We start from the raw sequence: 59,796 nt of genomic DNA, 5'->3' as shown, positions 1-59,796 counted from the left end.
ACCCTTTCTTCCAGAAAGGTTCTATAGAAGCACCCTTTCTTCGAGAAAGGTTCTATAGAAGCACCCTTTCTTCGAGAAAGGTTCTATAGAAGCACCCTTTCTTCGAGAAAGGTTCTATAGAAGCACCCTTTCTTCCAGAAAGGTTCTATAGAAGCACCCTTTCTTCCAGAAAGGTTCTATAGAAGCATCCTTTCTTCCAGAAATGTTCTATAGAAGCATCCTTTCTTCCAGAAAGGTTCTATAGAAGCACCCTTTCTTCCAGAAAGGTTCTATAGAAGCACCCTTTCTTCCGGAAAGGTTCTATAGAAGCACCCTTTCTTCCGGAAAGGTTCTATAGAAGCACCTTTTCTTCCAGAAAGGTTCTATAGAAGCATCCTTTCTTCCGGAAAGGTTCTATAGAAGCACCCTTTCTTCCGGAAAGATTCTATAGAAGCACCCTTTCTTCCAGAAAGGTTCTATAGAAGCACCCTTTCTTCCAGAAAGGTTCTATAGAAGCACCCTTTCTTCCGGAAAGATTCTATAGAAGCACCCTTTCTTCCAGAAAGGTTCTATAGAAGCACCCTTTCTTCCAGAAAGGTTCTATAGAAGCACCCTTTCTTCCAGAAAGGTTCTATAGAAGCACCCTTTCTTCCGGAAAGGTTCTATAGAAGCACCCTTTCTTCCGGAAAGGTTCTATAGAAGCACCCTTTCTTCCAGAAAGGTTCTATAGAAGCATCCTTTCTTCCGGAAAGGTTCTATAGAAGCACCCTTTCTTCCGGAAAGGTTCTATAGAAGCACCCTTTCTTCCAGAAAGGTTCTATAGAAGCACCCTTTCTTCCAGAAAGGTTCTATAGAAGCATCCTTTCTTCCGGAAAGGTTCTATAGAAGCACCCTTTCTTCCGGAAATGTTCTATAGAAGCACCCTTTCTTCCAGAAAGGTTCTAAATACAATAATCTATTGTTATTTTTTTGTTGTTATTTCAAATAAAACAATAATTATTTTTCAGGCCTGTCACTCAAATGGAATGAATGTCTCTTCGAAATCTCGCGACCAAAAATACAAAGAGGATACAATTATAGAATCAACAAAATTTGGAGAAGTAATGGGAAAAGACAGGAACAAGAAAATTGATACATGTTGACAATAAAAAGTCACCACAATTCAAACTGGCAGAAGGACCTTTCTGGAAGAAAGGGTGCTTCTATAGAACCTTTCTGAAAGAAAGGGTGCGTATATAGAACCTTTCTCGAAGAAAGGGTGCTTCTATAGAACCTTTCTCCAAGAAACGGTGCTTCTATAGAACCTTTCTCCAAGAAACGGTGCTTCTATAGAACCATTCTGGAAGAAAGGGTGCTTCTATAGAACCTTTCTGGAAGAAAGGGTGCTTCTATAGAACCTTTCTGGAAGAAAGAGTGCTTCTATAGAACCTTTCTGGAAGAAAGGGTGCTTCTATAGAACCATTCTGGAGGAAAGGGTGCTTCTATAGAACCTTTCTGGAAGAAAGGGTGCTTCTATAGAACCTTTCTGGAAGAAAGAGTGCTTCTATAGAACCTTTCTGGAAGAAAGAGTGCTTCTATAGTCCCTTTCTAAAAGAAAGGGAGCTTCTATAGTCCATTTCTAAAAGAAAGGGTGCTTTTATAGTCCCTTTCTAAAAGAAAGGGTGCTTCTATAGTCCCTGTCTAAAAGAAAGGGTGCTTCTATAGTCCCTTTCTAAAAGAAAGGGTGCTTCCTTAGTCCCTTTCTAAAAGAAAGGGTGCTTCTATAGTCCCTTTCTAAAAGAAAGGGTGCTTCTATAGTCCCTTTCTAAAAGAAAGGGTGCTTCCTTAGTCCCTTTCTAAAAGAAAGGGTGCTTCTATAGTCCCTTTCTAAAAGAAAGGGTGCTTCTATAGTCCCTTTCTAAAAGAAAGGGTGCTTCTATAGTCCCTTTCTAAAAGAAAGGGTGCTTCTATAGTCCCTTTCTAAAAGAAAGGGTGCTTCCTTAGTCCCTTTCTAAAAGAAAGGGTGCTTCTATAGTCCCTTTCTAAAAGAAAGGGTGCTTCTATAGTCCCTTTCTAAAAGAAAGTGTGCTTCTATAGTCCCTTTCTAAAAGAAAGGGTGCTTCTATAGTCCCTTTCTAAAAGAAAGGTGCTTCTATAGTCCCTTTCTAAAAGAAAGGGTGCTTCTATAGTCCCTTTCTAAAAGAAAGGGTGCTTCCTTAGTCCCTTTCTAAAAGAAAGGGTGCTTCTATAGTCCCTTTCTAAAAGAAAGGGTGCTTCTATAGTCCCTTTCTAAAAGAAAGGGTGCTTCTATAGTCCCTTTCTAAAAGAAAGGGTGCTTCCTTAGTCCCTTTCTAAAAGAAAGGGTGCTTCTATAGTCCCTTTCTAAAAGAAAGGGTGCTTCCTTAGTCCCTTTCTAAAAGAAAGGGTGCTTCTATAGTCCCTTTCTAAAAGAAAGGGTGCTTCTATAGTCCCTTTCTAAAAGAAAGGGTGCTTCTATAGTCCCTTTCTAAAAGAAAGGGTGCTTCCTTAGTCCCTTTCTAAAAGAAAGGGTGCTTCTATAGTCCCTTTCTAAAAGAAAGGGTGCTTCTATAGTCCCTTTCTAAAAGAAAGGGTGCTTCTATAGTCCCTTTCTAAAAGAAAGGGTGCTTCTATAGTCCCTTTCTAAAAGAAAGGGTGCTTCTATAGTCCCTTTCTAAAAGAAAGGGTGCTTCTATAGTCCCTTTCTAAAAGAAAAGGTGCTTCCTTAGTCCCTTTCTAAAAGAAAGGGTGCTTCTATAGTCCCTTTCTAAAAGAAAGGGTGCTTCTATAGTCCCTTTCTAAAAGAAAGGGTGCTTCTATAGTCCCTTTCTAAAAGAAAGGGTGCTTCTATAGTCCCTTTCTAAAAGAAAGGGTGCTTCTATAGTCCCTTTCTAAAAGAAAGGGTGCTTCTATAGTCCCTTTCTAAAAGAAAGGGTGCTTCTATAGTCCCTTTCTAAAAGAAAGGGTGCTTCTATAGTCCCTTTCTAAAAGAAAGGGTGCTTCTATAGTCCCTTTCTAAAAGAAAGGGTGCTTCTATAGTCCCTTTCTAAAAGAAAGGGTGCTTCTATAGTCCCTTTCTAAAAGAAAGGGTGCTTCTATAGTCCCTTTCTAAAAGAAAGGGTGCTTCTATAGTCCCTTTCTAAAAGAAAGGGTGCTTCTATAGTCCCTTTCTAAAAGAAAGGGTGCTTCTATAGTCCTTTCTAAAGAAAGGGTGCTTCTATAGTCCCTTTCTAAAAGAAAGGGTGCTTCTATAGTCCCTTTCTAAAAGAAAGGGTGCTTCTATAGTCCCTTTCTAAAAGAAAGGGTGCTTCTATAGTCCCTTTCTAAAAGAAAGGGTGCTTCTATAGTCCCTTTCTAAAAGAAAGGGTGGCTTCTATAGTCCCTTTCTAAAAGAAAGGGTGCTTCTATAGTCCCTTTCTAAAAGAAAGGGTGCTTCTATAGGTCCCTTTCTAAAAGAAAGGGTGCTTCTATAGTCCCTTTCTAAAAGAAAGGGTGCTTCTATAGTCCCTTTCTAAAAGAAAGGGTGCTTCTATAGTCCCTTTCTAAAAGAAAGGGTGCTTCTATAGTCCCTTTCTAAAAGAAAGGGTGCTTCTATAGTCCCTTTCTAAAAGAAAGGGTGCTTCTATAGTCCCTTTCTAAAAGAAAGGGTGCTTCTATAGTCCCTTTCTAAAAGAAAGGGTGCTTCTATAGTCCCTTTCTAAAAGAAAGGGTGCTTCTATAGTCCCTTTCTAAAAGAAAGGGTGCTTCTATAGTCCCTTTCTAAAAGAAAGGGTGCTTCTATAGTCCCTTTCTAAAAGAAAGGGTGCTTCTATAGTCCCTTTCTAAAAGAAAGGGTGCTTCTATAGTCCCTTTCTAAAAGAAAGGGTGCTTCTATAGTCCCTTTCTAAAAGAAAGGGTGCTTCTATAGTCCCTTTCTAAAAGAAAGGGTGCTTCTATAGTCCCTTTCTAAAAGAAAGGGTGCTTCTATAGTCCCTTTCTAAAAGAAAGGGTGCTTCTATAGTCCCTTTCTAAAAGAAAGGGTGCTTCTATAGTCCCTTTCTAAAAGAAAGGGTGCTTCTATAGTCCCTTTCTAAAAGAAAGGGTGCTTCTATAGTCCCTTTCTAAAAGAAAGGGTGCTTCTATAGTCCCTTTCTAAAAGAAAGGGTGCTTCTATAGTCCCTTTCTAAAAGAAAGGGTGCTTCTATAGTCCCTTTCTAAAAGAAAGGGTGCTTCTATAGTCCCTTTCTAAAAGAAAGGGTGCTTCTATAGTCCCTTTCTAAAAGAAAGGGTGCTTCTATAGTCCCTTTCTAAAAGAAAGGGTGCTTCTATAGTCCCTTTCTAAAAGAAAGGGTGCTTCTATAGTCCCTTTCTAAAAGAAAGGGTGCTTCTATAGTCCCTTTCTAAAAGAAAGGGTGCTTCTATAGTCCCTTTCTAAAAGAAAGGGTGCTTCTATAGTCCCTTTCTAAAAGAAAGGGTGCTTCTATAGTCCCTTTCTAAAAGAAAGGGTGCTTCTATAGTCCCTTTCTAAAAGAAAGGGTGCTTCTATAGTCCCTTTCTAAAAGAAAGGGTGCTTCTATAGTCCCTTTCTAAAAGAAAGGGTGCTTCTATAGTCCCTTTCTAAAAGAAAGGGTGCTTCTATAGTCCCTTTCTAAAAGAAAGGGTGCTTCTATAGTCCCTTTCTAAAAGAAAGGGTGCTTCTATAGTCCCTTTCTAAAAGAAAGGGTGCTTCTATAGTCCCTTTCTAAAAGAAAGGGTGCTTCTATAGTCCCTTTCTAAAAGAAAGGGTGCTTCTATAGTCCCTTTCTAAAAGAAAGGGTGCTTCTGTAGTCCCTTTCTAAAAGAAAGGGTGCTTCTATAGTCCCTTTCTAAAAGAAAGGGTGCTTCTATAGTCCCTTTCTAAAAGAAAGGGTGCTTCTATAGTCCCTTTCTAAAAGAAAGGGTGCTTCTATAGTCCCTTTCTAAAAGAAAGGGATAGTCCCTTTCTAAAAGAAAGGGATAGTCCCTTTCTAAAAGAAAGGGATAGTCCCTTTCTAAAAGAAAGGGATAGTCCCTTTCTAAAAGAAAGGGATAGTCCCTTTCTAAAAGAAAGGGATAGTCCCTTTCTAAAAGAAAGTGTGCTTCTATAGTCCCTTTCTAAAAGAAAGGGTGCTTCTATAGTCCCTTTCTAAAAGAAAGGGTGCTTCTATAGTCCCTTTCTAAAAGAAAGGGTGCTTCTATAGTCCCTTTCTAATAGAAAGGCTGCTTCTATAGTCCCTTTCTAATAGAAAGGGTGCTTCTATAGTCCCTTTCTAAAAGAAAGGGTGCTTCTATAGTCCCTTTTTAAAAGAAAGGGTGCTTCTATAGTCCCTTTCTAAAAGAAAGGGTGCTTCTATAGTCCCTTTCTAAAAGAAAGGGTGCTTCTATAGTCCCTTTCTAAAAGAAAGGGTGCTTCTATAGTCCCTTTCTAAAAGAAAGGGTGCTTCTATAGTCCCTTTCTAAAAGAAAGGGTGCTTCTATAGTCCCTTTCTAAAAGAAAGGGTGCTTCTATAGTCCATGTCTAAAAGAAAGGGTGCTTCTATAGTCCCTTTCTAAAAGAAAGGGTGCTTCTATAGTCCCTGTCTAAAAGAAAGGGTGCTTCTATAGTCCCTGTCTAAAAGAAAGGGTGCTTCTATAGTCCCTTTCTAAAAGAAAGGGTGCTTCTATAGTCCCTTTCTAAAAGAAAGGGTGCTTCTATAGTCCCTTTCTAAAAGAAAGGGTGCTTCTATAGTCCCTTTCTAAAAGAAAGGGTGCTTCTATAGTCCCTTTCTAAAAGAAAGGGTGCTTCTATAGTCCCTTTCTAAAAGAAAGGGTGCTTCTATAGTCCCTTTCTAAAAGAAAGGGTGCTTCTATAGTCCCTTTCTAAAAGAAAGGGTGCTTCTATAGTCCCTTTCTAAAAGAAAGGGTGCTTCTATAGTCCCTTTCTAAAAGAAAGGGTGCTTCTATAGTCCCTTTCTAAAAGAAAGGGTGCTTCTATAATCCCTTTCTAAAAGAAAGGGTGCTTCTATAGTCCCTTTCTAAAAGAAAGGGTGCTTCTATAGTCCCTTTCTAAAAGAAAGGGTGCTTCTATAGTCCCTTTCTAAAAGAAAGGGTGCTTCTATAGTCCCTTTCTAAAAGAAAGGGTGCTTCTATAGTCCCTTTCTAAAAGAAAGGGTGCTTCTATAGTCCCTTTCTAAAAGAAAGGGTGCTTCTATAGTCCCTTTCTAAAAGAAAGGGTGCTTCTATAGTCCCTTTCTAAAAGAAAGGGTGCTTCTATAGTCCCTTTCTAAAAGAAAGGGTGCTTCTATAGTCCCTTTCTAAAAGAAAGGGTGCTTCTATAGTCCCTTTCTAAAAGAAAGGGTGCTTCTATAGTCCCTTTCTAAAAGAAAGGGTGCTTCTATAGTCCCTTTCTAAAAGAAAGGGTGCTTCTATAGTCCCTTTCTAAAAGAAAGGGTGCTTCTATAGTCCCTTTCTAAAAGAAAGGGTGCTTCTATAGTCCCTTTCTAAAAGAAAGGGTGCTTCTATAGTCCCTTTCTAAAAGAAAGGGTGCTTCTATAGTCCCTTTCTAAAAGAAAGGGTGCTTCTATAGTCCCTTTCTAAAAGAAAGGGTGCTTCTATAGTCCCTTTCTAAAAGAAAGGGTGCTTCTATAGTCCCTTTCTAAAAGAAAGGGTGCTTCTATAGTCCCTTTCTAAAAGAAAGGGTGCTTCTATAGTCCCTTTCTAAAAGAAAGGGTGCTTCTATAGTCCCTTTCTAAAAGAAAGGGTGCTTCTATAGTCCCTTTCTAAAAGAAAGGGTGCTTCTATAGTCCCTTTCTAAAAGAAAGGGTGCTTCTATAGTCCCTTTCTAAAAGAAAGGGTGCTTCTATAGTCCCTTTCTAAAAGAAAGGGTGCTTCTATAGTCCCTTTCTAAAAGAAAGGGTGCTTCTATAGTCCCTTTCTAAAAGAAAGGGTGCTTCTATAGTCCCTTTCTAAAAGAAAGGGTGCTTCTATAGTCCCTTTCTAAAAGAAAGGGTGCTTCTATAGTCCCTTTCTAAAAGAAAGGGTGCTTCTATAGTCCCTTTCTAAAAGAAAGGGTGCTTCTATAGTCCCTTTCTAAAAGAAAGGGTGCTTCTATGGTCCCTTTCTAAAAGAAAGGGTGCTTCTATAGTCCCTTTCTATAAGAAAGGGTGCTTCTATAGTCCCTTTCTAAAAGAAAGGGTGCTTCTATAGTCCCTTTCTAAAAGAAAGGGTGCTTCTATAGTCCCTTTCTAAAAGAAAGGGTGCTTCTATAGTCCCTTTCTAAAAGAAAGGGTGCTTCTATAGTCCCTTTCTAAAAGAAAGGGTGCTTCTATAGTCCCTTTCTAAAAGAAAGGGTGCTTCTATAGTCCCTTTCTAAAAGAAAGGGCGCTTCTATAGTCCCTTTCTAAAAGAAAGGGTGCTTTTATAGTCCCTTTCTAAAAGAAAGGGTGCTTCTATAGTCCCTTTCTAAAAGAAAGGGTGCTTCTATAGTCCCTTTCTAAAAGAAAGGGTGCTTCTATAGTCCCTTTCTAAAAGAAAGGGTGCTTCTATAGTCCCTTTCTAAAAGAAAGGGTGCTTCTATAGTCCCTTTCTAAAAGAAAGGGTGCTTCTATAGTCCCTTTCTAAAAGAAAGGGTGCTTCTATAGTCCCTTTCTAAAAGAAAGGGTGCTTCTATAGTCCCTTTCTAAAAGAAAGGGTGCTTCTATAGTCCCTTTCTAAAAGAAAGGGTGCTTCTATAGTCCCTTTCTAAAAGAAAGGGTGCTTCTATAGTCCCTTTCTAAAAGAAAGGGTGCTTCTATAGTCCCTTTCTAAAAGAAAGGGTGCTTCTATAGTCCCTTTCTAAAAGAAAGGGTGCTTCTATAGTCCCTTTCTAAAAGAAAGGGTGCTTCTATAGTCCCTTTCTAAAAGAAAGGGTGCTTCTATAGTCCCTTTCTAAAAGAAAGGGTGCTTCTATAGTCCCTTTCTAAAAGAAAGGGTGCTTCTATAGTCCCTTTCTAAAAGAAAGGGTGCTTCTATAGTCCCTTTCTAAAAGAAAGGGTGCTTCTATAGTCCCTTTCTAAAAGAAAGGGTGCTTCTATAGTCCCTTTCTAAAAGAAAGGGTGCTTCTATAGTCCCTTTCTAAAAGAAAGGGCGCTTCTATAGTCCCTTTCTAAAAGAAAGGGTGCTTTTATAGTCCCTTTCTAAAAGAAAGGGTGCTTCTATAGTCCCTTTCTAAAAGAAAGGGTGCTTCTATAGTCCCTTTCTAAAAGAAAGGGTGCTTCTATAGTCCCTTTCTAAAAGAAAGGGTGCTTCTATAGTCCCTTTCTAAAAGAAAGGGTGCTTCTATAGTCCCTTTCTAAAAGAAAGGGTGCTTCTATAGTCCCTTTCTAAAAGAAAGGGTGCTTCTATAGTCCCTTTCTAAAAGAAAGGGTGCTTCTATAGTCCCTTTCTAAAAGAAAGGGTGCTTCTATAGTCCCTTTCTAAAAGAAAGGGTGCTTCTATAGTCCCTTTCTAAAAGAAAGGGTGCTTCTATAGTCCCTTTCTAAAAGAAAGGGTGCTTCTATAGTCCCTTTCTAAAAGAAAGGGTGCTTCTATAGTCCCTTTCTAAAAGAAAGGGCGCTTCTATAGTCCCTTTCTAAAAGAAAGGGTGCTTCTATAGTCCCTTTCTAAAAGAAAGGGTGCTTCTATAGTCCCTTTCTAAAAGAAAGGGTGCTTCTATAGTCCCTTTCTAAAAGAAAGGGTGCTTCTATAGTCCCTTTCTAAAAGAAAGGGTGCTTCTATAGTCCCTTTCTAAAAGAAAGGGTGCTTCTATAGTCCCTTTCTAAAAGAAAGGGCGCTTCTATAGTCCCTTTCTAAAAGAAAGGGTGCTTTTATAGTCCCTTTCTAAAAGAAAGGGTGCTTCTATAGTCCCTTTCTAAAAGAAAGGGTGCTTCTATAGTCCCTTTCTAAAAGAAAGGGTGCTTCTATAGTCCCTTTCTAAAAGAAAGGGTGCTTCTATAGTCCCTTTCTAAAAGAAAGGGTGCTTCTATAGTCCCTTTCTAAAAGAAAGGGTGCTTCTATAGTCCCTTTCTAAAAGAAAGGGTGCTTCTATAGTCCCTTTCTAAAAGAAAGGGTGCTTCTATAGTCCCTTTCTAAAAGAAAGGGTGCTTCTATAGTCCCTTTCTAAAAGAAAGGGTGCTTCTATAGTCCCTTTCTAAAAGAAAGGGCGCTTCTATAGTCCCTTTCTAAAAGAAAGGGTGCTTTTATAGTCCCTTTCTAAAAGAAAGGGTGCTTCTATAGTCCCTTTCTAAAAGAAAGGGTGCTTCTATAGTCCCTTTCTAAAAGAAAGGGTGCTTCTATAGTCCCTTTCTAAAAGAAAGGGTGCTTCTATAGTCCCTTTCTAAAAGAAAGGGTGCTTCTATAGTCCCTTTCTAAAAGAAAGGGTGCTTCTATAGTCCCTTTCTAAAAGAAAGGGTGCTTCTATAGTCCCTTTCTAAAAGAAAGGGTGCTTCTATAGTCCCTTTCTAAAAGAAAGGGTGCTTCTATAGTCCCTTTCTAAAAGAAAGGGTGCTTCTATAGTCCCTTTCTAAAAGAAAGGGTGCTTCTATAGTCCCTTTCTAAAAGAAAGGGTGCTTCTATAGTCCCTTTCTAAAAGAAAGGGTGCTTCTATAGTCCCTTTCTAAAAGAAAGGGCGCTTCTATAGTCCCTTTCTAAAAGAAAGGGTGCTTCTATAGTCCCTTTGTTACAATCCCTGCTCAGGCGGCGCTAGATTGGACCATCCGGCTTTGCTAGCAGTTCAGGGTCTGGTTCTCAACCGTCCAAACCTAACTCCACAGGGCGAACACAAATTTGATATGCTAACGAACAAACGATACAAATAAGAAAAACAAACATACAAACACTGCTTTGATAAGGGAGAATTGGTGTTATTACTCCCGCATTTGCCCGCCCTTCCATGGTTTCCAAAAGTCCAATTCGCATTTCGTTGGAAACCCCACAAGACACTGCAACAAATAAAAACAACGATTATTAATGCACAGAAGGTTGTGACACAATTCAATAAAAAACGTTTACTCACCGAAATTCCTCAATGTATTCCGTCGACAGGACAGGGAATCTGTAAAGAAAATAGCAAAAAAAAAATGATTATTCGTTGGGACGACAAAAAAATTTGATTTATTTAATTTATTTAATTTACAATTGTATGCCATGAATGAATGAAAAGAGAAGATATGAAAATGAAAACAATTTCTTCTTCTTCCTCTTGAATTCATTCATGACGAAATGATAGCGTTGCCAACTAATGTACATTTATAGGGTACTATGGTAGTAAATGTGTGCATTTCTTGTATGGGTAGTATGAGATGGTAGTATGTGTGAAATAAGACTCCACGAGCACACTATGAATTTACCGTTTGTTTTGGAGAAGCCTCATGGGCATTTTTTGGGTATACATACCTGGAAATGTGATTTATGCCCGGCTTGAGGACTCCAGGGCGTGGGAGTTCCCCACGTTGGGATTTAGGAGCACGCACATCGTCCCTTGCGCAATTTCCTCAGCAATGGTCGATGTTTTGTTGCGTGGGCAGGTCAGGAAGCGGGCGGTAAAAGTCAACATAGCGGCGGCGCACCATGACTGGAAAATAATTAATGAGTTTTTTTTTAATAAAGACGTTTTTATATTAAACAATGGTTTACATACCAAGTTCCCAGCTGTAAGGATTGAATAATTTTTCTTTCATTCAAAAAAAGAAAAAAATTCTATTTCAGTATGAGAAACTTGTGTATGGGGTACGATGTGAACGCAATAGAACTGAGGAAAGGAAATGTAGGGTATTGCCATTTCAAAATAAAATTATTGTTCAATGGACCAATACATACTACCATAAATAGCAGCGCTGAAATTGTTGTTTAGTGAGGGTAGTAACGTCACTGTATCTGTAAACTAAATGTATGGATATATTTTTCATGTATAGGAATCCAAAATGTCTTGGAAAATTAGGGAAAATGGAGGAAAATAGAGAAGCTATAAAAGGCCAAAAGCGGCAAACTGAAGCCTTTATTTGTGCAGTAACCGTCATTAAAGTTGCGGGTCATGACATACCAAGTTTAAAGGCCAAAAAACGATTGTGTTGCCCAAAGATAGTAAAGTAAAAGACAGTTGTGTGCATTTTGTATTTCTTTATTTTGTGGAAATAAAAACAAAAGTAAGTGATGTTAGTGGCAGAGTGTCTATAAATGACCGTTTGCTAACAACGGCTTTTTATTATAGAATTTCCCGAGAAAAATCACCAATTCCACTGGCCTCAGCTATTCCCAGAAGTGGGGCCAGTGCGTCTTTTTTCGATTTATCTGTTTTTGCTGTTTTGGTTATTTAATTTTGCCCGTTGTGTTAACGTTTTGCCAGTGCCATATTACCAAGTTTTTGTTGCGGTTATTGGAACCGATGCCTTTTTGAGTGTGGCCATAAAAATTTTAAAGAACCAATTCCCGCCTGAGAAGTTTTAAGTGTGCTGGTTGTTTCGGCTTACTGTCAACTTTGAGGCCACCAAATAACACCATTGGAACACTCTATGGGCCTGTGTGCTGAAAAGAGGTATCGCCATTTTGCCAATTTAACAAGCTGGAAAGTGAGGTAACACGTACTTTTGAGTGTTTTTCTGTAAAAATCATGGCGGTTATCTGCAACTAAATAAAAGAAAGAAAATAAGTTAACAAAAAAAAATAATTAAATTAAATATAAAATTTGAATATAATGCTAAATTGGTCATTTGGTTAATTGCCTTACAAATGATCAAATATTTGATACAAATAACATAAAAAAATCGATCTTTATGTATTAATGTGTGATGTCCTTGTGTTTGTCCTAGCTTCTAAGTAAATTTGATATTGTTAGGATTTTTAATACCAGTTCTCAGCTAAAGTTTTATATGAATTTTTAAGGATTCTAGAGTAGACTGTGAGTAAGTTAGTGGGCCGATTTGGCTAAAGAACTATCATAAGTGAGCTCCCTTAGGATAGATATTATTTTTTTGTTTGGATAATAAGACAGCGAATTTAAAAACGCAAGGAATACGCTCTAGAGCCCTTTTCTCGAAATATCTCCATATTGGGAAACCATCTAATATTTAAATAATTTACTGGTGTTAGAGATTCCATTTTCTTGCCATTTTTTTTATATTTAAACAGACTATCAATAAAAGATTTAGATTTAAGTCAACTTTTTATATTAATAAATGTTTCATGTTTGATGAGTTGAAAAGATAATAATATGTGTTAATCTATTTGTGATTGGGGGACTCCTTTAAAAGGTGATGAGGTGAGTGTGTGTGTCTTGTGGGGTTTCCAACGAAATGCGAATTGGACTTTTGGAAACCATGGAAGGGAGGGCAAATGCGGGAGTAGTAACATCAATTCTCCCTTATCAAAGCAGTGTTTGTATGTTTGTTTTGTATCGTTTGTTCGTTAGCATATCAAATTTGTGTTCGCCCTGTGGAGTTAGGTTTGGACGGTTGAGAACCAGACCCTGAACTGCTAGCAAAGCCGGATGGTCCAATCTAGCGCCGCCTGAGCAGGGATTGTAATAGAATGGCGCCCAATATCCTGTGTAATTGACCAGAGGCTGTTCTTATATTGGTATAGAAAGATTCTGGTCCCAGCTCTAGTTCTTCTAGAAGCTCTCGACATCCTTTTCCTAAAATTGATACCGTGGCTCCGGAATCTAGTAATCCTTTCAATTCTTTGTCTCCAATTTTTACTACAGCATATGGCCTTGGATCGGAGGTTTCATTGTATTTTCTTACTGATTCTGTCACCAAATTTTTCATAATTTTATTTTCTTTTCTTCTCTGCCTAAGTTTTAAAATTCTTGCAAATTTCTTGGGATTTGGTTTTATATGGTCTGTCCTTGATTGATTCTCTTTTTCAATCTGGGCGAAACTTGTACTATTTTCTTCCTCCTCAAAAATTCTCTTCCTAACGATTTCATAATTTGATTTTCTAATTTCTATTGGAATGTAGTGACGGATAGAAGTGTAAGCATTTGTTTCTACATTGTTAGTTGGTTTGACGTTACGGGTTTGTCTCCCGAACATGACCTCCCCGCCGAAATCATGCTCTTCTTGGCGTTTTCCGACTTGCATTTTGGACATCTAGGTGCCACGGTATCGGGTTGGCCACATCGGTAGCAAAACAATGTCCTTTGTGTGGACAGACAGTCCATAAAACGGTGGCCAGTTTTTCTACAGTTCCAGCAGATAGGATCTGTTTTCATCTCTGAAACTTCCTGTATTTGATCATCCCCATAATAATCGCAATCATAATCATAATTTTCGGTTGTTACTTCATTTACCCTTACTTGGCGGTTTGGAGGAGGAGGCATGTATCTAACGTCGCGTTTAGAACACGTCTTCTCTGCCAGAATACATTCCATTCTTAATTGTTCCATTGAACCTACATTCATTGGGTATACCATTCGAAAAATCTCTCCCTTTAAATTCCTCTTAACAATTTGGATGAGTTCACCGTCAGATATAGGTTGAACTAACTTGGCTCTCAACGTGTTTATCGACTGGAAGAAAGTGTCAATATCCTCACCAGGCTTTAGCTTCCTATCCACTATCTCACTCATGACCTCAAAATTAGATCTCGTAGTGCTATAACGTCTATAGAGAGCATCTTTTAGCGAATGCCAATCTTTCACTACACCGGTTTTTATTTGTAGCCAGTACCACTCATATGCACTACCGGTTAGTAAAGACTGAAATTCAGCATAGATTTCTTCCCATGAAACTCGATATTGATTTTTGAGATATTCTAGTCGAAACACGAAATCTTCCACAGACATACCAGATTGATTTCCATCAAATTTCAGCTTGAATTTCTCCACTTTGCTTGGTCTATCCAAATTGGGACCTGGAGGATTAGACATCATATTATTTGTTGGTATCTCTGAACGTCTGTTGGTTTCGATCGTTGGAGGTGGGTAGGGAAAAGGAAACGGGCTATTATTTTGTTGATTGTTTTGAGCATTATTACCGACATTTAAATTTTTAACTATGTCTCCTAATTTACCAATTGCTTCGTACACTTTTCTCATCTCTTCTCCTATGCATTCCTTTACTAATGGTCTTAAACTTAATTGGGCATTATTAACGCCAGTATCTACCATTTCCTTAAGAACATTGTTCATCTCATTGCCTATTGGCATGGAATTTTGGGAACCACTTGCGTTGCCATTAGAGACAGCATTGTATAGGTTATTATTAGGGATAGAATTTGCATTGATAGTCTGAGACATATCTATTATAGCGGGATCTATGCCAGGAGGATTCACCATTCCGCCGTTTTTATCTTTTTTTCTATATTTCGGTAACGTTTGAACAGAGATTCTGCTTATATCAAAAGACGCAGTGCGGTTTCTTTTGCTTCTACGTACGGTTTCGACTAAATTTTCTTCACTCATTGACAAATGCCTCAGATTCTATCAATGTTTACATGAAAATTTATCGAAACTTTCAATAAAATTGAAGATAAAAGTAGAGTTAAAAAAATAGAGTCAATCAAAAAAAATATAATAGAAGTATAAAGGTAAAAAAAAAATAAGAAATAAATATAAAAAAATATAATTAATAACCAAAAACAATAACCAACAAGTTAATACATTCAAACATTTTGGGGTTTTCCTTAAGATGGGTATGTGGTGTGTGTGTTTATTTCATTTTTATCATTTTCTTTTTAACTAAAATGCCCTTTCGGTTATCAAAGCAGTTGAAGACGAACACTAACAAAACACAAAATTGAGATCTAAAACCTTTTCTTCCGACTTGGTCTCTACGGCATATTTTCCTAAATTTAGGAAAACGATCTCATAGATAGGAATATACAACTAGCATCTGCTATCTCATGAGTCAGATGAATATTGCATTTTTCCCTTGGTCGGACATTCTAGCTATTGCATCTACTCTACTTATCACAAAACACAAAAAACAGGTCTTTCACAATACATACATTCTTACACACAAGACGAAGAAGATATTGCACTGACCATTTTAAAAATGGAAGTTATTATACTAAATATCCTATGCTACCTTATAACTAATATTGCACATAACATGTTTTCGATAGAAAACACGGCTCAATATCAGCCAGGTCGAAGGATATCGCTATAATACTTTTTTCTATGAATTTCCCTATGGTCTATTTTTATTGCACATAGGTGGTATTGCACAAAAATATATTAATCTTGGTTCTAATGAACCTTTCTTTTTTAATTGGGCGCCATTCTGTTACAATCCCTGCTCAGGCGGCGCTAGATTGGACCATCCGGCTTTGCTAGCAGTTCAGGGTCAGGTTCTCAACCGTCCAAACCTAACTCCACAGGGCGAACACAAATTTGATATGCTAACGAACAAACGATACAAATAAGAAAAACAAACATACAAACACTGCTTTGATAAGGGAGAATTGGTGTTTATGTTGTTGTCTGCACTCCAACGTTTCGCTGAATAAAGCCCCCCAAAGAAACTGCAACAAATAAAAACAACGATTATTAATGCACAGAAGGTTGTGACACAATTCAATAAAAAACGTTTACTCACCGAAATTCCTCAATGTATTCCGTCGACAGGACAGGGAATCTGTAAAGAAAATAGCAAAAAAAAAATGATTATTCGTTGGGACGACAAAAAAATTTGATTTATTTAATTTATTTAATTTACAATTGTATGCCATGAATGAATGAAAAGAGAAGATATGAAAATGAAAACAATTTCTTCTTCTTCCTCTTGAATTCATTCATGACGAAATGATAGCGTTGCCAACTAATGTACATTTATAGGGTACTATGGTAGTAAATGTGTGCATTTCTTGTATGGGTAGTATGAGATGGTAGTATGTGTGAAATAAGACTCCACGAGCACACTATGAATTTACCGTTTGTTTTGGAGAAGCCTCATGGGCATTTTTTGGGTATACATACCTGGAAATGTGATTTATGCCCGGCTTGAGGACTCCAGGGCGTGGGAGTTCCCCACGTTGGGATTTAGGAGCACGCACATCGTCCCTTGCGCAATTTCCTCAGCAATGGTCGATGTTTTGTTGCGTGGGCAGGTCAGGAAGCGGGCGGTAAAAGTCAACATAGCGGCGGCGCACCATGACTGGAAAATAATTAATGAGTTTTTTTTTAATAAAGACGTTTTTATATTAAACAATGGTTTACATACCAAGTTCCCAGCTGTAAGGATTGAATAATTTTTCTTTCATTCAAAAAAAGAAAAAAATTCTATTTCAGTATGAGAAACTTGTGTATGGGGTACGATGTGAACGCAATAGAACTGAGGAAAGGAAATGTAGGGTATTGCCATTTCAAAATAAAATTATTGTTCAATGGACCAATACATACTACCATAAATAGCAGCGCTGAAATTGTTGTTTAGTGAGGGTAGTAACGTCACTGTATCTGTAAACTAAATGTATGGATATATTTTTCATGTATAGGAATCCAAAATGTCTTGGAAAATTAGGGAAAATGGAGGAAAATAGAGAAGCTATAAAAGGCCAAAAGCGGCAAACTGAAGCCTTTATTTGTGCAGTAACCGTCATTAAAGTTGCGGGTCATGACATACCAAGTTTAAAGGCCAAAAAACGATTGTGTTGCCCAAAGATAGTAAAGTAAAAGACAGTTGTGTGCATTTTGTATTTCTTTATTTTGTGGAAATAAAAACAAAAGTAAGTGATGTTAGTGGCAGAGTGTCTATAAATGACCGTTTGCTAACAACGGCTTTTTATTATAGAATTTCCCGAGAAAAATCACCAATTCCACTGGCCTCAGCTATTCCCAGAAGTGGGGCCAGTGCGTCTTTTTTCGATTTATCTGTTTTTGCTGTTTTGGTTATTTAATTTTGCCCGTTGTGTTAACGTTTTGCCAGTGCCATATTACCAAGTTTTTGTTGCGGTTATTGGAACCGATGCCTTTTTGAGTGTGGCCATAAAAATTTTAAAGAACCAATTCCCGCCTGAGAAGTTTTAAGTGTGCTGGTTGTTTCGGCTTACTGTCAACTTTGAGGCCACCAAATAACACCATTGGAACACTCTATAGGCCTGTGTGCTGAAAAGAGGTATCGCCATTTTGCCAATTTAACAAGCTGGAAAGTGAGGTAACACGTACTTTTGAGTGTTTTTCTGTAAAAATCATGGCGGTTATCTGCAACTAAATAAAAGAAAGAAAATAAGTTAACAAAAAAAAATAATTAAATTAAATATAAAATTTGAATATAATGCTAAATTGGTCATTTGGTTAATTGCCTTACAAATGATCAAATATTTGATACAAATAACATAAAAAAATCGATCTTTATGTATTAATGTGTGATGTCCTTGTGTTTGTCCTAGCTTCTAAGTAAATTTGATATTGTTAGGATTTTTAATACCAGTTCTCAGCTAAAGTTTTATATGAATTTTTAAGGATTCTAGAGTAGACTGTGAGTAAGTTAGTGGGCCGATTTGGCTAAAGAACTATCATAAGTGAGCTCCCTTAGGATAGATATTATTTTTTTGTTTGGATAATAAGACAGCGAATTTAAAAACGCAAGGAATACGCTCTAGAGCCCTTTTCTCGAAATATCTCCATATTGGGAAACCATCTAATATTTAAATAATTTACTGGTGTTAGAGATTCCATTTTCTTGCCATTTTTTTTATATTTAAACAGACTATCAATAAAAGATTTAGATTTAAGTCAACTTTTTATATTAATAAATGTTTCATGTTTGATGAGTTGAAAAGATAATAATATGTGTTAATCTATTTGTGATTGGGGGACTCCTTTAAAAGGTGATGAGGTGAGTGTGTGTGTCTTGTGGGGTTTCCAACGAAATGCGAATTGGACTTTTGGAAACCATGGAAGGGAGGGCAAATGCGGGAGTAGTAACATCAATTCTCCCTTATCAAAGCAGTGTTTGTATGTTTGTTTTGTATCGTTTGTTCGTTAGCATATCAAATTTGTGTTCGCCCTGTGGAGTTAGGTTTGGACGGTTGAGAACCAGACCCTGAACTGCTAGCAAAGCCGGATGGTCCAATCTAGCGCCGCCTGAGCAGGGATTGTAATACCTTTCTAAAAGAAAGGGTGCTTCTATAGTCCCTTTCTAAAAGAAAGGGTGCTTCTATAGTCCCTTTCTAAAAGAAAGGGTGCTTCTATAGTCCCTTTCTAAAAGAAAGGGTGCTTCTATAGTCCCTTTCTAAAAGAAAGGGTGCTTCTATAGTCCCTTTCTAAAAGAAAGGGTGCTTCTATAGTCCCTTTCTAAAAGAAAGGGTGCTTCTATAGTCCCTTTCTAAAAGAAAGGGTGCTTCTATAGTCCCTTTCTAAAAGAAAGGGTGCTTCTATAGTCCCTTTCTAAAAGAAAGGGTGCTTCTATAGTCCCTTTCTAAAAGAAAGGGTGCTTCTATAGTCCCTTTCTAAAAGAAAGGGTGCTTCTATAGTCCCTTTCTAAAAGAAAGGGTGCTTCTATAGTCCCTTTCTAAAAGAAAGGGTGCTTCTATAGTCCCTTTCTAAAAGAAAGGGTGCTTCTATAGTCCCTTTCTAAAAGAAAGGGTGCTTCTATAGTCCCTTTCTAAAAGAAAGGGTGCTTCTATAGTCCCTTTCTAAAAGAAAGGGTGCTTCTATAGTCCCTTTCTAAAAGAAAGGGTGCTTCTATAGTCCCTTTCTAAAAGAAAGGGTGCTTCTATAGTCCCTTTCTAAAAGAAAGGGTGCTTCTATAGTCCCTTTCTAAAAGAAAGGGTGCTTCTATAGTCCCTTTCTAAAAGAAAGGGTGCTTCTATAGTCCCTTTCTAAAAGAAAGGGTGCTTCTATAGTCCCTTTCTAAAAGAAAGGGTGCTTCTATAGTCCCTTTCTAAAAGAAAGGGTGCTTCTATAGTCCCTTTCTAAAAGAAAGGGTGCTTCTATAGTCCCTTTCTAAAAGAAAGGGTGCTTCTATAGTCCCTTTCTAAAAGAAAGGGTGCTTCTATAGTCCCTTTCTAAAAGAAAGGGTGCTTCTATAGTCCCTTTCTAAAAGAAAGGGTGCTTCTATAGTCCCTTTCTAAAAGAAAGGGTGCTTCTATAGTCCCTTTCTAAAAGAAAGGGTGCTTCTATAGTCCCTTTCTAAAAGAAAGGGTGCTTCTATAGTCCCTTTCTAAAAGAAAGGGTGCTTCTATAGTCCCTTTCTAAAAGAAAGGGTGCTTCTATAGTCCCTTTCTAAAAGAAAGGGTGCTTCTGTAGTCCCTTTCTAAAAGAAAGGGTGCTTCTATAGTCCCTTTCTAAAAGAAAGGGTGCTTCTATAGTCCCTTTCTAAAAGAAAGGGTGCTTCTATAGTCCCTTTCTAAAAGAAAGGGATAGTCCCTTTCTAAAAGAAAGGGATAGTCCCTTTCTAAAAGAAAGGGATAGTCCCTTTCTAAAAGAAAGGGATAGTCCCTTTCTAAAAGAAAGGGATAGTCCCTTTCTAAAAGAAAGGGATAGTCCCTTTCTAAAAGAAAGGGATAGTCCCTTTCTAAAAGAAAGTGTGCTTCTATAGTCCCTTTCTAAAAGAAAGGGTGCTTCTATAGTCCCTTTCTAAAAGAAAGGGTGCTTCTATAGTCCCTTTCTAAAAGAAAGGGTGCTTCTATAGTCCCTTTCTAAAAGAAAGGGTGCTTCTATAGTCCCTTTCTAAAAGAAAGGGTGCTTCTATAGTCCCTTTCTAAAAGAAAGGGTGCTTCTATAGTCCATGTCTAAAAGAAAGGGTGCTTCTATAGTCCCTTTCTAAAAGAAAGGGTGCTTCTATAGTCCCTGTCTAAAAGAAAGGGTGCTTCTATAGTCCCTGTCTAAAAGAAAGGGTGCTTCTATAGTCCCTTTCTAAAAGAAAGGGTGCTTCTATAGTCCCTTTCTAAAAGAAAGGGTGCTTCTATAGTCCCTTTCTAAAAGAAAGGGTGCTTCTATAGTCCCTTTCTAAAAGAAAGGGTGCTTCTATAGTCCCTTTCTAAAAGAAAGGGTGCTTCTATAGTCCCTTTCTAAAAGAAAGGGTGCTTCTATAGTCCCTTTCTAAAAGAAAGGGTGCTTCTATAGTCCCTTTCTAAAAGAAAGGGTGCTTCTATAGTCCCTTTCTAAAAGAAAGGGTGCTTCTATAGTCCCTTTCTAAAAGAAAGGGTGCTTCTATAGTCCCTTTCTAAAAGAAAGGGCGCTTCTATAGTCCCTTTCTAAAAGAAAGGGTGCTTTTATAGTCCCTTTCTAAAAGAAAGGGTGCTTCTATAGTCCCTTTCTAAAAGAAAGGGTGCTTCTATAGTCCCTTTCTAAAAGAAAGGGTGCTTCTATAGTCCCTTTCTAAAAGAAAGGGTGCTTCTATAGTCCCTTTCTAAAAGAAAGGGTGCTTCTATAGTCCCTTTCTAAAAGAAAGGGTGCTTCTATAGTCCCTTTCTAAAAGAAAGGGTGCTTCTATAGTCCCTTTCTAAAAGAAAGGGTGCTTCTATAGTCCCTTTCTAAAAGAAAGGGTGCTTCTATAGTCCCTTTCTAAAAGAAAGGGTGCTTCTATAGTCCCTTTCTAAAAGAAAGGGTGCTTCTATAGTCCCTTTCTAAAAGAAAGGGTGCTTCTATAGTCCCTTTCTAAAAGAAAGGGTGCTTCTATAGTCCCTTTCTAAAAGAAAGGGTGCTTCTATAGTCCCTTTCTAAAAGAAAGGGCGCTTCTATAGTCCCTTTCTAAAAGAAAGGGTGCTTCTATAGTCCCTTTCTAAAAGAAAGGGTGCTTCTATAGTCCCTTTCTAAAAGAAAGGGTGCTTCTATAGTCCCTTTCTAAAAGAAAGGGTGCTTCTATAGTCCCTTTCTAAAAGAAAGGGTGCTTCTATAGTCCCTTTCTAAAAGAAAGGGTGCTTCTATAGTCCCTTTCTAAAAGAAAGGGTTCTTCTATAGTCGCTTTCTAAAAGAAAGGGTTCTTCTATAGTCGCTTTCTAAAAGAAAGGGTTCTTCTATAGTCCCTTTCTAAAAGAGAGGGTGCTTCTATAGTCGCTTTCCAAAAGAAAGGGTGCTTCTAAGTCCCTTTCTAAAATAAAGGGTGCTTCTAAGTCCCTTTCTAAAAGAACGGGTGCTTCTATAGTCCCTTTCTAAAAGAAAGGGTGCTTCTATAGTCCCTTTCTAAAAGAAAGGGTGCTTCTATAGTCCCTTTCTAAAAGAAAGGGTGCTTTTATAGTCCCTTTCTAAAAGAAAGGGTGCTTCTATAGTCCCTTTCTAAAAGAAAGGGTGCTTCAATAGTCCCTTTCTAAAAGAAAGGGTGCTTCTATAGTCCCTTTCTAAAAGAAAGGGTGCTTCTATAGTCCCTTTCTAAAAGAAAGGGTGCTTCTATAGTCCCTTTCTAAAAGAAAGGGTGCTTCTATAGTCCCTTTCTAAAAGAAAGGGTGCTTCTATAGTCCCTTTCTAAAAGAAAGGGTTCTTCTATAGTCGCTTTCTAAAAGAAAGGGTTCTTCTATAGTCCCTTTCTAAAAGAGAGGGTGCTTCTATAGTCGCTTTCCAAAAGAAAGGGTGCTTCTAAGTCCCTTTCTAAAATAAAGGGTGCTTCTAAGTCCCTTTCTAAAAGAACGGGTGCTTCTATAGTCCCTTTCTAAAAGAAAGGGTGCTTCTATAGTCCCTTTCTAAAAGAAAGGGTGCTTCTATAGTCCCTTTCTAAAAGAAAGGGTGCTTCTTTAGTCCCTTTCTAAAAGAAAGGGTGCTTCTATAGTCCCTTTCTAAAAGAAAGGGTGCTTCTATAGTCCCTTTCTAAAAGAAAGGGTGCTTCTATAGTCCCTTTCTAAAAGAAAGGGTGCTTCTATAGTCCCTTTCTAAAAGAAAGGGTGCTTCTATAGTCCCTTTCTAAAAGAAAGGGTGCTTCTATAGTCCCTTTCTAAAAGAAAGGGTGCTTCTATAGTCCCTTTCTAAAAGAAAGGGTGCTTCTATAGTCCCTTTCTAAAAGAAAGGGTGCTTCTATAGTCCCTTTCTAAAAGAAAGGGTGCTTCTATAGTCCCTTTCTAAAAGAAAGGGTGCTTCTTTAGTCCCTTTCTAAAAGAAAGGGTGCTTCTATAGTCCCTTTCTAAAAGAAAGGGTGCTTCTATAGTCCCTTTCTAAAAGAAAGGGTGCTTCTATAGTCCCTTTCTAAAAGAAAGGGTGCTTCTATAGTCCCTTTCTAAAAGAAAGGGTGCTTCTATAGTCCCTTTCTAAAAGAAAGGGTGCTTCTATAGTCCCTTTCTAAAAGAAAGGGTGCTTCTATAGTCCCTTTCTAAAAGAAAGGGTGCTTCTATAGTCCCTTTCTAAAAGAAAGGGTGCTTCTATAGTCCCTTTCTAAAAGAAAGGGTGCTTCTATAGTCCCTTTCTAAAAGAAAGGGTGCTTTTATAGTCCCTTTCTGAAAGGAAAAGTGCTTCTAAAAGAACATTAAAATGTTAATACAAAACTTTATCAGCCCGAGAATGAATACAAACTCCCCGTGAGTTTTCTCATTCTCTCCTTTAAGTTGCAACGGCAGAATGTTTCGGAAATAAAACACATTCCACGGATTTTTCATCAATATTTAATTCCTTTTTCTGACATTTGTTTTATTTTTATTATTTTTTTTTAATTTATAAGAATATATTAACAAAAATAAAGAAAAGAAAAACATTTTTTTTTAATTTTTAAAAATATACAGCTAACAGTTCATTCTCTTTTGTTGTTGTGTTTTATGTTTGTTTCTCTGTGTCTAAGTAGTATAAATTACTTACAAAAAAAGAATTAACTTAGCCTTAACACAATGGTATAAGTTTCATATATATTTTTTTAATTTCTTATAAATATTTATATATTTTTTAATTTGTTTATAGAGCTTTTTTCTTTGCTTTTCTATAGAGATAGGCCTTTTAAAGGTTTCATAATATATGAAAACATTTGATGTAATAGGCCATCATCTGCCTGTGGCGCAGCAAAATGTTTACTTAATATTATAATGAACAAAAACAAAACGTAAGAAGAAAAGAAGGACGTATTTATATTATCTAAGCATTAAAAAAGGACAATGAAGTAACGATTTGAAAGAGTCTCAAGGATGTTTGAGACAGGCAGGAGAAAAAACTTAGGCTTAAATTTAAAAAGAATTCCATAGTTATTATGCAGTTTAACAAATTTGCGTTTGGTTATTGGATTCGAAACGAGGTTTAACTTGTATGAATTTGTAATTTGTAATTTGTTTTTTTTTTTTTTTTTTGTATATATAAATATGTTTGGTGGTTGTTCTTTACGTTTATATGTATGTATATATGAATTATTTTGTAGTTTAGCTGTTTTTGGTTTACAATGCGTGATTGATTGGTCTTAAGTATTAAATGTTAACGCTTCTATGTTTTGCTTTTGTTGTTTTAAGTTAATCAGTACAAATTATGGCTTAAAAATATACGACGTATGTGTATGTACATACATTTATTTGTATGTATATAATAGATTGGTTTTTGTAACGAATAAGTTAAACTTATTGAATAACTTGTAACTAAAACATAAACGAAATTGCTTGTTAAGGAGAATTTGTTGTTTGTTTTTGTTGGTTTTACTTTTTGGAGGGGAGAGGTTTTTTTGTTTTGTTTTCAAAATAAAGTCTGTTTAAATTTGAATTTGTTTGGTGTGGTAGGTTGGATGATGATTGCTAATCATTTATTCAATCTTCTTGTCGTTGCGTTTTTGGGATTTTTTGGGCGATACTTTGCCTAGAAATAAAAAAGAACAAAAATACAGAAAAAAATAATGTAAAAAAAATTATAATTTTTTTAAATATTATTACAATATATAAATAAAAACTGTTTTCCAAATATTAACAACTAATATGGAGTGCTTGTTTATTATTACATATATAGTCATACGGGTTTATGTTATTATTAGTGTGGTGCTGTTATAAATCTATTTCTAGACACAAAAGATATGGCTACAAAATGTGGTCATTTAATGTAATATCTGTAGATCTCTTAGAAACTTATTAATTGTTTTTTTTTTACGAAACATTTGTTGGAATTAATGGAAAGCGTATTCATTAATGTGAAACTCGGGAATTGAGACAGTTGATAAACTAGAAAGACGAGGTTCCCAGCCCCTGACCTTTAGGTAGAAGACCATGTCAGTCCAACGCTTTAAGGCCTGGGTACATAAGCTGCCTCGCCTGGTTGCCTTGCTTTCCTGCTTCATTTAGGACATAACAAAAATAGAAGAATAAAGAAGGCTAAGCAAATTTTGAACTAACAGGCATGTCACAGATTGCGATCGGAATGGTTGCAATTCCGAAATTTCATTTCGATCGTTTTTGTCTTAGCTTCTTTAGATTCCGATCGATTTTGTGAAGTCAAAAAACTTAATTCTTTATTTTAAATGCGAAATTAAATGTAAATTTGTTAACAAAACAATATTTTAATTATTTCTAAGTGTTTTTAGAGTGTTTTAAAGTGGCAGATTTAAACAAAATAAAAATACAATTCCGTTTGCAAAATCAAAAGTGGTTTCATTCCGAAAAATTCTTCGTTTTTCGTTTTCTGAAGAAGCTCAATCAATTCCACTTTCGATCGGAATTCGTTTCTGTGACATGCCTGTAAGATGCCCTTTCCTTTTTTATTCTTTTATCAGAAACAAGCAAGGAAAGCAGACGAGGCAGCTCATGTACCTTAACTTCTTTCTCGACAAATTCAACAAGTTCTACTTAGAGAAAACAGTAAATATCTAGCAGAACGGATTTGGATGCAAGGTATCAAAGTTAATCTTGCAGGCCCTGCAGGCTATGTGAATATGTAGAAGAGACTAAAAAAACAATAGACTATCAAAGGCCTTGAGAAAATATTCTTTAAAAAATCCACGTCCTGCTGACGTTTGGAAAAAAATATTCTTTAAAAAATCCACGTCCTGTTGACCTTTGGAAAAAAATATTCTTTAAAAAATCCACGTCCTGCTGACTTTTGGAAAAAAATATTCTTTAAAAAATCCACGTCCTGTTGACCTTTGGAAAAAAATATTCTTTAAAAAATCCACGTCCTGCTGACGTTTGGAAAAAAAAATATTCTTTAAAAAATCCACGTCCTGCTGACCTTTGGAAAAAAAATATTCTTTAAAAAATCTACGTCCTGCTGACCTTTGGAAAAAAAAAAATATTCTTTACAAAATCCACGTCCTGCTGACCTTTGGAAACAAATATTCTTTAAAAAATCCACGTTCTGCTGATCTTTGGAAAAAAATATTCTTTAAAAAATCCACGTCCTGCTGACCTTTGGAAAAAAATATTCTTTAAAAAATCCACGTCCTGCTGACCTTTGGAAAAAAATATTCTTTAAAAAATCCACGTCCTGCTGAACTTTGGAAAAAAAATATTCTTTAAAAAATCCACGTCCTGCTGACCTTTGGAAAAAAATATTCTTTCAAAATCCACGTCCTGCTGACCTTTGGAAAAAAATATTCTTTAAAAAATCCACGTCCTGCTGACCTTTGGAAAAAAATATTCTTTCAAAATCCACGTCCTGCTGACCTTTGGAAAAAAATATTCTTTCAAAATCCACGTCCTGCTGACCTTTGGAAAAAATATTCTTTAAAAAAAACACGTTCTGTTGACTTTTGAAAAAAAATATTCTTTCAAAATCCACGTCCTGTTGACCCTTTAAAAAATATTCTCTGTAAAAATCCATGACCCATTGACCCTTGAAAAAATATTCTTTAAAAAATATATATATTTAAAAAATCCTCAGTCTTTGAAAAATTCATTGAAAAAAATATTTGCAAAATCCATGACCCTTGAAAAATATTTAAAAATATCCACGAGCCTAAAAAATTATTCAAAAATAAACACGACCCTGGAAAAAATTACGAACACCTCAACGACCCTTGAAAAAATATTTTAAATATCCACGACCCTTGACAAATATTTAAAAAAAAAGATCCGGGACCCCTAAAAAATGTTTAAAAATAACCACCACCCATGAAAAAATATCCACGACCCTTAAAAAATATTTTAAAATATTCACGCTCTTTGAAAAAATATTTTAAAATATCCACGACTCTTAAAAAAAGTTTTAAAAATCCGCGATCCTTGAAAAAAAAAATATTTAAAATATCCACGACCATTAAAAAATATTTTAAAACATCAAGGCCCTTGGAAACTTATTTAAAAAAATCCACAACCTTTTAGATGTATTGAAAATTATCCACGACCCTTGAAAAAAATATTTAAAACTATTCACGACCCTTTAGAACATTTTAAAACTATGCACGTCCCTTTAAAAACATTTTAAAAATATCCGTTACACATGAAAAAAAATTATATATCCATTGTCCTTGAAAAAATACATAAAAATATCCACGACCCTTAAACAAATATTTAAAAAATTCACACGACTCTGGAAAAAATATTTTAAAAACTCCACTATCCTTGAAAAAATATATAAAAATATCCACGATCCTTGAAAAATTATTTAAAATTGCCTATGACCCTTGAAAAAATATTTAAAATAAACTATGACCCATGAAAAAATATATAAAATTATCCATGACCCTTAAAAAATATTTAAAATTATCCATGACCCTCGAAAAAATATTTAAAAATTCATTTCACTTGAAAAAATTTTTAGAAAATACGTGACCCTTGAGAAATAGTTATAAAATCCCCGACCGTTGACAAAATATTTAAAAAATCCACGACCCTTGAAAAAATATTTAAAAAAAATTCTCGAATCTTGAAAAAATATTTTTAAAATATTTAATATTCGATGTTGCATATCCTACAACAAAAAGACTAATCTACTACTAGTCATCCACTCCATAAACATCTGTAACTCTAGAGAATAGAATTTAAAACAGCACCAATTTTTTATTGTTTTGGATTGAAAAAGGACTCCCTTGAGAGGTAATGCCTTTGTTGTTTAGGAACAAAAAAAAAAAAAAGAAAAAAACAAGACACAATAAACCATGTGGTGGCGTTGGGATCTAAAACAAACATAAGCATATCGTTTTAAGCTTAAAAAGTACTAAACTAGACAATTTTTATTTTTATGTCATAAGGTGTGCTTTCAATATCAACATGTTTGCTAATGGTTTTATTTAACTTTCCTCGTGCATGTTCTATGATTCTAGGATGTATCATATAAATGGGACCTGGTTGGTGGTTGTGGTGGTGGAGTTTTTTTTTTTATTATTATTTTTACAGAAATGGTAAGGATAGCATGAAAGTACACAGACGAAACACACAGAAAGAAAGAAAATAGAAACAAATAGACACATCACACATCATAATGAAGTTTTGAAATTTGCTGCATATTAATTTAATAGTTACAAGTGCTGTTTTAAATAGTGGATTTTTTAAAAAAGAAAGGTAATTTCGGGTTGGTTTTAAATAAATTGAGTAGAAATGAAATTATTACCAATTTGATGTGAAATCCAAATTAAAAGTAAAGATTTTAAAGAAAACTTTAAAACGAAACACAAAAGAAAAAATACATATTTTTTAATTTAATTTCAGTTATTTTAGAACACAAAGAATGGCACCATTTATGTTTTGCAAAGGAAAGGGGCGTACAACTTACCTTTTGATTCTTTGCTATCTTGGGATTTTAATTTTTTAACAGGAGATTGTTGATTTTTGCTGGTTTTACGTTTGTCCATCATGCGCTGTAAAAGGGAGAGGATTTAGAAAACGTGAATAAAACATTTGCATTAATTACACAAACTAGGACACAACATACCTGCCACAATATACATCCATATACAAATGCCACCGATATTAAAACTTGTACCGTTAGCCAAATAACAATGTTTATGGCTTGCGTGCGTTCAAACAGTTCTTTGCCATTTTTAATGCATAAAATTGCTTCGGATACCATAATGGCACCATAGACCCAACATTGGGTGCCAACACGTTTGCAGCGTGTATCCGTTACATAGGTATAATATTGTCTGGAAGAGAAAGGGAAATGTCCTTACATGTTTAATTGACTTTATGACACCGAACTTACCTAACAGATGGCGCCACAAACAGACCCACAAATACCAAACGGCCAATCACAATATAATGATCTGGTGGCATTTCAAATATGTGCTTTAGGAAGAATGTGTTCAGTTCAGTTACCTAAAAAAGAACAAACAGCATTACAAAACATACATCACATATAGGATTTCTCATTTACCCACCTGCCAAAATATCACCAACTGAATAACAGCTGCAAAACGCATAGCAGTCGATTTAGGATCCAACCATCTAATGGCTGTCCAACTTTCTGGTGTAAATTGTAATACGGCACGTTTAATTTTACCACTTGTCGATGAAATATCCTTAATACTGGCCCATTTGTATTCACGCATTTCCAACATTTTACAGAATTTCAAACCCACCCATATACCCAAACCATTACATATCAAAACATCCAATATTAAGGCATCCCACCAACATTCCACAAAATTGGGCAACAAATGGGCAAAAGTAATTTCGGTAATTTCCCACATTATAGATATGGCCCATAGAATACCCATGTGACGTATAAGTACGGCTTTGAAGGCCCAGCCCAAGAAATGACCCCAAGCAAAAACATCCAAATGACCTTTAACACGTTCAAAGGAGACATCGGAACAATTGACACCATATTCCTGTAAAAATAAAATGTTTTATATTTAATATTAAGGTATCAATGATTGATCATGTTTGCTGTTGTTATCGACTTACCTTATCCATATTAATATGAAAATCTTTAAGTTTGGGATCCAGCCAATAGAATATATTCATAATAGTCTTGTGATTTTGGAACATTAAAAACTGCAAGGCCATTAAATAAAGCACTGAACAACCAAAGAGTATACGCCATACTGCCGGATGTGGCCGTGTAAATGGACCATTGGGAAATGCCAATACCGAAATAATTAGGAAAAAGAATACCACGCACAATATGCCAGCCCAAATGTTTTCTTCAAAATTGCCTTCGTCCCTGAAAGGATAAAAGATAATAAGTGATAAAAAAGGAGCTGCCAAAGGAAGCCTTCATAGGTATTTTTTTTCATATAATAAGACTGAGAGGGATTAATCCATAAAGCCGTTCTCTAGAGAATTATTCATACCTATATAAAATAGACCTTTTGAAAGTTGTTTATTCATATGGAAAGTCAAAAAGGTCTTTATTTAAACATAAACATCTAGATATTCATCTACACAGAAGACCTCAAGCGGAATCGTCAACTGTATAGAAACTACATTGGGGTTTTCATCTAGCCTTTGATCAGAGTAAAGTGGTTATTTTAGGGGGTTAAAGTTTCGCACTCCTGGCGAAAACAGGTAGCCAGAGTCCTTCGATTTTTCCCCGACCAAACAATATGGAGAGCTTCATCTATATAGAATCCACCAGGGAGGTCGTCACCTATATGGAAGACTCCCAAGGAAGTCATCATCCATATTATCTGTATAAAAGAATTCCAGGGAAGTTTTCATCAATATCAAAAACTTTCAGGAAGAGTTTTATATAAAAGACCTCCAGAGAGATCCTTCGTCTATTCGGAAGACCTTCAGGGAGGTCTTCATTTATAGCCGAATTGACGATTTCCTATGGAAATCATAATTCAGCAAGGCTGAATTGAAGATTTACTATGGAAATCATAATTCAGCAAGGCTGAATTGAAGATTTCCTATTGAAATCATAATTCAGCAAGGCTGAATTGAAGATTTCCTATGGAAATCATAATTCAGCAAGGCTGAATTGAAGATTTCCTATGGAAATCATAATTCAGCAAGGCTGAATTGAAGATTTCCTATGGAAATCATAATTCAGCCAGGCTGAATTGAAGATTTCCTATGGAAATCATAATTCAGCCAGGCTGAATTGAAGATTTCCTATGGAAATCATAATTCAGCCAGGCGGAATTGAAGATTTCCTATGGAAATCATAATTTCCTATGGAAATCATAATTCAGCCAGGCTGAATTGAAGATTTCCTATGGAAATCATAATATCCTATGGAAATCATAATTCAGCCAGGTTGAATTGTAGATTTCCTATGGAAATCATAATTCAGCCAGGCTGAATTGTAGATTTCCTATGGAAATCATAATTCAGCCAGGCTGAATTGTAGATTTCCTATGGAAATCATAATTCAGCCAGGCTGAATTGTAGATTTCCTATGGAAATCATAATTCAGCCAGGCTGAATTGTAGATTTCCTATGGAAATCATAATTCAGCCAGGCTGAATTGTAGATTTCCTATGGAAATCATAATTCAGCCAGGCTGAATTGTAGATTTCCTATGGAAATCATAATTCAGCCAGGCTGAATTGTAGATTTCCTATGGAAATCATAATTCAGCCAGGCTGAATTGTAGATTCAGCCAGGCTAGAGAGCCTTTCTGGAAGAAATGGTGTTTCTATAGACCCTTTCTGAAAGAAATGGTGCTTCTATAGATCCTTTCTGAAGAAAATTACCCTTTTTAAATAAAGGGTCCTTCTCTAGACCCTTTCTAAAAGAAATGGTGCTTCTATAGACCGTTTCTAAAAGAAAGGGCGCTTCTAAGGACCCATTCTAAAAGAAAGGATGCTTCTATAGACCCTTTCTAAAGAAAAGGGTGCATCTTTGGACCCTTTCTAATGGAAAGTGTGCATCTTTGGACCCTTTCTAAAGGAAAGTGTGCATCTTTGGACCCTTTCTAAAGGAAAGGGTGCATCTTTGGACCCTTTCAAAAGGAAAGGGTGCATCTTTGGACCCTTTCTAAAGGAAAGGGTGCTTCCATAGACCCTCTCTAAAGGAAAGGGTGCATCTTTGGACCCTTTCTAAAGGAAAGGGTGCATTTTTGGACCCTTTCTAAAGGAAAGGGTGCATCTTTGGACCCTTTCTAAAGGAAAGGGTGCATCTTTGGACCCTTTCTAAAGGAAAGGGTGCATCTTTGAACCCTTTATAAAGGAAAAGGTGCATCTTTGGACCCTTTCTAAAGGAAAGGGTGCATCTTTGGACCCTTTCTAAAGGAAAGGGTGCATCTTTGGACCCTTTCTAAAGGAAAGGGTGCATCTTTGGACCCTTTCTAAAAGAAAGGGTGCATCTTTGGACCCTTTCTAAAGGAAAGGGTGCATCTTTGGAACCTTTCTGAAGGAAAGGGTGCTTCTTTGGACCCTCTCTAAAGGAAAGGGTGCTTCTTTGAACTCTTTCTAAAGGAAAAGGTGCTTCTATGGACCCTTTCTGAAAGAAACGGATGAGAAAGGATGCTTCTATAGATCCTTTCTGAAAGAAAGGGTGCTTCTATAGACCCTTTCTTAAAGAAAGGGTGCTTCTATAAACCCTTTCTTAAAGAAAGGGTGCTTCTATAGACCCTTTCTTAAAGAAAGGGTGCTTCTATAGACCCTTTCTTAAAGAAAGGGTGCTTCTATAGACCCTTTCTTAAAGAAAGGGTGCTTCTATAGACCCTTTCTTAAAGAAAGGGTGCTTCTATAGACCCTTTCTTAAAGAAAGGGTGCTTCTATAGACCCTTTCTTTAAGGGTGCTTCTTTAGACCGTTTCTTAAAGAAAGGGTGCTTCTTTAGACCCTTTCTAAAAGAAAGGGTGCTTCTATAGACCTCTTCTTAAGGAAAGGGTGCTTCTATAGACCCCTTCTTAAGGAAAGGGTGCTTCTATAGACCCCTTCTTAAGGAAAGGGTGCTTCTATAGACCCTTTCTGGAATAAAGGATGCTTCTACAGGCTCCTTCTAAAAGAAAGGGGTGCTTCTACAGACCCTTTCTAAAAGAAAGGGTGCTTCTATTGACACTTTCTAAAAGAAAGTGTGGTTCTATAGACCCTTTCTAAAAGAAAGGGTGCTTCTATAGACCCTTTCTAAAAGAAAGGGTGCTTCTATAGACCCTTTCTAAAAGAAAGGGTGCTTCTATACACCCTTTCTAAAAGAAAGGGTGCTTCTATAGACCCTTTCTAAAAGAAAGGGTGCTTCTATAGACCCTTTCTAAAAGAAAGGGTGCTTCTATTGACACTTTCTAAAAGAAAGTGTGGTTCTATAGACCCTTTCTAAAAGAAAGGGTGCTTCTATAGACCCTTTCTAAAAGAAAGGGTGCTTCTATAGACCCTTTCTAAAAGAAAGGGTGCTTCTATAGACCCCTTCTAAAAGAAAGGGTGCTTCTATAGACCCCTTCTAAAAGAAAGGGTGCTTCTATGGATCCTTTCTAAAAGAAAGGGTGCTTCTACAGACCCTTTCTAAAGGAAAGGTTGCTTCTATAGACGCTTTCTAAAGGAAAGGTTGCTTCTATAGACCCTTTCTAAAGGAAAGGTTGCTTCTATAGACCCTTTCTAAAGGAAAGGTTGCTTCTATAGACCCTTTCTAAAGGAAAGGGTGCTTCTATAGACCCTTTCTAAAGGAAAGGGTGCTTCTATAGACCCTTTCTAAAGGAAAGGGTGCCTCTATAGACCCTTTCTAAAGGAAAGGGTGCCTCTATAGACCCTTTCTATAGGAAAGGGTGCTTCTATAGACCCTTTCTAAAGGAAAGGGTGCTTCTATAGACCCTTTCTAAAGGATAGGGTGCTTCTATAGATCCTTTCTAAAGGATAGGGTGCTTCTATAGACCCTTTCTAAAGGAAAAGGTGCTTCTATAGACCCTTTCTAAAGGAAAAGGTGCTTCTATAGACCCTTTCTAAAGGAAAAGGTGCTTCTATAGACCCTTTCTAAAGGAAAAGGTGCTTCTATAGACCCTTTCTAAAGGAAAAGGTGCTTCTATAGACCCTTTCTAAAGGAAAAGGTGCTTCTATAGACCCTTTCTAAAGGAAAAGGTGCTTCTATAGACCCTTTCTAAAGGAAAAGGTGCTTCTATAGACCCTTTCTAAAGGAAAAGGTGCTTCTATAGACCCTTTCTAAAGGAAAAGGTGCTTCTATAGACCCTTTCTAAAGGAAAAGGTGCTTCTATAGACCCTTTCTAAAGGAAAAGGTGCTTCTATAGACCCTTTCTAAAGGAAAAGGTGCTTCTATAGACCCTTTCTAAAGGAAAAGGTGCTTCTATAGACCCTTTCTAAAGGAAAAGGTGCTTCTATAGACCCATTCTAAAGGAAAAGGTGCTTCTATAGACCCTTTCTAAAGGAAAAGGTGCTTCTATAGACCCTTTCTAAAGGAAAAGGTGCTTCTATAGACCCTTTCTAAAGGAAAAGGTGCTTCTATAGACCCTTTCTAAAGGAAAAGGTGCTTCTATAGACCCTTTCTAAAGGAAAAGGTGCTTCTATAGACCCTTTCTAAAGGAAAAGGTGCTTCTATAGACCCTTTCTAAAGGAAAAGGTGCTTCTATAGACCCTTTCTAAAGGAAAAGGTGCTTCTATAGACCCTTTCTAAAGGAAAAGGTGCTTCTATAGACCCTTTCTAAAGGAAAAGGTGCTTCTATAGACCCTTTCTAAAGGAAAAGGTGCTTCTATAGACCCTTTCTAAAGGAAAAGGTGCTTCTATAGACCCTTTCTAAAGGAAAAGGTGCTTCTATAGACCCTTTCTAAAGGAAAAGGTGCTTCTATAGACCCTTTCTAAAGGAAAAGGTGCTTCTATAGACCCTTTCTAAAGGAAAAGGTGCTTCTATAGACCCTTTCTAAAGGAAAAGGTGCTTCCGTAGACCCTTTCTGAATGAAACGGTGCTTCTGGCATCTATAGAAGTACCCTTTCTGAAAGAAACAGTGCTTCTGGCATCTATAGAAGTACCCTTTCCTTAGAAAGTGACCCTAGAAGCATCGCGTCCAATGCTAACCCACAAAATCATATCAATTTTCTAATAAGTTCTAAAATGTAACAATTACGCCAAAAGGTGGCCGGTTTGTTCTTTGTTTAAAATTCAAAACAAAAAACCCAATATCAACAACAAAACAGAATTGCAATTCGCAAGTAAAATCTTAGTCGTTGAAATCTTTTAATAGGAAATAAGAGAAAAAAAACAAAATACTAAAAAAAGAACCAAGGAAAAAATGCTTGTGAAAGAAGAAAAAAAAAAAAATAAAAAAACCAAAATCAATACGTCACACAACAATATCGCGTGATTTGAAAATGAAATATGAGATTCCAAAGTCTGAAATGAGTGAGTGCTTACTATGCATATAGTTGTACATAGTAACCATACATCTCTAATGGATTACGATGAAGATAACTCTCTGTGTGTGGGGATCCGTTCTAAACAACAATTGTTGTCTAAAAAGTGTTATCAGTTGAGTCTAATACAAATTCTCAAAAATAAATTAAGATAAGGTTTCGTTGACATTTGACCACTCACCACCAAAGTCTATACAACAGTAATTTCATTAATGGCGGATCTTTTGTCAAAAATGTATAAAAGGGGTTTAGGCACATGTTTCGTTTTGTATATAATAAAATAAAAAACAATGACAACTGCTGATAAGATTGTGTATGATGAAGAAAATTGTATATGAATTTTTATAGAAATTTCTATGCATTGCTGAAATAAATTAGTAATCAATTGAAAATTAAAATATTCATTGTTGAGAGCTAAAATAAAGTGCCCAAATTTCCTAAATTGAAATGTAATCGCCCTTGAACAAAAAGTTCAGATTTACTTCATTGTAAAGTAATCATGTAATGGAAATCTTGATTGCCCAATATGAGGGATACAAATTTCCAAGAGAGTATGTCTAAAGATCCAATAAAAAATTATTGATTTCATTTGACCATAATTAGCAAGCCACACTACATAAACCCCTATATTTCATACCACCATAATGATTAGTATCTTCTCTATCGTCTGTGCTTATTCATGCAATATAAATATTAAGTAATAATATAACAATAATAATTGTTATTGTTTTATGAATGACAACTTGCTTCCGAAAATACCCGCATCTGCACAAATAGTATTTCAAGTGGGGTTAATAACCTTAATTCTGTTGTGATGAAAATAGAAAACGGAACTATTTACTTAGGGAGAAGAGGGAAGGAAGAAAGAAATGAAAACGAAAGTGAACGTTCCAAAAAAAGACAATTATAAGGTTATCACATAAAAAAATAATTCCGGCTATAGAATTACAGTTGTGAAATAAATTTTTTTGGGTTTTTCTTCAAGGCCAGATGGGGTGATATAAGCGGCAAAAACAACGTGCACCTTTTTAAGATTTTTGAAGGGCTCAACATATGAGAAATAATGAATGAAGGGCTGCGCATTTCTCAAACCTAAGGGCAATAAAAGTGGAACTGTTGCTTCTAAACGAAAGGATACTTCTATAGACCCTTACTGAAAGAAAGTGTGCTTCTAAAGACCCTTTCTGAAAGAAGGGGATCTTCTATAGACCTCTTAGATCTTTTCTGAAATAAGGGATGCTTTTAGAGACCCTTTCTGAGATTCTACAGATCCTTTCTGAATGAAAGGTTTTCTATAGAACCGTTCAGAAGGAAAGGGTGCTTTTGTAGAATATTTCTGAGAGAAAGGGTGCTTTTATAGAATCTTTCTGAGAGAAAGGGTGCTTTTATAGATTCTTTCTGAGAGAGAGGGTGCTTTTATAGAATCTTTCTGAGAGAAAGGGTGCTTTTATAGAATCTTTCTGAGAGAAAGGGTGCTTTTATAGAATCTTTCTGAGAGAAAGGGTGCTTTTATAGAATCTTTCTGAGAGAAAGGGTGCTTTTATAGAATCTTTCTGAGAGAAAGGGTGCTTTTATAGAATCTTTCTGAGAGAAAGGGTGCTTTTATAGAATCTTTCTGAGAGAAGGGGTGCTTTTACAGAATCTTTCAGAAGGAAAGGGTGCTTTTATAGAACCTTTCTGAGCGAAAGGGTGATTTTATAAAACCTTATTGAGAGAAAGGGTGCTTTTATAGAATCTTTCTGAGAGAAAGGATGCTTTTATAGAATCTTTCTGAGAGAAAGGGTGCTTTTATAGAATCTTTCTGAGAGAAAGGGTGCTTTTATAGAATCTTTCTGAGAGAAAGGGTGCTTTTATAGAATCTTTCTGAGAGAAAGGGTGCTTTTATAGAATCTTTCTGAGAGAAAGGGTGCTTTTATAGAATCTTTCTGAGAGAAAGGCTGCTTTTATAGAACCTTTCTGAGAGAAAGGGTGCTTTTATAGAATCTTTCTGAGAGTTAGGGTCCTTTTATAGAATCTTTCTGAGAGAAATGGCGCTTTTATAGAATCTTTCTGAGAGAACGGGTGCTTTTATAGAACCTTTCTGAGAGAAAGGGTGCTTTTATAGAACCTTTCTGAGAGAAATGGCGCTTTTATAGAATCTTTCTGAGAGAACGGGTGCTTTTATAGAACCTTTCCGAGAGAAAGGGTGCTTTTATAGAACCTTTCTGAGAGAAAGGGTGATTTTATAGAATCTTTCTGAGAGAAAGGGGTTATAGAATCTTTCTGAGAGAAAGGGTGCTTTTATAGAATCTTTCTGAGAGAAAGGTTGCTTTTATGGAATCTTTCTGAGAGAAAGGGTGCTTTTATAGAATCTTTCTGAGAGAAATGGCGCTTTTATAGAATCTTTCTGAGAGAACGGGTGCTTTTATAGAACCTTTCCGAGAGAAAGGTTGCTTTTATGGAATCTTTCTGAGAGAAAGGGTGCTTTTATAGAATCTTTCTGAGAGAAAGGGTGCTTTTATAGAATCTTTCTGAGAGAAAGGGTGCTTTTATAGAATCTTTCTGAGAGAAAGGGTGCTTTTATAGAATCTTTCTGAGAGAAAGGGTGCTTTTATAGAAACTTTCTGAAAGAAAGAGTGCTTATGTATACCCTTTCTGAGAGAAAGTGTGCTTATGTAGACCCTTTCTGAATGAATGGGTGCTGCTGCAGACCCTTTTTGAAATAAATGGTGATTCTATAGACGCTTTCTAAAAGAATGGGTGCTTCTATAGGCGCTTTCTAAAAGAATGGGTGGTTCTATAGACGCTTTCTAAAAGAATGGGTGCTGCTGTAGACCCTTTTTGACATAAATGGTTCTTCTATAGACACTTTCTGAAATAAATCGTGCTTTTATAAAACCTTGCTGAGAGGAAGGGTGCTTTTATAGAACCTTTCTGAGAGGAAGGGTGCTTTTATAGAACCGTTCTAAAAGAAAGGGTGCTTATGTAGACCCTTTCTGAAAGAAAGTGTGCTTATGTATGTAGTCCATTTCTGAATGAATGGGTGCTGCTGCAGACCCTTTTTGAAATAAATGATGCTTCTATAGAAACTTTCTGAAATAAAGCGTGCTTCCATGGACCCATTCGGAAAGAAAGGTTGCTTCCATGGATCCTTTCGTATGGAAAATGTGCTTCCATGAACCATTTCTAAAAGAAAGGGTGCTTCTATAGACTCTTTCTGAAAGAAAGAGTGCTCCTAAAGATCCATTCTGAAAGAAAGGGTTCTTTTATCGAACCATTCTGAACGAAAGGATGCTTCTAAAGATCCATCCTCAAAGAAAGGGTGCTTCTATAGACCTTTTCTGAAATAATGGGTGCTTCTATAGACACTTTCTCAAAGAAAGGGTACTTCAAAAGACCCATTCTCAAAGAAAGGGTACTTCAAAAGACCCATTCTCAAAGAAAGGGTACTTCAAAAGACCCATTCTCAAAGAAAGGGTACTTCAAAAGACCCATTCTCAAAGAATTCTCCATATAACCTTTCGGAAAAAAAGTGCGCTTGCATGGATCCTTACGGAAAGGGTGCTTCCATGGACGCTTTCTGAATGAAAGGTTACTTACATGGATTCTTTCTGAAAGAAAGTGTGCTTCTACAGACCCTTTCTCTTTATAAAATCCATGATTTGTGGCCTTTTTGTTGGCTTCCAAAAATCTTAAAAAAATTAAGTTCTCGTGGCCTATTATTTGTCTTCCTAAAATCTTAAAAAAACGCTTTTTGTGGCCTATTATTTGGCTTCTAAAAGTCTTAAAAAAATCCACGTCTTGCAGCGTATTATTTGGCTTCCAAAATTCAGGTATTGTGGACTTTTTTAGGCTTCCAAAAAACTTTAAAAAATCCACTTTTGTGGCCTATTTGTTGGCTTGCAAAAATCCACGTTTTGAGGCCTATTTGTTGGCTTCCAAATATCCACGTTTTGTGGCCAATTTGTTGGCGTCCAAAAGTTTTTAAAAATCCACGTTTTGTGGCCTATTTGTTGGCTTCCAAATCTTTAAAAAATTCACGTTTTGTAGACTATTTGTTTGCTTCCAAAAATCTTTAAAAAAAAATCCACGTTATGTGGCTCATTTGTCGGCTTCCAAAAATCTTTAAAAAATCCAGGTTTGGTGGCATATTTGTTGGCCTCCAACAATCTTTAAAAAATCCATGATTTGTGGCCTTTGTTGGCTTCCAAAAATCTTTAAAAAAATCCAGGTTTTATGGCCTATTTGTTGGCTTCCAAAAACCTTTAAAAAAAATCCATGTTTTATGGCATATCTGTTGGCCTCCAAAAATCTTAAAAAAATCCACGTTTTGTGACCTTTTTGTTGGTTTCCAAAAATCTTAAAAAAAATCCACGTTTTGTAACCTTTTTGTTGGTTTACAAAAATTTTTTAAAAATCCGCGTTTTGTGCCCTTTGAAGATTTCTAAAGGAGAAGTTATCGGATCTTGGAAATTGATGTACGTTTGGGAGACATTAACATTTTTCAAGATTTTTAAAAGCACCAAATCGAAGAGTTGGGCAAATGTTTTGAAAATTTCAATTCGAAATTTTCATATCACTCTTGATATTAAAAATTTGTGCGGATTGCGTATGGTCCAGTGGAACACACTTTACAAATGTATGTTTTTTGTCATGATGTGTTCATACAACAACGTCGTATCTGTCAATAGCCACCACCACCATCAGTTCCACATGGTGTGTAGAAAAAAAATTAGAAAGATTTTCAATTCCATAACAGAGAAAATAACACCTAGAAATAAACACAACAAACGACGGCTAGACTAATGAGAAATGTCAAATCTTCTTTGCTCCTTCCCCCTCCGCACACAGATTGACATTCGTACTGTATACCCTCCTCCTTCCTGCCTTCCATTTCTTCCAATTGCTTTTGTTGTTTGCTGGTTGGTTGGTCGACTAAAACGGATGATAATCAATACGTAACGTGATGTGGATGAAGGTTGAATCGGTTTTGGGGTAAATGCAAAAAAAACAACAACAATTAACGCACCAAGCAATGAGTGTAAATTAATTACATTTTTTTTTTTTGTTGCTGGGCGAGAGAATATTATATAAAAGAATTTGAAATTTTCGTAAAATGTTGAAAAAATATACAAACTTACGCATCCATTTTAGATATTCCAGGAATGTATGCAAAAGCATTGGCCAAAACTATTAAATGCAACTTGTTTTTATCTTTTTTGTTAGATTTTTTTATTTGTGTGTTTGGTTTGTTGTTTAACTATTGTTGATAATTTCTATTGTTATAAATAGTAACCATAGTATTATATTTAGTAACATTATTTGTTTAAATTCTCTAACTAAGTTATAGGCAAAATAATGGTAGACGAGGACTATTCTTTTGTACAATTTCTGTTTTGTGTGTCTGGGGTTTAGTCTTTCGATAATAGGAAGTATTTTGGAATTGTACGATTGTTGTTTTACACGCGTTGAACAGTTAACTAAAAAGAAATGACACAATTTTTGTCAAATTCTGCCAACAAGAAGAAAGGAAGTACACCAAAGAAGAAGAAACTACATTTGGCGACCTTTTTCATATGGGGAGCAACTGCAAACACACACACACTCACACACAGAACCAACAAAAGCAGGAGAAATAGGGGTAGGTACAAAACAAAAAAAAACTGGCATTGATAACAATAGAAGCGTAGTTAGGGTGAGACGAATGGAAGGGTACAAGGCGATTTTTAAACATTTGATCTTTTAAGATTCTCGGAAGAATCGAAGACGAAAATAAATAGGGATATTTAAGAATTTTGAAATCAACGTAGATTTTTGGGAGCCACAAAAGTGTTTTTTTTTTAATTTTTGAAAGCCACCAACGAGGCCACAAAACGTGGATTTTTAAAGATTTTTGAAAGCCAACAAATAGGCCACAAAACATGGATTTTTAAGATTTTTGTAGCCACCAAAAGGGCCACAAAACATGGATTTTTTAAAGAGTTTTGGAAGCCAACCAAAAGGCCACAAACGTGGATTTTTAAACTTTTGGAAAACGTGATTTTGTAAAGACTGTTTCTTTCAGACATTGTCTATAGAAGCGCCATTTTATTTCAAACGTGGACTACAGTAGCTCCCATTCTTTCAAACATAGTCTATAGAAGCGCCATTTTATTTCAAACGTGGACTACAGTAGCTCCCTTTCTTTCAAACATAGTCTATAGTAGCTGCTATTCTTTCAAACATGGATTATAGTAGCTCCTTTCTTTCAAACATGGACTATAGTAGCTCCTTTCTTTCAAACATGGACTATAGTAGCTCCCTTTCTTTGAGAAAGGTTCTATAGAAGCACCCTTTCTTAGAGAAAGGTTCTATAGAAGCACCCTTTCTTAGAGAAAGGTTCTATAGAAGCACCCTTTCTTAGAGAAAGGTTCTATAGAAGCACCCTTTCTTAGAGAAAGGTTCTATAGAAGCACCCTTTCTTAGAGAAAGGTTCTATAGAAGCACCCTTTCTTAGAGAAAGGTTCTATAGAAGCACCCTTTCTTAGAGAAAGGTTCTATAGAAGCACCCTTTCTTAGAGAAAGGTTCTATAGAAGCACCCTTTCTTTGATAAAGGTTCTATAGAAGCACCCTTTCTTTGATAAAGGTTCTATAGAAGCACCCTTTCTTTGATAAAGGTTCTATAGAAGCACCCTTTCTTTGATAAAGGTTCTATAGAAGCACCCTTTCTTTGAGAAAGGTTCTATAGAAGCACCCTTTCTTTGAGAAAGGTTCTATAGAAGCACCCTTTCTTTGAGAAAGGTTCTATAGAAGCACCCTTTCTTTGAGAAAGGTTCTATAGAAGCACCCTTTCTTTGAGAAAGGTTCTATAGAAGCACCCTTTCTTTGAGAAAGGTTCTATAGAAGCACCCTTTCTTTGAGAAAGGTTCTATAGAAGCACCCTTTCTTTGAGAAAGGTTCTATAGAAGCACCCTTTCTTTGAGAAAGGTTCTATAGAAGCACCCTTTCTTTGAGAAAGGTTCTATAGAAGCACCCTTTCTTTGAGAAAGGTTCTATAGAAGCACCCTTTCTTTGAGAAAGGTTCTATAGAAGCACCCTTTCTTTGAGAAAGGTTCTATAGAAGCACCCTTGCTTTGAGAAAGGTTCTATAGAAGCACCATTTCTTTGAGAAAGGTTCTATAGAAGCACCCTTTCTTTGAGAAAGGTTCTATAGAAGCACCCTTTCTTTGAGGAAGGTTCTATAGAAGCACCATTTCTTTGAGAAAGGTTCTATAGAAGCACCCTTTCTTTGAGAATTGTTCTATACAAGCACCCTTTCTTTGAGAAAGGTTCTATAGAAGCACCCTTTCTTTGAGAAAGGATCTATAGGAGCACCCTTTCTTTGAGAAAGGATCTATAGGAGCACCCTTTCTTTGAGAAAGGATCTATAGGATCAAAGGAGATCCTTTCTTTGAGAAAGGATCTATAGGAGCACCCTTTCTTTTAGAAAGGATCTATAGGAGCACCCTTTCTTTGAGAAAGGATCTATAGGAGCAACCTTTCTTTGAGAAAGGATCTATAGGAGCACCCTTTCTTTGAGAAAGCATCTATAAGAGCACCCTTTCTTTGAGAAAGGATCTATAGGAGCACCCTTTCTTTGAGAAAGGATCTATAGGAGCACCCTTTCTTTGAGAAAGGATCTATAGGAGCACCCTTTCTTTGAGAAAGGATCTATAGGAGCACCCTTTCTTTGAGAAAGGATCTATAGGAGCACCCTTTCTTTGAGAAAGGATCTATAGGAGCACCCTTTCTTTGAGAAAGGATCTATAGGAGCACCCTTTCTTTGAGAAAGGATCTATAAGAGCACCCTTTCTTTGAGAAAGGATCTATAGGAGCACACTTTCTTTGAGAAAGGATCTATAGGAGCACCCTTTCTTTGATAATGGATCTATAGGAGCACCCTTTCTTTGAGAAAGTATCTATAGGAGCACCCTTTCTTTGACAAAGGAACTATAGGAGCACCCTTTCTTTGAGAAAGGATCTATAGGAGCAACCTTTCTTTGAGAAAGGTTCTATAGAAGCACCCTTTCTTTGAGAAAGGTTCTATAGAAGCACCCTTTCTTTGAGAAAGGCTCTATAGAAGCACCCTTTCTTTGAGAAAGGTTCTATAGAAGCACCCTTTCTTTGAAAAAGGTTCTATAGAAGCACCCTTTCTTTGAGAAAGGTTCTATAGAAGCACCCTTTCTTTGAGAAAGGTTCTATAGAAGCACCCTTTCTTTGAGAAAAATTCTATAGAAGCACCCTTTCTTTGAAAAAGGTTCTATAGAAGCACCCTTTCTTTGAGAAAGGTTCTATAGAAGCACCCTTTCTTTGAGAAAGGATCTATAGGAGCAACCTTTCTTTGAGAAAGGTTCTATAGAAGCACCCTTTCTTTGAGAAAGGCTCTATAGAAGCACCCTTTCTTTGAGAAAGGCTCTATAGAAGCACCCTTTCTTTGAGAAAGGTTCTATAGAAGCACCCTTTCTTTGAAAAAGGTTCTATAGAAGCACCCTTTCTTTGAGAAAGGTTCTATAGAAGCACCCTTTCTTTGAGAAAGGTTCTATAGAAGCACCCTTTCTTTGAGAAAAATTCTATAGAAGCACCCTTTCTTTGAAAAAGGTTCTATAGAAGCACCCTTTCTTTGAGAAAGGTTCTATAGAAGCACCCTTTCTTTGAGAAAGGATCTATAGAAGCACCCTTTCTTTTAGAAAGTATCTATAGAAGCACCATTTCTATTAGAAAGGCTCTAAAGAAGCACCCTTTCTTTTAGAAATTATCTACAGAAAGGGTTTGCAGAAAATCCCTTTTTTCAAAAAATGTCATTAGAAGCAGAAGAAAACTTGTATTCAAACATTTTCTTTAGAAACACCTATTCTTTAAGGAGTCTATAGAAGCTGACTTTCCTTTAGAAAGGCATGCTTTGGATGCATCCTTTGTTTCAGAAAGGGTCAGATATCAGAGCGTTACGAATGGAGCCCATAAAATAAACATAATATTGAATATTGGACCCCCAAACATAATCCTAAGCATGTCTTAAAATCCTTCGGAATATATTAACATATTATGTTGAGTATTCCAGTTGTAACCGTATCGTTCTGAAATTTAAAGTGCTGAAATTGTATACTCACGAGATACAAGCTTCGAAGAATTTCCTAAGGGTTTTAAATAAATTGATTAACCAGCCAAGTTTTCCAGTGGCCATGGGAGACAGCTTTACATCGCAGTCGAGAGCCGCTTATTTGGGATAAGAATCTCACTTAGAAAATCTCTAATATGAATTTCATAAGAATCCGGTTGGAAACTAAAATAAACTCGAGCCAATTAGACTTATCCCTAAGATTCTAAGCTGGACTGAACTTATTTCAATTCACTATTTTCCAATAATAGTGTGTGATTTTTTATCCTGATCCCTAAAGATATTTTTGAAAAGCTACGCCCCTGTCTAGGAAATATATTTTGCAGTTTTAGCATTTGCGCATTGTTCTGATTCATATTGGTTTCAAAATTATTTCATCTATACGAAGCGGAAAAGAGCATGCAATCAGGGGGTGGACGAGGGTTCTAAAACGGAACAATAAAAACAGCAGAAAATCATGTTTCAATCATGTTTGTTTTGATACGTTAATTCCAAACCCCAGTTTTATACGCGGAGTCACGAGATTGCAAAAAAGTGGGAATGAGTCACAAAATACCGCACCCTTTCTTTCAGAATGCGTCTAAGATGCACCCTATCTTTCGGAATGGGTCTATAGAAGCACCCTTTCTTTCAGAAAGGGTTTGCAGAAAAGCCCTTTTTCAAAAAATGTCATTAGAAGCAGAAGAAAACGTTCATTCAAAATTTTTCTTTAGAAACACCTATTCTTTAAGAAGGAGTCTATAGAAGCTGGCTTTCCTTTAGAAAGGAATGCTTTGGAGGCATCCTTTGTTTCAGAAAGGGTCAGAATACCAAAACGTTACGAATGGAGTCCTTAAAATAAACATAAAATTGAATATTGGACCCAAACATAATCATAAGACTGTCTTATAATCCTTCGGAATATATTAACATATTATGTTGAGTATTCCAGTTATAGGTATTCAGTTATTGTATACTAACAAGATACAAGCTTCAAAGAATTTCGTAAGGGTTTTAAATAAATTGATTAACTAGCCAAGTTTTCCAGTGGCCATGGGAGAAAGCTTTACATTGCAGTTGAGTGCCGCTTATTTGGGATAAGAATCTCACTTAGAAAATCTCTAATATGAATTTCATGAGAATCCGGTTGGAAACTAAAATAAACTCGGCCAACTTGTCCCTAAGATTCTAAGCTGGTGCGCTCCTGAACTGAACTTATTTCAATGCCGCTGATGAATTTCACTATTTTCCAATAATAGTGTGTGGTGACTTTCTACAGTATCCTGATCCCTAAAGATATTTTTGAAAAGCTACGCCCCTGTCTAGGAAATATATTTTGCAGTTTTAGCATTTGCGCATTGTTCTGATTCATATTGGTTTCAAAATTATTTCATCTATACGAAGCGGAAAAGAGCATGCAATCAGGGGGTGGACGAGGGTTCTAAAACGGAACAATAAAAACAGCAGAAAATCATGTTTCAATCATGTTTGTTTTGATACGTTAATTCCAAACCCCAGTTTTATACGCGGAGTCACGAGATTGCAAAAAAAGTGGGAATGAGTCACAAAATACCGTGGATCCTTTCAAAGCCTAGGTTGGTGTTCCTAGAGTACTTAATTAAATCAAACTTGTTGCCAATAGAAGAAGTAAGTGACTTACCTGACAAATGCAAAATACATAACAGCCAAAATTGACACTGCCAGCAGAGTAATGGTATGTGGCTTATAAAAGAAATCCAAGGAGATATCATCTACGGGTCTTTCATTAACCACCAAAAAAGTTTCAGCAATTTCTTCTGGTCTATGTTTTACATTTTTCAAAGAGGAGGTGTTGGTATTGCTGCTGTTTGTTGTTGCACGTGTTTTTGTTGGAGTTGTGGGTGCACTCGAGGCTCCAGATTTTACGGTTGATTGATTCATATTATTGAATTCGTTGGCGGTGGTGGTGATATTATTGGTGGTGGCAGTGTCCGGACTACCACGTGAACTTGAACGCTTTTTCATGACAATTCACGGTAACACTTTCTTTGATAATTACAACAACTATTTAGTTTAAAATAATAAATCTAATATTAGCATTAATTCTTTTAATTCACAGGCGCGAAAGGGGGAGGAGAGTTGCGCAACAACCACCTTCAATTGCAATTATTTTAATTAACTGCGACAGTAATGAAACGAAGAGCGAGCAGGAAAAGGGAGTGCAAGCAAAATCTAGTATGTTCACGTTCGTATTGTTGGGGCCTTCTTTGGCAACAGGCACAACTTGTTGTAGCTTCTAATTTAATCCTTAATTCATAATTTTCATTTTGTTATTTTAATTAAAGATTTGTAACCGACAGAACACGTCTTTTTTCGAGAAATGCCGGAAAAATAATGATCAGAGTTATAAAGGCAATCATACGTATAGGTTTCTATAGAGTGAGTTGTTGGGGTAGGTTTCTATAGATTAGACAATTCTTCTGACAATTTAAAGGTGGGCACAACAAGGAACTAGTCTAGTTTATTAGTTCATCTAGTGCAATTCAGAATGACAGAATCAATTGTTGCTTGCTTCCCAAATGTCAAATTATAAAGGAATGGCAGAGCCTCTTTGCCATTCAGCCGGCGTTCCTCCATATAATTTGACATTTGAAAGCAAGCAACGAGCTGATTATGAGACATGCCTACATTGCCAGTGGGTTTGGATTTCAAATGTCAATTCCATAGCGTAAACGTCAAATAAATCATCTCGAAGTGGGTTAACCCGGCAAAGACTCTAGTGTAACCGTACCATGACCAAGGTAGTGGTATCACACCAGCTGTGTCTTTGAACTTGATTTAAGTATAAAAGAATTATTTGGATATTTTAGATGGTGACCGCATCATTTTTCAGAGCTTTTGGATCGTTATGTCAGGAAGCAATGCTTCCTGGGTTCTTTCCTCCGAAGCATGACATGTCCACGAGAAACATTATACTGCTGTAAACAGGACCAAACGGAATACTTTCGTTAAAAACGTTTCTCGAACAGCTTGTAAACTGCAATTTAACCTTCTTGGAACTAGAAGTACGTTGCTATTATGTGTAAAGTTTCGCCCAAATCAGATACCCAAGTCGTAACACGTTGCGTCTGAAAGGTGCTTATAGTACGTTTATATACAACCGGATTTAACAGACCCTCTGGGTTTCAAATGTCAATTCCTTTGCGTATACGTCAAATAAATCCTCATTAATGACTATATTACACCACTTGCTTTTTCACAGGTATGTAGTCACTTTGGGTATACTCATGGTACAATGAAGTAGAGGTAGGCCAGGTATGAAAATCACTGCGAAATGCCACCCTGCAGCCATGGCTTAAAACGTCAAATGGCATGGTACAATAATAATGGTAGATGTACCTGCATAGCTATACCGCATTAAAAACATATGGAACTTAGAGCTTCACTTTTTATATGTTAAAAGTGCCATATAGAGTAAAAACATTTCTTTAGCTAGTCTCCAGAATATTCTTTTTGGAAAAGTGTTCCAAAAATAACAAAAGTTCTTCCCAAACTTATGACAGTGAAAAAATGTCATTCCATGGTATAAGTAAAGAGGTAGATTTAAATGAAAAAAATCTATAGAACTCTTGTTTTTTTGAATTCCTAAAACTTCAAAATAAAAGCAACAAGTGGTTTTGTTTACAATGCATTTTTTGAGCATTTTATAAAAAACGCGAAAATGAATGAAGAGTTTAGTTTTACCCACATAATCGAGTTGTGAATATGATAAACTGATTGTTTCATTGCAAATCTCACCAATTTCTTCCATACAATTGGTCTAAAAACAATTTTAAAAATAATTGAATTCGATTGTTTTTAAAATTGTTTGGCATATTATTCAAACACCACACACACATACACAGTTTGTTTATATTGTTTTGAAGTTTTAGGCATACTCGAATGAAAAAAATTTAAACTGACATAAAGCTTTGGCTAACCTTTCTTATTAAACCATGTGTCATTCACTTATTTTCTACTTGACAAGTTTGGCTAATCTGACATCGTGATTGCTGGTATCCGATTTGGAGATAAATGTCAGCAGAATTTTTACAAAAATTGTAGTTTTTACATTCCCGTACTTTTGGAACAAATTTAAATTAATATCAATATTTGATAAATTGTTCATTCGTAAGTTTTGCTAAAAAAATCAACAATTTTACTATGGCACGCGAATACACATTTTTTGTCCTTGTTTTCAATTTTAAGATAATTGCTCTGTTCCAGAACCTGCAAAAAGCTACTATTTTTTACTACGATAACATTTTTTCCTTTATGTTATCGGAAAAAATAGTAAAAATTAGTAGATTCTTGCAGTACTGGAACAGACCAATAGTGTTACAGCAGAAGTTTTTTGTCGGAACAATTCAGCGATACATCTACATTTATGATTGCATAATGTCAAAAACAGTACAAAATGTCAACCCCGCTTTTGACAGATTAGGCCATAAAAAGAAAAAAATTGTAATCAGCTGTTAGCTGTGGCCTACCTTTACTTTATTCTACCATGGGTATACTAATATACAGACCAGCTGATGTCATAAATGTGAAAAACATATGGTGTAATATAGCCATAAGAAGGTTAACCCTGCAAAAGGCTATAATAGATGTGTTCCTTTACTTACCTGAGGTTACCATTTCTACCATTTGTTACCATTTTTAACCTGAAAAGCGTTCCTTAACCCCAAAAAGTGGTAAAACTGGCAGCAATTTTTAAGAGAGTGAGGGAGGAGAGAGAGCACATATGCCTTTCTCTTCTACCACAGGCTACCAGCAAAATTTCTGCAGGTAAAAATGGTAGAACTGATTTGTCGACTTTTGTTTGACGATTATTTCACAATGAAGAAAAAATGGACGAAAAAAAGTCGAACGCAGACAAAACTAAATTAAAAACTGTGAAATAAAAGACGGAAATTGATTTTTTTATGTTTCTTTTTGACATTGCTACCAGATCTACCATTTTTCCATTCCTTTATTTTTCTGGTAAAAATGTTCATGAAAGAGCAATTTTGAGAAATTTTGACACTTCCCTCTTTTACCACGTTTACCATTAAAAAGGTAAAGGAACAAAGCTAATATAAACATGGCCTTAGGCCAAGTTTATATTATAGCCTTTTGCAGGGTTAACCTTCTTTATGAGGATTGGTTTGACGTATATGTAATGGAATTGAAATTTAAAACCCAGTGGGTTTGTTAAATCCTGTTATATATAAACGTAATATTGCACCTTGGAAGATTTGCGGATTCTAAAACTACAATGTTCATAGATGAGCAAAAAAAAAACAGAAAAATCGACGGAGCGCTTTTTAAATGCCTTCGGGGTTTTTTTTGTTTTTGAATTTTTCTCATCTATGAATATTGCAGTTTCAGAATTGGCAAAAACTTCCCAGGTTTAGGCATGTTACATTTAAAGTTAGTTCAGGCGCACTGTTTAAAATGTGCGTGCTCATCAGCCATTTGAGTTAACGACAAGGTTTCTTTGAGATTTTGGGGTCATTATCTCAGGGAGTATGGACTTGCCCCCGAGAAAAATTGTACCGTCGTATAAGGGATCGATGGGTGACGTAGGGGATGAATGATACCAAGCAACGGTCTTGACCGGCTTTAACATGGCAAAGCCCAGGATTTATCTTGGTCCCTCTTTCATCTCAAGTGGACACTGACCTCCCCGTGGTGTCACCTGGGGAACTGCCTTTAACACCCGTTAAAGGTAGTGAGCTAACATGTGCCGCGCGTTCACCAATAAGAACTTTAAAAACTTGGGTTTGGGCGTCGGGTTGGTAACCCTCCCCTAGAAAAAACATCCTACTATGAAAAACCGAAAGAAAAGAAAAACAAACCCCTCTAAAGTTGACGAACCCCGCAAACGTTTTAAGGACCATGATCTGCGAATCTGCACCTGGAATGTTCGCACTCTTTATAGAGAAGGTGCAGTCTTCGCATTGGCAGACGTACTTGAAAAGTACAAGGCCGATATTACAGGAAATACGATGGATTGGGAAAGGCGTCACAACAACACCTAAAGGTGACGCACTGTATTATAGCTGCCATGACGTAAAGCATGAGTTTGGTTGCGGATTCGTAGTAAGTCGGAGACTAAAACATCTGGTATCCAGCTTCACCCCAGTGAATGAAAGACTTGCTGCAATTCGAATAAAAGCTAAATTCTTCAACATCAGCTTTATTTGCGCTCATGCTCCCACTGAAGAAAAGGACGAACAGACCAAAGATATTGTTACGAATGTAACTGATAGATTTATGTTAAATTAGTTTAATTTCCGTTAATTTAAAAATTTGAATTGTAACGTAAAGTTTTATTACGCAGTTACTTTATTTAAGCAACAACAACTACCATGTAGAATTATCTTCATCATTCTAGTTCTTTACATGTTACTAATGTGCCTTTGTTTCCATTTGTTTTGCCATAATCGTTCAATTATCGCCCAGTATTTGTTTTTGTTGTACTTTACTTTGTCCATTACGTCATGTCTGTATTCTGTGTTTGTATCCCGTATATGTGTGTTGTTGTTGTACGCTAGGTGCGAGTGTGCGTCTGTGTGTTTGTTGTTAGTTGGCTTCTCGATGTTGCCAGATGCATGCTCTAGATACTTCCAAACGACAAATGTGGGTATATAAATTTGAGTTGCCGGGCAAACAGTGGGCAGTTGTGAATTTAATACCGAAGTGTAAACATCGACTAGTAAAGAAGTAAAGTAAAGCTGTGTACTTAGCTATAACAGTCAGCTCCGAATAAGTGTAATAAAGTAAATAAAGCATTGTAGAAACGTAATCTAAATCGAACCCTGTTTTATTTGGTACAAATCGTATCGGGGAATAAAACAACGTCTACACGGAGATTAGTTAAAATCTAATTCCGTAACAATTGGTGTCAGCAGTGAGATTACGATCATCCTACAATGAAGTTTAAGGATCTGCGAGTGGAAGACTTGAAGAAGGAGCTAAGTAAGTTGGAGTTGTGTTCTACTGGCAACAAGGCCGAACTACAAAAACGCTTGTTGGAAGAGTTCGAGCGCCGTGGAATGAACATCGATGAATATGAGTTCGAGAAGGAGGAAGTCGAGTTATCGGCAAAGGGCGAATCCAGCGTTGAGGAAATTTCGTCGGTAGCTGCCAGGGGTGACGATTTGAAATCAATGCTGGCTATGATGATGCTGGAAATGAAATCTGACAACTGTAAAATGATGGAGAAATTAGATGCTAAAATGGAAGAAAATTCCAGAAAGAGCGAAGAAACTTCCAGACTTGTGATGGAAATGAAAGCAGAAAATTGTCGAATGAGCGAAGAAAATTCCAGAAAATTGGAGGAAAGATTTGCCAAATTCGACGACAACTTAGAGGAAAAGTTAGAAGAGAACTCTAGAAAAATCGCTAAGGGCATGGAAGAGAAACTAGAGGTAAATTCTAGAACAATTAACGAGAAACTCGAGAACATCACGATGGTGATTGTAAAGAGAGTAGAAAACGTGGAGGTACAAATTAAAGAGTTGGATAAAAAGATTTTGTCTGTTGACGAGAAATTTCTGGCTCAAGATGAGAAGATTCTGGGCATAGAGAGGAAAATGTCGGAACTGGAAATCAAAGGTGGCCCAGTGAGAGCTATTCATAACACGTTAAAAATCAAGCCTCCTGTGTTCGACGGCTCAACCTCTTTCAATGTGTTCAAATTACAGTTCGAGACCGTGGCTGCTAGAGATTCTTGGAACGACAACGACAAGGCTGTGTCACTACTAATGGCATTGCAGGGCGGTGCTGCTGAGGTAATACAGACTATTCCCGCCGCTTCTAGAAACAGTTATGGAGATATTATGGCTGCTCTTGAACGTAAGTACGGTGGCGAACATAAGCAAAACATCTACTTAATGGAATTAAGGGGAAGAATACAGAAGCCAAATGAGACCTTACAGGACTTCGCAACGGAGGTAGAACGTTTGGTGCTAATGACGTATCCAGGAGAAAACCATCCATTGTTGGACCGTATGAAAATCGAAACATTTGTGAATGGTATACGTGACCCCGAGATCAAACGTGCAACGTATGCGTCACCAAAATCGTCGTTTGCTGAAACCGTGTCGTACGCCCTTACGCAAGAGACGGCAAGAATAATCACCAATCCCCAGACTCACAAGGTCCGCAAACTGGATACCGAATTCGATGAACCCAAATCTCTTACTAACGAGATGGTGGCAGCATTGAAGCAGGCATTAAGGGAAGAACGTTATATGGCAGCACCAACTAAGGCCAGGGGTAGGTGTCACAATTGCGGCAAAATGGGTCATTTTGCGCGTGATTGTAGAGCGAAGCGCAAGCGATCGAGGTCATCGTCACCACCCCCGTCAAGGGAAAGTAAAAGAGTGGTTCAACGTTCTGCAAATGAGTCACCGTTAAACTAAATCGAGCCAGTCCAGCGGGGCGTGAACTGGCTCCCATCGATGACGGCCCCACAATCTCCATAGCGATTGTACAGCAGAAAAACCACAACCTTACAACAACTGGTTACATCAATGGCGACAAGCGAATTCTGACCTTGGATACAGGCGCATCAAAGTCAATCATCAGATCAGATCTGGCAGAAGGAAAGATAACGCCACTAAATGGAGTCAGACTGCGCACAGCAACGGGGGAGCCTGCGGCAGTACATGGAAAGATAACCGTGAGACTTACTATTGCCAATAAATCGGTCGACTACGAGTTTATAGTGGCTGATATCGTAGACGAAGTTATCATAGGCGCAGATTTTATGATTGCCTTTGGTCTTAATCTGGATATGAAAGAACGTGTGATGACATGGTCCAATGTGGAAATTCCAATAAATATGGGCTACGATGAAAACACACCTATTAGACGTCTGACTACGGAACATCCAGAGATTATACCGCCTTGTGCCGAAACATTGATATGGGTACCAATGGATGGAGATTGTGGTGTCGGGAAATTGTGGGTGGTGGAACCAGCAGAGAACAAAAATAGTAACATCTTAATAGCGAATGCCCTGGTGAAAAGCAACGACGATGGACTGATTCCAGTTAGAGTTTTGAACCTGTCAGATAAGCAAGAACAAATTTGCCAATTTTCCGACGTTGGACAATGTACACCAGCCGAAGCTGTAATCAATTTGGAAAATAACACCGAAAAATCAGCAGCCACGGAAAAGAAGCACCTCGATGGTTACATCAAAGAGTGGACACAGAACTTATCACCTTCCGAGAAGAACAAGGCCAAGCAGTTATTATGGAAACATGCCTCTACCTTTGCGTCTACAAAAGGGCATCAAGGAAGAACATCGGTGGTGAAACATGAAATAAACACAGCAGACGCAAGACCAATAAAACAGGCCCCAAGAAGCGTTCCACTGGCAAAAAGCGACGAAGTCCAGATGTTGATAAGCGAAATGGAGGAGAGTGGTGTGATCGAACCGTCGTCGAGTCCCTGGTGTTCCCCAGTAGTTCTGGTCAAGAAGAAAGATGGAAGCACCAGATTTTGTGTGGATTACAGAAAACTAAATGATGTCACTAAGAAAGATAGCTACCCGCTCCCAAGAATCGATGACACACTAGACACCTTAGCCGGGACGTCATGGTTCTCTACCCTCGATCTGCAGAGTGGTTACTGGCAGGTAGAGATTGCCGAAAAAGATAAGGAAAAGACAGCGTTTGGCGTTAACGGCGGTCTCTGGCAGTTTAATGTCATGCCATTCGGGCTCTGCAACGCCCCGGCCACCTTTGAAAGGCTGATGGAGCGGGTGCTGAAAGGGTTGCAGTGGAAGTCGTGCCTTATATACTTGGATGACATCATAGTCATGGGACGGACCTTCGACGAACACCTCACGAATTTAAGGAATGTACTCCAGCAGCTATCGTCTTCGGGTCTGAAACTGAACCCGAAGAAGTGTAGCCTTTTCCAGCGAGAGGTAAAGTTCCTGGGGCACCATGTGACGAAGGAGGGCATATCGACGGATAGCGAGAAGATTAAAGCCGTCAGAGACTGGCCGCAGCCTCGAAACCTCCACGAGCTGCGAAGTTTTCTGGGTCTCTGCACCTATTACCGTCGGTTTGTCCCCAATTTTGCCAGCATTGCCGCAAGCTTACACCGATTGACTCAAAAAGGGCAGAAATTCCTGTGGAGCAACGACCAGGAAGAGGCATTCCAAAAACTCAAAGACATGCTCTGCACAGCCCCTCTTTTGGCGTACCCTGTACCGGGCGGTAAGTTTGTGTTGGACACGGACGCCAGTGCATACGGGATCGGTGGTGTCCTTTCCCAGGAAATAGACGGCCAAGAAAAAGTCATCGGGTACTACAGCCGAACATTGTCGAAGCCAGAGAGGAATTACTGTGTGACGAGGAGAGAGCTGCTGGCAGTTGTGGAGAGCGTCAAACACTATCACAAATACCTGTATGGACAGCATTTCTTGTTAAGAACCGATCATTCAGCTCTCCGATGGCTGCTTCAGTTTAAGAACCCGGAAGGTCAATTGGCCCGTTGGATCGAAAGGCTTCAGAGTTATGACCTAAGTATCGAGCACAGAAAAGGTGGAAAACACGGTAATGCTGATGCCCTGTCTCGTCGGCCATGCAAAATTGAATGCAGACATTGCTCGAAGGCTGAAGGCAAAGCAAGTATCGTCGATGTCCGGCTACTGCAGGTTGAGTCCGGCGAGGATTGGTCAGCGGAACAAAGAAAAGATCGCACCCTAGGCAAAATAATTTCTGCCATGGAAGTGGGCGAACGACCTAGTCGCAAAGAAATAGCGCCCGAAAGCCCCCTTTTGAAATCTTATTGGGCCCAGTGGAACAGTCTACTTCTAATAGATGGGTGCCTACATCGTAAGTGGGAGAGCGACGATGGAAAAACTCACCGTTACTTGATTGTCGTACCAGACTCCAAAATAAAAGATGTCTTGTCAGAGTTTCACGATGGGCCAAGTGGAGGACACCTTGGTGTGACAAAGACTGCTGAAAAGATAAAGCAGAGGTTCTACTGGGTCGGCTGTCAGAAATCCATTGCAGACTGGATTGCCAATTGTGAGAGGTGTATGAGAACTAAAGGTCCAACCCGGAAGAGTCGAGGCCACATGCAACAGTATAATTCAGGAGCTCCATTTGAAAGAATCGCAATGGATGTGGCTGGACCGTTTCCAATAAGCGACTCCGGGAACCGGTATGTCTTAGTGGTCATGGATTACTTCAGCAAATGGCCAGAGGTTTATGCCATTCCCAACCAGGAAGCCAAGACAATAGTGGATGTGTTCAGCAAGAATTGGATTTGTCGCTATGGTGTCCCATCCGAGGTTCATTCCGATCAAGGAAGAAATTTTGAGTCAGCGATCTTCAAAGAAATGTGTGACACCTACGGAATCAAGAAAACGAGGACAACGCCCCTGCATCCACAATCAGATGGCATGGTGGAAAGATTTAATCGCACCCTGGAAGAGCATCTACGAAAGGTGGTAGATAGCGGCCAAAGAGACTGGGATGAGCATATACCAAAATTCCTACTAGCCTATAGGTCGGCCATTCATGACTCCACATCTCGAACCCCAGCCAGAATTTTGTTCGGCAATGAATTGAAGCTGCCTGGTGACCTGATCTTCGGTGCCACACCAAACCCCGAAATTGATAACGATGAAAACAGTCAAAACTCTTTCAGTGAAGTCCACGATGCAGTACGCCATCGGATAAAAATGGTCAGCAACCGCATGAAGGCGAGGTACGATCGAGCGGCAAATACTGATGGGTTCCAAGAAGGGCAACTGGTACTATTGTTCAACCCACAACGGAAAAAAGGACTATGCCCCAAATTACAAACGCACTGGGAAGGCCCCTACAAGGTAGTCACGAAAATAAATGACGTCGTGTATCGCATACAGAAGAGCGACAGCCCTAGATCAAAGATGAAGGTGGTACATCTAGAACGGTTGGCCCGCTATGGAACGAGAACTGTGCCAGGTCATGAGGAACAGGCTTAAGCGGGAGGCAGTGTTACCAATGCCCATACCACAGAGAGGGAACTGTGCCTATTCGGGACGAACAGGCTTAAGCGGGAGGCAATGTTACGAATGTAACTGATAGATTTATGTTAAATTAGTTTAATTTCCGTTAATTTAAAAATTTGAATTGTAACGTAAAGTTTTATTACGCAGTTACTTTATTTAAGCAACAACAACTACCATGTAGAATTATCTTCATCATTCTAGTTCTTTACATGTTACTAATGTGCCTTTGTTTCCATTTGTTTTGCCATAATCGTTCAATTATCGCCCAGTATTTGTTTTTGTTGTACTTTACTTTGTCCATTACGTCATGTCTGTATTCTGTGTTTGTATCCCGTATATGTGTGTTGTTGTTGTTCGCTAGGTGCGAGTGTGCGTCTGTGTGTTTGTTGTTAGTTGGCTTCTCGATGTTGCCAGATGCATGCTCTAGATACTTCCAAACGACAAATGTGGGCATATAAATTTGAGTTGCCGGGCAAACAGTGGGCAGTTGTGAATTTTATACCGAAGTGTAAACATCGACTAGTAAAGAAGTAAAGTAAAGCTGTGTACTTAGCTATAACAGTCAGCTCCGAATAAGTGTAATAAAGTAAATAAAGCATTGTAGAAACGTAATCTAAATCGAACCCTGTTTTATTTGGTACAAATCGTATCGGGGAATAAAACAACGTCTACACGGAGATTAGTTAAAATCTAATTCCGTAACAATATATTTTACGAGCGCTTAGAAGAAACATACGACCGTTGCCCTGCCCATGGCATTAAAATCATTCTAGGCGATTTTAATGTCAAAATTGGAAAGGAGAATATCTTTGGCCCAACAGTCGGGAAATTCAGTCTCCACAGTGAAACATCTGACAATGGTATGAGGCTGATAGACTTTGCAGCTGCAAAAAACATGGTAGTTAGCAGTACCAGATTTAATCATCTCGATATTCATAAGGGCACCTGGCTGTCTCCAGATCAAAGAACATGTTGTAATAGATGGAAGACATTCATCCGGCGTGTTGGATGTACGATCGTTCCGAGGCGCAAACATTGATTCGGACCACTACCTTGTTGCAGCAAAGGTACGTACCCGTCTAAACGTTGCAAATAAAGCACGAACAGACACAACGCGGAAGTTGGACATCGATAGGCGGCAAACACAACAGATAGCCACAGCATATTCCACTCAACTAGCCCAATTGCTTAACGCGAGCACTCCTTGTCCCGATAACATAACAACCCAATGGCAACATATTGCCCACTCCATGCAAACAGCCGCAGAATCCATACTTGGATTCCAGAGACCTCCACAAAGGAATTCATGGTATGACCAGGAGTGTCGTGCTGCTACCGAAGAGAAAAATGCAGAGCTACTTTACAATCAGTAGCAACGCGTAGCGCACGAGAGAGATATCGGGAGAAAAGGAGAGAAGAGAAACGTCTTTTCTGCAAGAAAAAGAGAGAAATGGAAAAGCGGGAGTGTGAAAAAATCGAGATGTACAGGAGCCAGAATGAAGTCCGAAAATTCTACCAAAGAGTGAAACATCAAACAGATGGCTTTGGTACAGGCACATCCTCCTGTAGAGACCAGGAAGGTAATCTGGTAACACATACAGATAGCGTGCTCAGGATATGGAAAGAACATTGTTCAAAACTGTTGGTATCCAATAGCAGCGAAGACGACGAAGATACCACAGTCCCAATCCCAGAAGATGGTATTGAATGTATACCGCCCAGCCAAGATGAGGTAAAGACAGCAATATATCGGCTGAAGAATAATAAGGCAGCAGGAGCCGATGGCTTACCAGCCGAGCTGTTCAAAACCGGAGGCGACACGCTGATAAGGTGTATTCATCAGCTAGTTAGCACCGTCTGGCAGGAAGAACGAGTACCCGACGATTGGAACCTGAGTATCCTGTGCCCCGTCCACAAGAAGGGAGATAAGACTGTATGCTCTAACTATAGGGGCATAAGTCTACTCCCTATTGCCTACAAGATCGTGTCAGGGATATTGTGCGAACGAGTAAAGCCTATGGTCAACGAGATAATTGGACCATACCAATGCGGCTTTAGACCTGGCAAGTCCACCATTGACCAGATATTTACCCTGCGGCAAATCCTGGAGAAGACCCAAGAGATGCAGATCGACACCTACCACCTTTTTGTCGATTATAAAGCAGCCTTCGACAGCCCGCTGCGTTCAAAGGTATTCCAAGCCATGTCTGAATTTGGTATCCCCGCAAAGCTCATCCGTCTTCGCAAAATGACTCTAACTGACACGAGGTCCTCAGTTAAAATAGGAAAGAACCTCTCCGAAGAGTTTGGTACCAAAAGAGGTTTCAGACAAGGAGACAGCCTTTCGTGTGATCTCTTTAACATCCTGCTGGAAAAGGTTATACGAGAGGCAAACGTCAAAAGAAGTGGCACAATCTACACCAATAGTCACATGTTACTTGCTTATGCTGATGATATAGACATCATAGGCCGATCAGTAAAGGAAGTAACTGATACCTTTATGAAGGTCGAAGGAGAATCTGCTAAAGTGGGTCTGGCGGTAAACGGTGAGAAGACCAAGTTGATGGTGTCGACGCGCAATGCGTCCATTGAGCTCGGACCGACTGTGGAAGTTGGTTCCTATAATATTGAGGTAGTAAAAGACTTCGTCTACCTCGGCACCTCCGTAAACACAACAAACGACATCAGTTGTGAAATAAAAAGAAGAATTATATTGGCCAACAGATGCTACTTTGGTTTAAGTAAGCAGTTCAAAAACAAACCCACATCTCGTCAAACAAAAATAACGCTCTACAAAACACTGATACAGTAGTTTTGACTTAGCTGCCAAACCAAGTTTTGCACGCATTTTGTGGCAGCAAAGCGAATTTCGCACTTATCTTTAATATTTTTAGCTGCCAAAATGTGGCAGTTATCCGATTCGTTCACCTGCCAAAGACCTGCATAAGATTTCTTGATATCCGAAAACTATTTGGAGAGGAATAGTGAAAAAATAAAAACATATAATCAAAAACAATTATCATCTTTATATTTGCTTCCACATCTGTCATTGAATTTCTGTTTCAAAGAAAGTGATGTTCACTTTTTCTTTGTATTATTGCAAAAACCTGCAGGTGACACAATAAATATCCCTTGTCCCTTCTGGGATGTTTGTGGAATAATTAATAATTATTATTAGATTCACATTGGTAGTTTTGTTGAGATGTGTATTATTTTATGGTTGTGAAATAATTCCAGCTTAATTTCGGGTTAAAATTTAAAAATTAAAAAACAACAAAATTCGAGATAAAGCTGGAATTATTTTACAACAATAAATTATTATTATAATAAGTTCGCAGAAAGAGTTCCCACGACTAAAAAAGCCTAACTATTTTTTCCCATGTCTACATGTCATGCAACTGTAGCATGACGTGATTTTAGTTTTGGCTGGTAAATACAAATTTCTCTATGAAAATGCGTTAATTTTTCCAAATATTATTGGTAGTTAAATAAAATTCGCACTTAGATGATTAGCAGTTAAAAGTGTAATTTGCATTGAAGATTTGACAAAAATGCAAATATTTTAGTTTTTTAGCAGGAAAATCAAATTCGCACTAAAACGATTGGCAGCAAAATCAAAACTACTGTACTACCCGTGCTGATGTATGGCTCCGAAGCGTGTGTACTTGCGGAAGCAGACATGGCAGTGCTTGGTGTGTTTGAGAGAAAAATTCTTCGAAAGATCTACGGACCAATCTGCGTTGACGGTGAATATCGACGTCGCATGAACCACGAGCGGTATCTGCTGTACAACGACATCAATATTGTTAAACGTATCGAGATGCAGCGATTGCGTTGGCTAGGCCATATCATAAGAATGAGCGATGATGACCCCGCTAAAAAGGTGTATTAACACGGACCGCTTGGCGGCGCACGCAGAATTGGCAGGCCAAGGAATAGATGGCGCAAACAAGTGGATGATGAAATGAAAAGGCGCGGTATTCCAGAAAGCGAAGCAACAAATAGAGAGAATTGGAGATCTTTTCTTAGTTCGGCCTATAGAACAAATGTTCTGTAATGGGCCAGCTAAGTAAGTATCATCAAAAAATAGTTCCACTGAGCTTATCATTTTAGAAAACTATAACTTTTGTCTACAACTTGCTCTGATATTTTTTCAGATCTATTCAAATCAAAACAAAAAACGCCCTACATCACAGATAACTTGTTATCGTCGATTATTTCCTACCGCTTTACGTAGTACAATTTTTAAATTTTGTCGCAGAGACATGACTCGCGACGCAATACGGAATCGACCCATAAAAATTTCATTCATAATATTGCGTATTAATTTTGTTGGTAACTGAAAAATGAGTAGGGAATCCCACTACACCATATCTAAATTATAAACTGCATAAAAAAGTCGACAAAGCCCCAAATGTTACTTCTCATATTTAGATTCGGTTGAATTTTATAATTCATGTAATATTTATTTATACAAAACAATAACAGAGTTTTTAAGGGAAAATTAATATTAATTTTTTCTAGTCCATTACTTATTTAACTTTTTTTTTAGACATACATTTGTGTTGTCTAAAATAGTTAGCGAAACAGATAATAAAAATAAAAAAAAACATAAAAATGAATTCATAGATTGATATTTTTGTTGGTTTAAATGAATAAAGAGAAAAAATTCAGCTTGCGTACTCAGCATTGATATGAACAATACCATCGGCAATCCCACGGCAGCGTGTTCTTACGTACCGGATTTACCCGAAACCAC

At 37.4% G+C, this 59,796-nt stretch overlaps 2 protein-coding genes and 2 long non-coding RNA genes across 5 annotated transcripts; 2 read left to right on the top strand and 2 right to left on the bottom strand.

The window, feature by feature from the left end:
* Positions 1–9,980: 9,980 nt before the first annotated feature.
* LOC141401668 (uncharacterized) lies at positions 9,981–16,285 on the bottom strand. Of its 2 annotated transcripts, XR_012412404.1 has the most exons (7): positions 16,128–16,285; positions 15,884–16,061; positions 15,504–15,542; positions 15,346–15,429; positions 10,607–11,592; positions 10,363–10,540; positions 9,981–10,021 (listed from the first exon to the last, which is right to left on the bottom strand). XR_012412404.1 is itself a non-coding variant. In XM_073982007.1 (4 exons), the coding sequence occupies exon 4, from the start codon at positions 14,366–14,368 to the stop codon at positions 12,953–12,955; it is 1,416 nt and encodes a 471-aa protein (XP_073838108.1). In that variant the 5' UTR covers positions 14,369–15,429; positions 15,504–15,542; positions 15,884–16,061; positions 16,128–16,267; the 3' UTR covers positions 12,795–12,952. The 2 variants fall into 2 exon arrangements, 1 of the variants encoding a protein (XP_073838108.1); XM_073982007.1 differs by lacking the exons at positions 9,981–10,021; positions 10,363–10,540; positions 10,607–11,592 and having other exon boundaries at positions 12,795–15,429; positions 16,128–16,267.
* On the top strand, positions 10,972–12,174 carry LOC141401670 (uncharacterized). The gene is made up of 2 exons (XR_012412406.1): positions 10,972–11,111; positions 11,177–12,174. It is a non-coding gene; the product is annotated as an uncharacterized lncRNA (long non-coding RNA).
* Positions 16,286–16,339: 54 nt separating the features above from the next.
* Positions 16,340–17,692, top strand: LOC141401669 (uncharacterized). The gene is made up of 2 exons (XR_012412405.1): positions 16,340–16,632; positions 16,698–17,692. It is a non-coding gene; the product is annotated as an uncharacterized lncRNA (long non-coding RNA).
* Positions 17,693–23,182: 5,490 nt separating this feature from the next.
* LOC141401217 (phosphatidylserine synthase-like) lies at positions 23,183–45,010 on the bottom strand. Its single transcript, XM_073981228.1, has 7 exons — positions 44,667–45,010; positions 28,573–28,831; positions 28,044–28,496; positions 27,869–27,981; positions 27,599–27,809; positions 27,440–27,524; positions 23,183–23,599 (listed from the first exon to the last, which is right to left on the bottom strand). The coding sequence occupies exons 1-7, from the start codon at positions 45,008–45,010 to the stop codon at positions 23,547–23,549; spliced, it is 1,518 nt and encodes a 505-aa protein (XP_073837329.1). The 3' UTR covers positions 23,183–23,546.
* Positions 45,011–59,796: the final 14,786 nt, after the last annotated feature.

The sequence above is a fragment of the Musca autumnalis genome, unplaced genomic scaffold (genome assembly GCF_047663935.1).
Source record: "Musca autumnalis isolate F117 unplaced genomic scaffold, ASM4766393v1 scaffold_4, whole genome shotgun sequence".
NCBI lineage: Eukaryota > Metazoa > Arthropoda > Insecta > Diptera > Muscidae > Musca > Musca autumnalis.
The sequence above is the reverse complement of the archived record's forward strand: the minus strand, read 5'-3'. Positions and strand labels throughout refer to the sequence as shown.

Coding starts and splice junctions, on each gene's coding strand:
- LOC141401217 (XM_073981228.1), bottom strand. CDS start 45,010: ATGAAAAAGCGTTCAAGTTCACGTGGTAGTCCGGACACTGCCACCACC. Junction 27,810..27,868: donor TTTGTGGCGCCATCTGTTAG/GTAAGTTCGGTG, acceptor TTTCTCTTCCAG/ACAATATTATACCTATGTAA. Junction 23,600..27,439: donor AGATAGCAAAGAATCAAAAG/GTAAGTTGTACG, acceptor TTTTATTTCTAG/GCAAAGTATCGCCCAAAAAA.
- LOC141401668 (XM_073982007.1), bottom strand. CDS start 14,368: ATGAGTGAAGAAAATTTAGTCGAAACCGTACGTAGAAGCAAAAGAAAC.